Here is a 72089-nt window from a genome sequence, read left to right as displayed (position 1 = left end):
ACTTAACTCTAGTATCAAGTATTATAATTATTTATTTCTTTTAACTTGATTTTATCAATTTATGGTCTTTGTAAGTTAATAAAAGATTTTGTACATCTAGAAGATAAAATTACTAATTAACTGTCAATCTACTAATTATATAGATAAGAAAATAATCAAAGAGGTTTTTATAAAAGCCATGTTTAGATACCTCAAATTATTATCGAACCAAGATAATTAGATATTAATTAGAAATTTAATTTTTATTATAATTTTATTATATAATCATATTACATGATGACATCTAACTCTTCTTAATTTGCGCATCCTCCAACATGTGCCAAATGAACCATATGTCATAATTGGTATTACACCATCTCTTTATTTTTTTCATCAAATCCTTCATTTTAATTTTTACCATCCACTTCAAAATAATTGTCTTCTTTAAAAATATTGATATCTTCAGCTTGATCTTCTATATTGATTTCTCTATCTCATCTTTTGAAAATCTTCACTCCTTTCCTAGCAATAGGTATCTTCAACCTCGTACCATCTAACTCTCTTCATAAATATGTAGTATTATCATGAACCATTACTATCACATATGATACAAACCAATGTTTTGAAAACTTTTGTGGAACACTATGTTGATTATACAGACTACTATCATAAACAAATACCCAATCATCTTCTTCAATTACTCTAGGCCTTAATCAATGTTGCTTATCAAATTAAGTCTTATCTTCTAATATTGCCTTTTATAACCTTTCTAATGCTAGTCCTACATCTTTCAATCTTTGTTCAAGTTGTCAAATTTTAATAGCTAACAATTCCTCCCTTGTCAATCCATCTTTCTATGGTAGCATATTCTAAGTTGGCACATATTTTTCAATTGGCATAATTAGTTTTTGACTTGTCATAAGTTCCATTGATATATATCTTGTCACTAAAGTGTGTGTTATTCAATCAGTCCATAATGTATAAGATAGAACTCAAGGCCATTCTCTTATTCTTCCATTATAAGCTTTAATTAAGGCTTTTATAATTGGTGGATGTCCACGTTCACTCTTTGCAATTCCCTCTCGATTATAAGTAATAGTCAATGATAATTTAATCCCACATCTCTTAAAAAATTCATGAGCTTTATATGCATCTAATTCTCTATGATCTGTAGTAATATTTTCCATACATCTATAGTAACAATGTTAGGGACATATTCCTTAGAACTTTCTAGAAGAGAAGCCTCTGGAACCTTTTAGAGAGAAGTTTCTAGAAGCTTCTAGAAAGGAAGTCTCTGAAACCTTATAGAAGAGAAGTTTCTAGAAGCTTCTAGAAAGGAAGCCTCTGGAACTTTCTAGAAGCTTCCTAGTTAATAGAAGTAGTTCGAGAAGTTTCTAGAACCTTCTAGAAAGGAAGCCTCTGGAACCTTCTAGAAGCTTCCTAGTTAATAGAAGTAGCTCGAGAAGCTTCCTAAGTAGGAGTATATATAGGGATCGAGGCTGAAGAGTTCTTCAGTCTCAAAAACACATCTCTTGGAGTTCTAGTTCACCTTTCTGGTGTTGTTCTTATACTCATCTATTTAATCTAGTTCTGCTACTTCTTCTTGAATTTCTTGTTAGATTTCAAGTCTGTATTTTGTGTCCGTGACAGTTTGTCGAGATTGCACTAACTTGAGATATCAGAGCTAGTTCTTTCTTAGTAGAGTGTGGATTACCCCTCTACTTGAAGGTATACTAGCATTTTAGAGGTTGCGGATTACCCTCCTCTAAACTGATACTTCTTCTGTTACAATATTGGAGTCTTATTCTTCTTGGAGAGAGTGGATTATCCCTCTTCTTGAAATTCTTAAGGCATTTTATAGGTTGTGGTTTACCCTCCTATAAACCAATATTGCCTCTTGTAGAGTCATTTTTGTCCTTTTTTAGAATGGCCGGAGGTCAAGACATTAGTATGACAGAAAGTTCGGAGTCTAAGTTAGATGCTATTATGAATGCCCTCGCTACGTTATCACAAAGAACTGCAGAGATTGAAGGAGTGGTAGCAAGGCTTCGTAATGATGGAGTATCTTGGATAGCACAATCTAAACTGCACCAGCCTAAAACTTCTGCACTTGGAGAAACAAATTTACCTCACGTTCGACAAGAACCACTAGTTCTACAACATAAGGAGCCTCGAGTTAGCCTTCCAGATAAGTTCGATGGAACACGTTCCAAGTTTCGAGGATTTGTCAATCAAATCAGGTTGATAACAGTTTTACAGTCCAAACGATATCCAACGGAGGAGTCACGTGTTGAGCTTGTTAGAACCTTACTTACGGAATAAGCCCTATCATGGTTTGCTCCTTTGTTTGAGAAACGATCATCCATATTAAACAACTTCGAAACCTTTTTGGAAGCATTTATGGAAGCATTTGGTAAACACGATAAGGTTCGATGGGCTACAACAAAGATCCGGTCGCTACGACAGGGGATGCGTTCTACATCAGTCTATGCTTCGGATTTCAGGCAATTAATATGCGACATCAATTGGGATGAAGAAGCGTTGATGAGTCAATTCTATTGGAGTTTAAGAGATGATGTGAAGGATTTGCTGTTAACTCTTCTTGATCCACGAATGCTCAATGAAGCCATTAGCTAAGCTGTGAAGTGCAATAATCGCCTATTCTAACGTCGCCAAGACCAACGCTCAAGACAACATACAATTCGCCATGCTCCAACTATGTCGGCAAGCAGTGTGAATTCGCATTCAGAGATGGAAGACATGCAAATTGATGTGGTACATGTCAAATCTCTTACTATAGAAGAAAAAAAGTGACATATGGAGGAAAATTTATGCTTGTATTGCGGTGGAGAAGGCCACAAAGTCGAAAACTGCCCCAAAAAGCAAAATCGAGGCATAATCAAGACTAGGGGAGTATTCGTTCAGGAAAACGAGGATGCCAAGCCACAGTAGGAACCGTGCGGCTGGACAATGAAATATCCCAACAACAATCAGGTTCCTTTCTTTCTGCCCAACCTGCACTTTGTTTTACAATCCCTCTGTTTATCGGCCCTCAAAAATTGAGAACCTTAGCACTATTAGACTCAAGAGCATCTGCTTGTTTTTTAGACGAAGAATTTACAAAGCGTCATAAGATCCCTTTAGTACAAAAATCAAAACCTGTTCATGTTGAGGTCATAGATGGGCGATCTTTATTGTCTGGTAGCATCACCCATGAATCAAAACTTGTAGAAGTAACGTTTAAAGACCATAGTAGTCATATTATTTTTAATATTATTAGAACTCCATCAAATCCTATTATTCTTGGTCTTTCTTGGTTGGAAAAACATAATCCATTGATAGATTGGAGGTTGCGGAAGATGACTTTTCTCACAAAATCATCCAAGAAAAAACCTAGTAAAAAACCTCGAAAAAAGAAATCCTTATTCATTAGAGCAAGAGCGTTTATAAGATCATCTAAGGAAGGCACTCCATTTGTCATTTATGCGGCTCCAACTACCGAGGAGAAGATCTCAACAGCAAGTATACCGGAGCAATATAAGGATTTTGAAGACGTGTTTCAAAAGAAGAACGTCGACATACTACCGGAACACCGACCATATGATTGTGCCATAGACTTGCAAGAAGGAGCACAACCACCTTTTGGCCCAATCTACAATTTATCGCAAATGGAGTTGGCAGAGTTACGAAAGTACATCGACAAGAATCTAGCCAAGAACTTCATTCGTCATTCAAAATCATCAGCTGGAGCACCCATCTTATTTGTGAAGAAGAAAGATGGATCATTACGGATGTGTGTGGACTATCGAGGCTTCAACAAGGTAACAAAGAAAAATCGTTACCCATTATCCTTGATTTCTAGTCTCTTAGAATAACTTGGACGTGCGAAGATCTTTACAAAAATTGATCTAAGGAGAGCTTATAATCTCGTACGAATCAAGGAAGGAGATGAGTGGAAGACAGCATTCCGTACAAGGTATGGTCATTTCGAGTATAATATCATGTCTTTTGGTCTTACCAATGCTCCTGCAGTTTTTCAACATATGATGAATGACATCTTTCGAGAACACCTCGACGATTTTGTTGTCATCTACTTGGACGATATTCTAATATTCTCTAAAAACGAGGAAGAGCATGAGAAGCATGTTCGTTTGGTCTTAGAGAAACTACGCAAGCGAGGCCTATATGCCAAATTAGAAAAGTATTTATTTCACCAGACTGAGATGGAGTTTTTGGGGTTCATTGCGACTACAGAAGGTTTGAAGATGGACCCCAAGAAAGTAGAAGCAATCATGTCTTGAGAGGTTCCAAAGACGGTTAGAGACGTACAATGCTTTCTTGGTTTTGCTAACTTCTATCGGATCTTCATCAAGAATTATTCTCAAGTTGCTGCTCCTCTCACTCGATTAACATGCAAAGATAAGTTGGAATGGGGACCTTTGGCGGAGAAGGCATTTCAAGACTTGAAGACAGCATTTACTACAGCTCCAATTTTGGTACATCCAGACTTTACAAAGGCCTTCTATTTAGAGACTGATGCTTCAGATTTTGCTTTGGGAGCTGTGCTTTCACAAATGAGTGAAGACAAGAAGCTCCATCCAGTTGCATTCTATTCTCGGAAGTTCTCTACTGCTGAAATCAATTATGAGATCCACGATAAGAACTTCTTGCTATAGTAGATTCTTTCTAAGAATGGCGTCACTTTTTTGAAGGAGCTGTACATCCAGTGACCGTATATACGGATCACAAGAATTTGGAGTATTTCATGACGGCTCGAGTTTTAAATCGGCGTCAAGCTCGGTGGAATATGTTGCTATCTAGATTCAATTTTATTATCACTTATCGACCTGGAAAGCAGCAAGGACTATCCGATGCTTTATCAAGGAGATCGTATCTTGCACCAAAGGTTGGAGAAGCAGCGTTTGATCAACAATGTACAACGTTATTGAAGCCAGAGAGATTTCAACTTTGTGCTACTATTATATCATTTGATGCTGACTTCCTAAACCAGGTACGTGCTATGACCATTAAAGATTCAGTAGCCATTGATATCAAGCAACGTACCAATGACGACAAGTTCAAGGTGGAGGGAGATCTTTTATACTTTGAAGAGCGATTGTACATTCCAAAAGGACAAGCACGACTCCGAGTTCTTCAATCTTGCCATGATTTTCCAACTGCGGGACATTTTGGATTCAACAAGACCTTGGAGCTTATTTCCCGAGATTTTTGGTGGCCCCAAATGTGGAAGGATGTGAAAGATTTTGTCCTCTCCTGTGATATCTGTTCAAGATCCAAGAATCCTCGGCATCGCCCTTATGGACTTCTTCAGCCATTGTCAATTCCACATCGACCATGGTCTTCAATTTCTATGGACTTCATCACGGACTTGCCATCATCAAACTCATTTGACAACATCTTTGTCGTGGTAGATCGGCTTACGAAGATGGCATACTTTGTTCCTTATAAGAAGACATCGTCCAGTGAAGTCACAGCAAGACTCTTTCTCGATAATGTGTATCGATATCATGGACTACCAGATGATATCATATCAGATCGAGGTACCCAGTTCGTGTCAAAGTTTTGGAGATCTCTCTTTGGAATATTGAAGGTGGATATCAAGCTTTCTTCAACTTTTCATCCTCAAACTGATGGCCAAACGGAACGGGTGAACCAAGTCTTGGAGCAGTACTTACGATGCAGCATCAACTATCAGCAAGACGATTGGACTGCATATCTACCGCTAGCTGAGTTTGCATATAACAACACCCTCCATGCATCGACTCAACAAACACCATTCTTTTCCAACTATGGGTATCATCCGAAGCTTGATTTATTGAGTCCGTCAACAAATAACAATCCAGCAGCTGAAGGATTTGCGAAGCAACTATCAGAGCTTCAAACTATGTTGAAGCTTCAATTACAATCCGCTCAAGAATCTTATAAGACGTCTGTAGATAGATTTCGGAATCCAACACCTACTTTCAAAGTTGGAGACAAAGCCTGGCTTCTTCGACAAAATATCAAGACCAAGTGACCATGTGATAAGTTGGACTATCGAAGATTGGGACCATTTATCATCCAGAAGCAAATTAATCCAGTGGCATACCGGCTGGAGTTATCGGCTTCTATGAAGGTACATCCAGTCTTTCATGTTTCTCTGTTGGAACCTTATCGAGAGTCATCTTTTCCTGGAAGAGTGCAATGTCCGCCACCTAATATTGAAATCGAGAACCATGAAGAATACGAGGTTGAAAAGGTATTGGATTCACGGCGAAGGTGGAGAAAGTTAGAATATCTTGTTCATTGGTGCAGCTATGACATTAATGAGCGAACATGGGAGTCAGCTGAAAATCTTGCGAATGCGCCATAAAAGGTATAGGAGTTTCATCAACGACATCCTAATAAACTTAAATCAATTCGATGATAGCTTCTTTCTGAAGCTTGTTCTCCCAACAATATAAGAAAAGGGGAGAGCACCACCAAAATTCGTAGTTGATGTAGTTATTTTCTCCAAGATAGATCGTAGTTTGGTCTTTTGATATGGATAGCCAAGAGAACGATACTATGCCAGTCAGAGTATCGCAATCGAGTAGCTCACGAAGGTGACCTCGAGATGAAGAACTGCATGTACCACGACGACGACGGAGGATACCGAGTAACCGATCACTGGTGATCGTATTTGAGATCCAGCTTGCTTACGATGGTCAGCCAGTAGGCGTGTTTGTAGGACAATTTCACAATGAGGACATGGAAGTTCATGCTTGGTCAGAAATCGAAGGCGTGGGCCACTACCGTTGGCTTCAAGGGTCGATGAACCACTTGCCTCGTGAACAACAGTTGGTGTTCATAGCAGAAGTTATGCGACAGATCTTCATTTTCTTGCGTTGGTACTGATCAACAACATTGCTTCTCAGAGACCTCGAAGCTAAAGGAGGGGGTGATGTTAGGGACATATTCTTTAGAACTTTCTAGAAGAAAAGCCTCTGGAACCTTTTAGAGAGAAGTTTCTAAAAGCTTCTAGAAAGGAAGTCTCTAAAACCTTATAGAAGAGAAGTTTCTAGAAGCTTCTAGAAAGGAAGCCCCTGGAACTTTTTAGAAGCTTCCTAGTTAATAGAAGTAGCTCGAGAAGTTTCTAGAACCTTCTAGAAAAGAAGCCTCTGAAACCTTCTAGAAGCTTCCTAGTTAATAAAAGTAGCTCGAGAAGCTTCCTAAGTAGGAGTATATATAGGGATCGAGGCTGAAGAGTTCTTCAGTCTCGACAACACATCTCTTGGAGTTCTAGTTCACCTTTCTGGTGTTGTTCTTGTACTCATCTGTTTAATCTAGTTCTGCCACTTCTTCTTGAACTTCTTGTTAGATTTCAAGTCTGTATTTTGTGTCCGTGACAAACAAATAACATCCTCAAGTAAAAACTTACAAATTTCCTTTGTGGATTTTGTTCTTAGTACCTTGCCTTCTACTTGGTTTGATAAATCTTCACAAGCCAAAAGTAAATATCTCATTTGCCATAGTCTTATTGGCATAATAACCAAATCCACAATCCATTTAAAATGAATAGCCAAAGGATATGTCAAATGTAATCCATCTTGATGTTGTATATTTGAATACATTTGAAAAGTTACACAAGATTCTATAAATGAAGCTACATCTCATTACATATTCTTCCACCAATATCGTTCCTTCAATTTAGCAAAAATAGCCCAAATTCCTCTATGTCCCACCTATAGACTATCATGAAATTCCTTAAGTAGTCTTTGTTGATCTTTCTTAGTACCTACTACTCATTGTGGCATTCCAATATTTAATTTTGGTATCTTCCATAGAAATACTCCTTGTAATATAAACCTATATGTTTTTTTCCTAATTTATTTAAAATTTTTAACTGACTAATTGGTTAATATACTCAAATAATGTCCAATATCCAATAACTCTTCTTCATAATTTTTTTCATTAAATGGCTTATCTCTCTTCTTTAATTGTACAACCAAATAAAATTTTGTACCCACATCATCAATATCTTCAATCATTTCATCTTTTCTATCATATATTGCTCAAAATAACATATTTACTATCAAATTAACTTTCCCTATAATATGCCTAAATTTTGGATTTAATGATTTGATATAAGCAATATATTTTAACATTGTAATATCTGGTATTGTATAATTGGTAATCATTCCAAGTAAAGGCAAACAATTCGTTTCAATTACTACCATAATCCCAATCAAATAATCTTTTTCAGCTTTCATAGCTAAAATAACTCTCCATAGTTCCCTTTTCACCTATGAATATACACATTGGCAAGTATTTAAAACCTTAGCTCTAAATTGTACTGCAAATTTGTGTCTATTTGAATCATCTTGATCTACAGCCTATCAAATGGAAATCAAACTAGTATCCACTATAAGAATCACTAGTCTATTGTATTTATAATCAATTTTTCTCAATATTGGAGGTGATGTTAATAAATTCTTCAATCTTTATACTGCTTTAATATGCTTTTCTTCCCATTTAAATTGATAGCCCTTGCATAACAATTCATATAATGGATCTACTATGTGAGCATAATGAAGAATCCAAATACGATAAAATACACATGCACCTAAAAACCTACGAACCTCTGTTAAAGGATTATAATCCTCTTTTATTCTTCTAATTGCATCAAGCTTAATTGGATCTAATTTTTTTCCATAAAATCTACATAAATGTCCAACAATTACAACCTCTTATACTCCAAATATAGATTTTGTATCCGATAATGTAAGATGAACTTCTCCAATCAAAGTCAGTATTATTTTATAATCTTATACATGATCAGTAACATACTTACGACACCTCTTCTTATCTAAAATTTCATCCTTGTCTTCTTCTTTGTATCTCTTTATAAGAACATCATCTAGAGAAGGCATATTCTTTTAAAGAATAAAATCTCTCAATACCTTATTCATCTCATTCATCATATGTGCAATTGAGTTAATTGCACTTTAAGGAAGAATACACATTCTAACTAATTCAAGTAGTGTTCTTATTGTTGTCATATCTCTACTCCTTTCTACAAGTTAAAATTGGTCATAGCTCAAATACAAATCATCCATTGAATAGATCACCCTTCTTACAAATACCTCAGCAAATTCATATATTATAGGCCCAATTCTTACATTCTTGATAATTATTACATTCATTAATTGCATATCTTAAATAAATTATAATGATCCATTTTTCTTAAGCACTGTAAATCATTGAGTAGAATATTGTACAAATAAGGGCTTCAAAATCTTCATCTTTATCTTTTCTTTTAATAATCCTATGAAGCATGGTGAATGTGCCCTTGATACTAGGATTGGCCTTAAATTCTAAGATACATGTGGTATAGTGAAAATAACCATAGGCATTATAAGATTTAAATCTACATATTTAATTTCATAAGATTCAAAGGCAAATGATCTACCTTGTTTTGCCAACATCTCTTTGAAGAAAAAAAATTCTTCTAATAATAAAGAACCATCAAAACCAATCTTTAGTTCCTCAAAAGTCTCTTTAATAAACTTATGTCTAATATTCCTTAGATCCCTCAAGCTTCATTCTCTTGATGCTTCTTTCATTTGTTCTTTAGAATATTTTGGCTAAGGTCCAACAAGAAGTTTAACCTTCTTATCTACTGTCTTATATTTTGTCTCAACTAAAACCTCTGATACTTGAAAAGATTCAATCATATCATAAACTATTCTTGAATGAATTGATACAACTTTATCATAGTTACCTAATCCAATAGATGCAATGAATTTGAAAGAATCTTCCAATCCATTTTTTTCATAAATATGAGTAATCTTTTCATTATCTTTTAATATTTCTAATTCACACAATTATTTTCAATAATATACAATTTTTTTTTCTTTTTAAGTTATTAATCCTTTTATATATAATACTTCTATTTTTAAAAATATCAATAAATCCTCCATCAAAGGCACCTACATCTTGTGAGAGTATCTCTCTTTCTGTACCTCTATAATCTCACTTTATAGCAGTATTTCCAAAAAATCCTTGAATTCTTCAACAACCCTTGGCAATAGATTTTTTCTCAATTTGTCTCGATTCTGCTCATGACTTGCAGGCACAATCAAAAACTATATTGTCTTTCTCCCATCCTCACTACAAATTCATACATAAGTTGAATCAACATCAAATACCATTGTTTCTATCCGAGTTGCAATAATATATGGTTGTTCCAAAATAAGATGATAAGACATTGTATCTTAAACGAAGAAATTTTGCTCTATTGCAACATCACTAATCCAAATTTTTATATCTACGTAAGCACCATATAACTCACCTTATGTATTATTGGCTGCTCATATTGTCCATCCATATTCCATATCAATTAGCCACCTTTGCTTCATATAAAGATCCTTAGACATGAGGTTTACCTTTGAATTGTAGTCAATCAAAGCAACAACTTACTCATCTATATCTCCAAGCTTCACTAATGCCACTCTAGTTGCTCTAATCCAATGCTTCTAAGTATAGTAACTTAAAATCTTTCTATCTTTATTACCTTGATCATCAAAACGTTGTCAAGGTAGAGAGAATTTGCCTCAGGAAAGCACTGGACTCCTGGCTGCCACTAATTGCTCAATTAAGTCTTGAGATAAGAAAGAACAAGTTTTTTATATATATAATATTTTTAAGAGAAATTAAACCAAATTTATAAGTCTTAAGTTCCCAAAAATACCCAAAATATGATAAAAAAAAACTCTAAATCCTTATATATCTTTATAGAGTATTATTTTCAAACTTCAAAAACTCATATCTTTCAATCGGACCGTTCAAACACACTTAAATTTTATATGAAGTACCGATATATTTCTAACAACTACCACAACAAATTTCAACTATAAATCCATTGAAAATCTTAAGATACCATCAAAATTCTAACAAAAGCTTCAAATCCTAGTTTTTTATACACCCTTATATAAATTTCTTCATATCTCACAAATTATACATCCAAATGCCATAAAATTTATATATATATATATAGTTTTTAACACAATTATCTATCTTTTCAAAAATATTTGAGCTAAAAATTCTTCCAAAAACTCAAGATATGGCTCCAATCATTACTATGAACAAAATCACTTACTTACTACCTTTGATTTGAATGTACTAAATTCAACCTTCTATAAATTCTTCACTTTTACTCCAAATTCATCAAATAGTATATAAAAAATATAATCAAAGAAGTGCTCTCTCCAATCCCAATTACTGATCATTTGTTTTTCTTTGTAAATATATGTTATGTCCCAAAAAGTGATAGTAGATATGAAATTGATACCTTAACTTTGAGCATCAATAACACCTCCATAAAAAACTCTAAATTACATAAAATTTGTACCTAATCTGTATCCAAAAATTTAAACTTTGTGACCTTAGCTTCAAAAGCTTGAATGACCTTCAAAAAAAAATCCTAATTCCTAATAAAGCCTAGGGTAGCCTTCTTGAAGACCATTGGGCATGGCCTTCGACCAATAGGAATGAAGATATCCATTCCTTGCCTTCATACACCCATGTCTTGCTTTCATCCCTCCCAATAAGTCTCCTACTAATTAAGATTTTCATCTTTAGGCTCTAATCTCCTCTCAAGACTTCATACTAAAGATTTAGGTCCTATAATTTTTTTAAATACTATAATCAAAATAGATAAAATTAAAAATAAATTTTTTTATAGCGACTTCTTTAAATTAATCTATTAACCATTCTAACATACACCAAGACTTATGAACATATTATATATTCTAAGTAGTTTTTATATATTGTAAGTAATTACAGTATGAAAATATATTCTTTGATTATGTCTCCTACCTTGACTTATTGATTGTTTGTAATAATTTTTAAATATATCTTCTTCACCTTCATATATGTATACATCAATAGTATGATTCAATCCAGTTTTTCCTATTAATTGCCTCTTTTGTTTAATATTTTCAATAATGACATCATGAAATTCTTTCTTGGTAATTCCTTAAATCTCTTTTAATATAAATTCAACCTTAGGATTAAACACGTATTCCTCAAGTACTCTCTTTAAATCTGTTGTTGCTTCAATATCAGAGAATAGTTTATAAGTTGTCAATTTATTTTTATATTTTATCTCTTTTACTTTTTCTTTTAATATTATTGAAATATCTTTTATAGGCAATACTTGTAAAGCCGCTATACAAGCCTTATCTCTTTGAGATTATCTCTTAGAAGAATTTCCTTCTCTTGTATCATCAAAATTTCTTTTAGTCTTTTCTTCTATTAAAGCTTCATGTTGGCTTTTAATAATATATGCATGTACTAACAAAGCTTCTATGAGATCCTCCCGATCCATAGTACCACAAATTGTGGCAGTATTTTTCAATAAAGCTTATGATGGCATCTTCTCTTTTTACATTGTAAAAATAGTAAAAGATCAAAGTCTATTTGGTTGAATATTTCCAACAAAATTCTATTTGCCATCATTATCCACTTTAGTTCCATAACTTGAAGCTTTTATTGTTGCAATTCCATGTATTATCAAATAATCTTTAATCAATGCTATCATGTATCCTTTATCAAAGTTGGTTTGGAAAAGTTCACCAATATTCTTCATTGTAATTTTTCCATCTTTTCAATAAACAATACCTTGTTCTATCATCTCATTGAATTCACTACAATTTTTTTAAGAATGAGAATCATCATCACATCAAATACATCTTTGCACATATCTTTGTTTAAAAGTAGACTTTAAACTTTTGTAGAAGTACTACTCTTTGAGTACCAATCTTATCTTTTCTCTTTTTTTTTAAGCAAGTAATCCAATAGTATCTTCAATAGCCTTCCACTTTGTTGTTAATCCTTCATCCTCTTCCTTGTCTTCAAGAAGAATCTCTAACTTTGCTTGTAATTCTTCATTAGTAGCTTAAAGAAATAATTCAACCTTCTTTCATCTCAATGTTAATTTTTCTATTTTTGACAATCAAAAAAATTACCTTTCAAATTCTTTTAATAATTTTGTAGCTTACAAATTTTTGTTAGGTTGTTTGATCCATTCCAAGAATGATTTCTTTGTAATTTGATCAATATCCTCCAAAAAATATTCATCCTTCAATACATGAAAAAATACCTCCTATGAACTTTCAAATTGCTCCATAATAGACCTTATATGCTCTCTTATCTTTGATATCATAGCAAGCTCAAATAATTAAAGCATCTTGTTCTCAAAAACATAATTTAATTCTATTTTCTACATATAATATGTCAAATATTTAGAAATATTTCTCCCATCAAATTGGTCAATCTTGTTAAATACCACTTGCAATGTTTTGGTTGCCAAAGCTTCTTTTTCATCATGGCCTCATTGCTGTTGCATAAGTAATGTAAAGGCTTGAAATATTTTTTCACTATTTGCATCAAATTACATACCTTGTTTAAGAGTAAAAAATCTACTTGAAGCTCCACTTGAAGATCCACTTGTAGCTCCACTCAAATTTCCATTGAAGACACCATATTCAATCTTCTTGTCTTCTAATGCTATCAACTCCAAATAACTATAAATATGATCCAATACCTTTCACATCCAATTCACCACTTATATCATATTATGTATTGTCTTGCTTGAAAATGTACCGAGCACATAACTATAGAAGGTGAGGTTGTGTTTCACAAACATTCAAGAAATTCTAATAGGTTTCATTCATATGAAAAGAATATAATTCAAATTCTAATTCAAAAGTGTTAAAAAACACTCTTTTTTATAGCTTCAATCACACATAAACCTCAATTACCTTGTTACTTTCATATTTAAGTACTTTAGATTTTTCTTGTAAGTTCCAAAACTAACTAGTAAGCTTTGATAAGCTATAACTTCTAATTTGACTATCCACTTGATGTGAAATTTTTCATATAATTTTCAATGTAAGTCTATTACATGTTTAAGAATTTTTATCTCAATACAACTTACAAATTGTGAAAAAACCTCTAAAAACTGCACTAATATCACTCGGCTGCCAACTTGAAAGATGAAGCAAAAGTTCTAGTAGTGATTTCTCCTTCTCCAACTATTAACTTTGATTCAAAATTGGTATGCAACTTGATCTTCAAGTCCTTCAATACCATACCAAATTTTACCTTGATCCAACTAATAAATCTTCAGATATCATAGAAATCCTATCCAATCCCAAACTACCAATTTCTGATATGTTCTTGTACCAAAATCTAGATATCTTCCAATTTCACCATTGAATTATGACAAAATTTTATGTATACTTAGAACACCTAATTATTCAAGCACTATCTGACATCTATTTTATGAAATAGCTGAGAGTATTAGTCCTAATTTTATTGCATAAATCCCAAGTTGTCAATACAAACCTTAACTTTTAACAACAATTGCTAATTTTTTCCAAATCTTACGAAAACCAATCTTATGTCTTTGAAACAAGCTCTAACCTAGCTCTCAAAATCTAATCTTTGACCTTCAAATGAATTCCTATTTTACCCTAGGCACTCATTTTAGTGGCCAAAGATCTGATTTCAACCATGTCTCACAAACGGTCAACCCCTAGGTATTAATCTAACATATCCAAAGGATTTTTTAGTCCAATCTTACCCTCAACTTAACTCTAGTATCAAGTATTGTAATTATTTATTTCTTTTAACTTGATTTTATCAATTTATGGTCTTTGTAAGTTAATAAAAGATTTTATACATCTAGAAGATAAAATTACTAATTAACCGTCAATCTACTAATTATTAAGATAAGAAAATAATCAAAGAGGTTTTTATAAAAGCCATGTTTAGATACCTCAAATTATTATCAAACCAAGATAATTAGATATTAATTGGAAATTTAATTTTTATTATAGTTTCACTTTATAGTCGTATAATACATTGGACATGATTTTTGGCAATTAGGAATGGAGATTTTCATCACCTATCTCCATATATCTATATAGATATCCTAAGTATTCTTTTTGCTACCAAGATTCCTCTCCAACTCTTTTTCTAATAAGATTTATGTAATATATGCTCTAAATATTAAATAAAAAAAAAAAAAAATAAGACTTCAAGGATCACTAATGTCTAACAAAAGTGACCAAATATGTAAAAGTTACTATCAATCAAAATTAATCTTAAAAGTAATTATCAAAAGAAAATAGAATTTCCTAAATTTTAATAGTAGTTCTTTTAAATAATTTCTTTTTAAAATAGTAATCTAACTACATTCTATAATTAATTAAAATCTATTAACATGGCTCTTATCATGTTATTTAGTAAATTATATATTTAAAATAGATAGATATATATATATATATATATATATATATATATATATATTCTAGTAAATATCTATATGATTAGGTAGAAATAGATAAAAGTAGATTAATTTCATAATATCTTTTAGAGAAGCTTTTTAGAAGCTTAATAGATGTTTTCTTGACTTTATATATATTTGAAATTGATTAGTAGGTTAGAAACTTGGTCAGTAAGTTAACCATGTATTAGTAGCTTATAAAATAAATTAATAATGTGGTGCATATATAGAAAACCTGACTTACATGTTAAGAGATGTATCTTGCAAAGTCAATATGTTTTCGTGGTCTTATAGGACATTGCTATATAGCTCTTAGTTAAGAGTATATATGGAGGTAAGAGTGAAGCCTTCTTCACTATTATCAACATCTTTCTAATCTTTAGTCTTATTTGAAGACTTTTTGGTCTTTTTATATTTGATAATAGCCATTTTAGTTCAATATTATATCATCTATGAATGATTGTTTAGTTCTTTTTAGTGATATAAGAGTGTCTTGAGGATTTTCTTTCTTTGAAATTTATATTTTTGATAATTTGACAAGAGTACTAACTTACTATTTTTGTCTTATTTTCGAAGTGAGTACATTATCTCACTTCTATTATTGTATTTTGAAGGTTGTAGACTATCTACCTTTAAACAAATAAATCTTATTTTCTATCACTAATCTTTTCTTTAAAGAGAGTGGATTATCCTCTTTGTAGAAATTTTTATTTGGTATTAGAGGTTACAGATTACTTTCCTTTAATTTAATTTTTTGAATTTGTTTCACTTATCTACAGAAGAAAAGATTATGGATGTTGCTCTCAATGGAAGTGAAAATAGATTTGCATCTATTATAGATCTTCATGAGCTTGATATCACTCTAAGAGTTAAATTTTCATATATTTCTAATATAAATCATGGAAATACTATGCCTATATCTATGGAAGAAGTTCAGAGTATGCAGCAAGAAGTTAAATAATTGAAAGAAGCAAGTAAATCAACCTCACAATCAAATTTAGAAATTTTTACTTTTGTAAGTATAATAAGAACAAAGATTAGTATACTTGAGAAGTTTGATGGAAGAAGATCAAAATTTTAAGGATTTTTGCAATAAATCAAGCTCTATTTAAAGTTGACTTCTTTCCAATACCTTGATGGATTTACTCAAGTTAGATTCATAGGCACACTTCTATAAGAACTGCTCTCTTTTGGTTTCTATTTTTAATAGAAAATTTTTTGTAACTGCTTTATGATTTGAATACATTCTTAAAAATCTTTATGACCACATTCAAAGAAAGTGATTAAGAAAGAATTGTAGAGACTAAGCTCTTAACTTACCGGCAAAGTTTATAGTCAGCTACCATATATACTGTTGAATTTCAAAATCTAAATTGCAACGTGGATTGAAAAATAAAATAATGATGGCAGCTTCCAAGTTTTCAAAAACTTATTCATCAAAGCCAAAACCAATGTAAATTGATATGATACATTTTAAACTCATCACAAAGCAAGAAAAAACTTGAAAATGTCAAAAAAACTTATGCTTATATTGTAGAAAAGCTAAACTTACTGGTCAATATTATTCAAAAAAACAACGTAATGACAAATTGAGAAGAATGGTTGCCAAAGAAGATGAAGTGATGAAAAAAAAAAATTCCAACTATAATAGGAACCATGCAATTAGAATCTTGCATAATTTCTAGTAAAGATCTTATATTCTCGTCAAATCTATCACCTTATTTTATAATAGAAGTTTATTTAGGACCAAAAAATTATAATGTCTTAGATTTTTTAGATTCAAGAGCCTCAACTTATTTTATAGACAATGATTTTGTCAAAAAATAAGAAATATTGTTAATCAAAAAAATTAAACCTATACATATAAAAGTTATAGATGGTTGTTTGCTATCTACTAAAGAGGTTATACATGAGACTGTTTCTTTAGATGTAGCAATTAAAGATCATGATAGCATAATAAGATTTAATATAATAAGATCTCTATTCAATCTAGTTATTTTAGGATTATCTTAGTTAAAAAAATATAATCCTCAAATAGATTGAATTTTTTGTAACTTTAATTTTTTTAATAATTTAATCTAAAATCCTATTAGTCAAGTAGAAATACAAAAGTCTAATACATCCAAACTCTTATTGGTAGGTGCAAAAGCTTTTATGTATGTTGCAAAAGAAAGGTTATCTTTTACTTTATATCCCATGCTCATTACTAATGGTAAAAAGATGTCAAGTAGTATTCCTAGTCAATATCAAGATTTCCAATACGTTTTTGGAAAAGAAAAAAATGTTGATATTCTTTTAGAGCATTGTCTTTATGATTGTTCCATTGATCTTTATGAAGAGACTCAACCACCATTTAGACTAATATATAGCCTATCACAAAATGAATTGGTTGCATTCAAGGAGTACATTGATGAAAATTTGACTAATATTTTTTAAAATGTCATTCTAAATTTCTAATAGAGCTTATTTCTTATTTATGAAGAAAAAAGATGAAACTCTTCAGATGTATGTGGACTATTAAAGATTCAAGAAGATCACCATCAAGAATAAGTATCCTCTATCTTTGATTTCAGGGCTTTTTGATTAATTAAATCAAGCAAAGATCTATACAAAAATAGATCTATAAAGAACATATAATCTGATACATATTAAAAAAAATGATGAATAAAAACTACATTTCAAACTATGTATAGGTATTTTGAATATAATATCATATCTTTTGGATTCATGAATGCACTAGTTATTTTTTAACATCTAATGAATAATGTCTTTTATGAGTTTTTTGATATTTTTGTCATCTATTATTTAGACAACATCTTAATCTACTGTAAGAATAATAATGAGCATGAAATTCATGTTCATTGTTTATTACAAAAACTTAGAGAAGTAAGATTATATGCAAAGTTAGAAAAGTATGTATTCCACACTACTTAAGTTGACTTCTTAGGATACATCATTTCTAATGAAGGATTAATGATGGATCCATAAAGATCTAGACTATCATTGATTAAAAGATTCCAAGAACTCTAAATAATATGCAATGCTTTTTGGGCTTTGTCAATTATTATAGGATCTTTATCAAGAATATTTTTCAAGTTGTAATGTTACTTACATGTTTGACTTATAAAAACAAACTTGAGTGGAATAAAGAAGCAAAAGCATCATTTGATGCTTTAAAAAAGGAGTTTATTTTTGTACCAATTTTATATTATGTTGACTTCTCCCAGGCATTTTTTTATAGAAACAGATGCATCAAACTTTGCTTTCGGTGTAGTATTATCACAAATGGAAGCAAATGATAAATTCCATCTCGTAGCTTACCATTCCAAAAATATTTGAGCAACCAAGTTTAATTATAAGATCCACAACAGAGAACTCTTTGTAATCATGGATTCATTTCAAGAATAGCATCATTATTTAGAAGGTACCTTGAATCTATTCATTGTATATACAGATCACAAAAACCTCAAGTATGTTATATTGGCACATGTTTTAAACCATTGCTAAGCTTGTTAGAGCATGTCGTTATTGAGATTTAATTTCAAGATCACTTATTGACTCAAAAGACAATAAGATTTATCAAATGCCCTTCTAGATGTTTTTATTTTATACCAAAAGAAAGAAATGTGTTTTTTGATCAAAAAAGAATTATTTTCTTGAAGCCAAAATATTTTCACCTTCAAGCAACAAAATCAACATTAATTTTTTATTAAACTTTTGTCAAGAAAATTCAATCAAGTATGTCCTTTGATCCTCTTATTCAAGATATCAAGAATAATTCTTCTAAGTCTAACAATACTTTCAAGTTTGAGTTCAAGAACAACCTACTCTATTTCAAGGGACAATTATACATTCTAAAAAGTGAGGCACAATTATGTGTTCTTCAAACTTATTATGACTTATCAGCAGTTGGATATTTTGGATACAATAAGATTTTGGAGCTAATATCAAGAGATTCTTAGTGGCTTCAAATGTAGAAGGCAATCAAAGACTTTTTATAATTATGTGATATTTGTTCAAGATCCAAAATTCCTTGGCATCAACCTCATGGACTTCTTTAGCCATTATCTATTCTAAAGCAATTATAGTCTTTTGTTTCTATAGATTTTATCACGGATCTTTTAATCTCAGGTTTGTATGATTCTATATTTGTGGTAGTAGATTATTTTACTAACTTCAAGTCAGACATAACATCCTTATATCTGAATAGCTAGAACGAGAAAAGACTCTGAAACGAATCTCAAGGATATGATTTTAGACAAGTTTGGATTGTGATGTTGAAGTCTTTGTATACTCCTGCGAATCATATAAACATAACAAAGCATGCAATGTAGCGTCTCTTAGACTATTACAGCCAATTCTACTAACTACAGTATGTTAGGAGTAGGTGACTATAGATCTTATTATATGTTTGTTGCAGATGCCTCATAATCATACTGTAATTATCATCTTTGTAGATTAACTCTTGAAGCAACTTCACTTGGCCATGGTACACTCAAATATTGATGTCTCAATGCTTGCATGAGTCTTCTTTGATATCATCCAATCTTCTATATTTTGCAATTAAAAGGATTTCATACCAAGCCAAAGTGCTTTCCAAATTGACATCAACCACCACCACTACTAAATGTAATTGATGACCAAAGAATATGAAGTAGACAGCATTTTGGAGTATTTCTACTTTTATTGTGGCAACGGACATCCATAACTTCAATACAAAGTTCTTTGGAAAGGTTATCCTATTCATGATGTAATATAAAAACTTATACAAAATCTCACCCATTGCTAAAAAATAATTTTGAGATACCATCGAGAGCAAAATGACGATGTTTTATATTAGTAGATGGGAATTAACTATAACAAGGTATAAATAAGAGAATTTTATAAATAAATAGAACCATGGAAGTTTTTAGAATTAAAGTTAGATTAATAGACCATGTAGGATCTATTGTGGAACATTCTAGAAAGAATTTAGAATAGTTATTTTGGTAGGATCCATCATAGAACCTTCTACAAAAGGCTTAAGACAGTTATCTAGGTGGAATCCATTATGGAACTTTTTAAAAAAGAAATTTAAGGCGGTTATCTAAGTGAGATCCACCACCTAGGAACATTCTAGAAAGTCTAGGGTGGTAGGATAAGGTATAAATAGGAATAATCGAGACCTTTTTGGATATCTGGTCAGGTATGGCTTCAAATCCTTTCTCTTAGTAAAGTTTGGTTTTGCATCGTTTTATTCAATTTTTTTCTATTTTATTTCGATTTGCTCAGTTTATCTTTTTTGTCCTATTCTGTTTAGTTCCATTCAATTTTGTTCTAGTCTATTTTATCTTATTTTGTAATGAGGTTTTATGTTATTGAGAAATAGAAGGATATTGAATTTGTGAGATAGTCTGATCTTGTGTCACTTTGGCTTTTCATCCTCAAATTAATAAGCAAATAAAACAAGTAAATCAAGTTTTGGAACAATACTTGAGGTGTACCATCAACTATCTTCAAGATGATTGGACAATTTTTTTTACCATTGGTAGAATATGTATATATTAATTTGGTATATTTTTTTATTCAATAAATACCTTTCTTTGCTAATTATGGTTTTTATCCACTTTTCAAAAGTTGTTTATCCTATGGCAAAAGATTTGGCAAATTATTTATCAATGCTACATGCAACAATGAAGGTACAGTTAAAAAGAGCTTAAGAACGACAAAAAATTAATGCAAATGCTTATTACAAAGAATAACCATAATTTAACATAAGTGATAAGATATGGTTACTTTGTCGCAATATCAAGACTACTTGTTCTTATGACAAGTTAGACTATCATAGGCTTGGACCTTTTCTTATTAACAAATAAATCAATCTTGTTGCTTATTCATTATATTTATCGAAGTCAATGAAGATCTACCTTATATTTCACATGTTTCTTCTTGAGCCATATAAGATAATGAATACCTTGAGAAAAAGATAAAATCCACCTCTTCTTATAAAAATAGATAATAATGAAGAATTTGAGATAGAAAAAGTCTTAGATTCAAGGCAGTGCCATAATAGATTGGAATATCTTGTTCATTAGCATGAATATGATATTAGTGAATACACATAGAAGTCAACAAAGAATCTTGCAAATGCAATAAAGAGAATTGAAGCTTTTCATCAATGACATCCATCAAAATCAAAATAAAGAATAAAAGAATTTTTCTATAAAAAAAAAAAACAAGATCCAAGGAAGATAACACTCTACCTTCTATCTTTTTCTAAAGCTTCTATATATTTGTGATACTAAAGAGATGGAGAATCAACAACTAGTAAATTCAACTTGAGAGCTTTTATTTGCAGACTTATTAAACAAGACATTACAATTGTCACAACTTCAAGATGACAAAATCAAGATGAAGATCCTCAAAAATGACATGTCTTTCTTCAAATAGATGGAAGATACAATGTATTTGATATCATGACCTAAGAAGAGACTTTTGATGTTTGGTGATTTTATTAGAGGTAAGAATAATTCTTGATGGTGTTACAAATGTTTTATTTGAAAGAAGTTATAAAGGCCTCAACAATGATCAAATAATAGGGTGGTCTTCTTATTCTAGTATGAAACACTATCAATGGCTAAGAAGACCTATCAACCATTTTCAAAGAGAACAAAGATCAAAGTATGTAGCAAATACAATTTGTAGCATCTTGGATTTTTTCAACATATGAAGACCATTCGTCATCAAATTCACCCCTAGAAGAGGAGATAATATCATTGATATACATAGATACTCTAATAAATATCTATATGATTAGGTAGAAGTAAGCAAAAGTAAATTAATTTCATAATATCTTTTAGAAAAGCTTTTTAGAAGCTTTATAAATATTACTTTAATTTTATGTATTTGTAGTTGATTGGTAGGTTAAAAACTTGGTCAACAAGTTAATTACATATTAGTAGGTTGCGATGTTATATTGTGATTTGGCTACTATGTGAAAATAATATGATTACATATTTAATATATAATATAGTAGATAACATGGTGAGAGCCATATCAGTGAATATTTATTGGTTATAGGATTTGAATAGATTACTATTCCAAAAAGAAGTTATTTAAAAGGGCTTCTATTAGAATTTATATAACTATATTTTCTTTTGATAGTGACTTTTGAAGTTGGTTTTATTGGTAGTAAATTTTATACATTTAGAGTCACCTTTGTTAGACATTTATGATTCTTGAAGTCTTATTTTGTTTCTTTTAATTGATGTTTAGTACATATATTATGTAGAACTTATAAGAAAAAAGATTGGAGTGGATTTTGGTAGTAAAAAGAAAAGTTAGGGCATCCATATGGATAAATAGAAATAGATGATAAAAATCTCCATTCCTATTGGCTAAAAATCATACCCAATGGACTTCAAAGAGGCTACTTAAGGTCTTATTAGAGATTAGGATTACTCTTTTGAGGTCATTTGAGCTTTTGGAGGGTAAAGTCAGTAAGTTGAGGATTTCGGCTATAGTTTTGGTGTAAATTTTGTATAATTCAGAGTTTATATGAAAGACATATGAGTACTCAAAGTTAAAGTATTGATTTTGTATCTATTATCATTCTTTTGGAAATACGGCACGTGTACAGAAAGCAATAAAGGATTGACAATTAAGATTGGATAAAATATTTTCTTGGCTATATTTTTGGTATATTATTTGATAGATTCTAAGTTAAAATAAAAGAGATATTAGAGGTTAAAATTAGCACTTACTAATCTAAAGGTAGTAGGTGACCCAATTCACTAGTGGTTATATTTTGAATTATATCTTGAATACTTTGAAGAGATTTTAATTCAAAATTTCTAAAAATTTATAAAGTCATGTTAATAAACTTTTTGCATAAATTTTTTAGTATTTAAATTTTGGATTTTTGAGATATGAAGAAAATAGTGCTTAGGTACTTGTAAGTTAGGATTTATAGCACTTGCTAGGATTTTTTAGATGCCAAAAGATCAGTAGTAATTTTATGGTTTATTTATTTTTTAATAAAGCTTAAAGATAATAGCTAAATTATATAAAAATTTGAAAGAAACTAAATAATTGAATCAAAAGATATGAATTTTTAAAATTTAGGAAAAAGAAATCCTTTGCAAGAAAAATATATTTTGAAGGATTTTTCTATAATTTGGATATTTTATATAAAGTAAAGAGGTTTTAAGAGCCAAGACTTCGTATATAAATTAAAAGTGGAATGAATCACTTATTGGAGTTTAGCCAATAAGTTAAAATTGAACTCTCTATACCTAGATATCTTGTGTATTTTCAGATTGCAAATCACACTATATGACAATAGAACAAGCTAGCAATGTGGCACATATATAAAAAACTTGATTTGTAAGTTAAAATATGTGTCTTATAAAGTCAATATGTTTTGGAGGTCCTATAGGACATCGCCACGTTGTCGGGATAGAAAGAGTTTGCCTCAAGAAAACGCTGGGCTTCTGGCTATCACTAATTATTCAATCAAGCTTGAAAATAAGGGAAGCTCTAAGTTTATATATAATCTTTCTCTTTTTGATTAATTACACCAAATAAAAAATCCTCAAGTAACCCACAACTTCCAAAATATGATAAAATCTTCTAAATCCTTGTTTATTCTTATGTAGAGATTTTTCCATACTTCAATACCTCATATCTCTTAATCCGACCGTCTAAACAAACTCTAATTTTACATGAGGTACTGATTTATTCTTATTAACTTCTAAGAACATTTTCAACCGCAAACTCATTACAGATCTTGAGATATCTTGAAATTCCTAACAGCCGCTTCAAACCCTTGTCTTTATACATCTACATGCAATTTTCTTCATATCTCACAAAATATAAGCTCAAATGCCACGAAATTTATATATATAGCTTCTTAACACAAAATTTTACATTCTTCAAAAAGTTTGAGCCAAAAATTCGTCCGAAAACTCAAGTTATGGCTCCAACCATTACTACAAACAAACCCGCTTACTTACTGCTTTTGATTTGGAAGCGTCACCTTCAACTCCTTACAACTCCTTCATATGAACTCCAAAAGCAATAATTTGTTAGTAAAAGATGTAGGCCTTGAAATCTCCGTTCCAGTCGCACCTTCCGATCTTCAAAAGCTGCTGTAAAACTCCTCGTACTCTCAAAAGAGTAACAGTATATCTTAAATAAACACCTTAACTTCAAACGGTTATAACTTTTTCACCTTAACTCCAAATCTTCTAATTTTTGTACACAAATTGTTCTCCAAACCCTAAACTTTACAATCCTAGCTTCTAATCTCCGAATTCCCCCTTTGAAGTCGCCAAAATCCTTCTTAAGGTCATGGGCATCCTCCTCAAAGCCCATTGGACATGGTATTCGACCAATAGGGATGAAGTTCCCCATTTCTTGCCTTCATTCGACCATGCCTTGCTTTCATCCCTCCCAATTAGCTTCCTACTAGTTTAGATTTTCATCTTTAGGTTTCCACCTTTTCCTAAGGTTTCATACTAAACATTTAGGTCCTATATATATATATATATATATATATTAATGTCAAAATCAAAAGAAATAAAGAAACAAAGTAAAGTTTCTTATTCCAACTCTTTTTAATTTAATCTACTAGTCACTCTAACACACATCTAGATTTATCAATATATAATATGTTTTAACTAATTTTTATATATTGTAAGCATTTACAGTACGATAATGTAACTCCTAATTAAAAGTATATATAGAGGCAAGAATGAAGCTTTTTTCACTCTTGTCAATACCTTTCTAGTCTTTAGTCTTGTTTCAAGACTTTTTAGTCTTTTTATTTTTGGCAATAGCCATTTTAGTTCAATATTATATTATTATGAGTGATTTTTTAGTTCTTTTTAGTGATACAAGAGTATATTGAGGATTTTCTTTCTTTGAGATTCATGTTCTTGACAATATCAATCATATAAATATAATGTTTTCACATAGTAGCCAAACCACAATATGACACTATATAAATCCAACCTTCCTTGTATACTTGACATTGATGCTTTCAACTTTGCTATTGTAGCAGTATTTTAATAAGACTTTGATAAGAGCCTTCAATTAATAGCATATAAATCATACAAGCTCAAAAGAGCAAAGCACAATTATTCTACATATGATCAAGAGCAATTAGAGATTGTATATGCTACAAAAGTATAACAATACTATTTTTTAGAGAAGCCATTAGTTGTTTGAATTGACCATTAATCCTTGCTATATAATTTACATTTAGAAAATATGAAATCATAATATCATTGTTAGAAAGAATAGTTGCAACTTTTTGACAATCAGCTTGAGTATAAGGAAGGGCAATAATATATTGTACTAAATAATTTATTATAGAGATTAGACTTGAAGGCCAAATCAAAGCACAAAGCATAAGTTGCTACAATTAGTAGTGTCATTTCAAACCTAATCAAAGAGGCCAAATAAAAATAAGCTATAAATTAGGATATTTATTTTAAGATGGTAAGCAATTAGCTAAAAATGAGCAATGTATAGTATCAAGATTACAATCTTAATAATGGCTTGTTCTATTTCAAAAAATAGATTTATGTACTTCATAACGATATATTCAAGATGTCCATACTTCAAGAAAGACATGACATTCTAATATTTAGACATCTAAGGTGTAAAAAGATTCTAAAACAAATCTCAAGGATATGATTTTAGATAAGTTTAAATTATGATTTTTGAGTGTTTACATACTCTTATGAATCAAGTCAATATAAAAAAGTATGCAACACAAAATCTCTTTGACTATTGCAGCCAATTTCACCACATACGACACGTTGAGAATAAGTGATCATAGACTTTATTACATCTTTGTCACAAATGCATCATAATTACATTACAATTGATGTCTTGCTTTGTAGACTGACTTTTAAAGCAACTTCACATAGCTATGGTACAATCTAATATTAATGCCTTAATACTCACATGGCTCTTCTTTGATATTAACTTTTGTCATTATAGATTACATCATATCATAGTTTCAAATTGAGATTCACATTTTATGAGGAGTTTTTTGTTAGCTTATTTTAAGCTATTGGATACATGATTTGCTATGTCCATAATCTTCCATCTTCAAATAGATAGACAAATGGAGCATACAAATCAGACCTTGGAAGATATGCTATGTTTATTTGTAGCATTTCACTATAATGATTTGGATGAATATTTGATGTCTTTGGAGTTTACTTACAATGATATTATTTAAGCAAGTATCCATCATTTACCATTCTTCTTTAAAACCACTTGGCATTTAATTATGCCAACAACTTTCCATTGTCCCATCAACATCAATCCAAGTCCATAAGTTGGTATCTTGATAGCTTGGATCTTTTCACATTTTTGTAGTGATTTCTAATATTATATATTGTCTCAAGCTTCTGCCACGTATTTGGATCCATCCAATCTTCCATGTTTTACAGCTCAAGGAATTTTATACTAAATCAAGGTATTTTTTGGATTGATACCACTACTATTTATTATAATTGATGATTAACAAGAATATGATTTAGATAATATTTTGAAGTATTGCTACCTTTGTCGTAGTAATAGACATTTGCAACTTCAATATAAGATCTTTTTGAAAGGCTATCCCATCTATGATGCAACGTAGAAACTTGTACAAAATTTCACTTATTTTCAAGAAACAATCTGAAAGTACCATTGGAAGCAAAACAAAGATTTTTTTCATTAATGGAAGGAGATTAACTATAATCGAACATGGATAAGATAATTATATTATTGACATATAAAAATAGATAATTAAAGCTATTTTTAAAAAAAATTAGAAGTTTTTAGAATTAGACCTAGATTAGTGGTCCATGTAGGATCTACTATAAAATATCCTAGAAGAACTAAAGGTAATTATCTAAATAGGATCTATCTCTAGAATCTTCTAGAAAGGTAGTTATCTTAGTAGAATCTATCATTAGGGACATTCTAAAAAGTATAAATAAGGCTAACTAAGACCATTTAGGATATTTAGTTACGTATGACTTTAGACTTTTTTTTTTAGTAACTTTTGGTTTATATTTTTTATTCTGTTCTATTCTATTTTCTTTTGCTTTGTTTTGTTCTATTTCTTTTTGCTATATTTTGTCTTTCATGCTCTATTTTATTTAATTTTATTCAATTTTATTGTGGTCTATTTTTTCCTACTTTGTGATGGAATTTATGTTTCTATAGATTAAAAGGGTTTTTTAATCTTTAAGAGAATTCAGTCTTGTTTCATGGATTTTTTTTTTTTTTATCTTGATTTTGAAAGTTATCATTGATAAAAAGTCTCAACTTTCTTTATTTCATTTATAAGATTCTTTGTTAGCTTCCATATATATTTACTAATATTATATCTATACCAATAAATAAGATATTTGAACTTATTTTAAAGTTGCTTTGAATTTAAATTTCTTCTACTTCAAACTCTTTATTATTATTCACTTCTATAGAAAGAAGTGGCATTTGTCTTCTTTTTAAGATATAACTGTCTTATATGGTTCAAAAAGAGATATGTAGAATATAAGATGGATATTAATAGATTCTAATAAATATAATTAATAAGCAACAAGATTGACTTATTCACAAACAAGATAAAATTCAAGCCTGTGATAGTCCAACTTATCATAAGAATAAGTAATCTTGATATTATGATAAAAAAATTATACCTTATTATTTACATTAAATTATATTTATTTTTTATGATAGGTATTTCTATTAAACTTTTATTATTCTTGAGTTTCTTTTAATTATGCCTTTATTATTGTATATAGCTTCAATAAACAATTTGCCAAATCTTTCATCAAAAGATTATTAACTTTTAAAAAGTCAAAAGTATTAAACCATGGATGATAAATATAATTAAAAAATAAAATAAAATAAAATAAAATAGTAGAAGAATGTAACAAATCATTGTATGCAAACTCTGCCAATGACAAAAGAGTTGTCCAATCATGTTAATGATAGTTGATGGCATATTTCAAATATTGCTCTGAAACTTAAGTCACATATTTTATTTGCCTATTAGTTTAAGGTCATAGGCAGTTTTATATCCACCCTGAGTATCTTAAAAAGGATTCTTCAAAATCTTGATACAAATTATATCCCTCTATTTGATATAATATCCTTTGGTAATCCATGATAGTAATAGATATTATCAAAGAAAAGCTTAGCTTTTTCTTCACCTAAAATATATTTTATACATGATATAAAATATGCCTTTTTAAAAAAGCAATCCACAATCATGAATGTAGAATCATATGAATTTGAATTTAAAAGATTTATAATGATATCCATAGAAATAAAAAATTATGATTGTTCTAATATAAGCAATGATTGAAGAAATCTATAGAATCAATGAAAAGGATTCTTTCACAGCTTTTCACATTTGTGGCCACCAAAAATCTCTAAATATAAGGTTCAAAGTTTTATTTTATCCAAACTATCCTATCATTAGAAAGTCGTGACATGCTTAAAAAATACATAAATATGCTTCTCCTTTTGGAACATATAGGTAACTTTCAAAATAGAATAGGTTATTTTTAAACTCAAACTTAAAAGTATTATGAAAATTAAAAAAAAGATTCTTGATATCATAAAGAAGAGGATTAAAAGATATATTTAATTGAATTTACTTGAAAAAGGTTGAATCAACAATCAATGTTAATTTTATTACTATTAGGGACATAGTCCTTAAAACCTTCTAGAGACAAGTTTCTAGAACCTTCTAGAAGCTTCCTAGTTGGTAGAAGTTGCTTGAGGAGCTTCCAAAATAGGAGTATATATTGGAATCGAGGTTGAAGAGTTCTTCAGTCTCGATAACACATCGCTTGGAGCTCTAGCTCACCTCTCTGGTGTTGTTCTTGTATTCATCTGATTAATCTAGTTCTTGCCAGTTCTTCTTGAACTTCTTGTTAGATCTCGAGTCTGTATTTCTGTGTCTGTGACAGTTTGTCAAGACTTCACTCACCTCAGATATCAGAGCTAGTTTCTTCTTCGTTAGAGTGTGGATTACCCCTCTGCTTGGAAGTGTACTAGCATTTTAGAGGTTGCGGATTATCCTCCTCTAAACTGATACTTCTTTTGTTACAATATTGGAGTCTTATTCTTCTTAGAGAGAGTGGATTATCTCTTTTTTTGAAGCTCTTAAGGCATTTTAGAGGTTGCGGAGTACCCTCCTCTAAACCAATATTGTCTTCTTATAGAGTCATTTCTGTCCTTCTCTTAGAATGGCCGGAGGCCAAGACATTAGTATGATGGAAAGTTTGGAGTCCAAGTTGGATGCTATCATGAATGCCCTTGCTACGTTATCGCAAAGAAATGTAGAGATTGAAGGAGTCGTGGCAAGGCTTCATAATGATGGAGCATTTGGGATGGTACAATCTAGGTTGCACCAACCTCAAACTTCTGTACTTTGAGAAGCAACTTTGCCTCAAGTTCGACAAGCACCGCTGGTTCTACAACATAAGGAGCCTCGAGTTAGCCTTTCGGGCAAGTTCAATAGTACGCTTTCCAAATTTCAAGGATTCATCAACCAAATCAAGTTGATAACAATTTTACAGCCCAAATGCTATCCAACGGAGGAGTCACGTGTTAGGCTTGTTGGAACCTTACTTACAGGGCAAGCTCTATCATGGTTTGTTCCTTTGTTTGAGAAATGATTGTCCATACTAAACAACTTTGAAACCTTTTTGGAGGCATTTGCAGAAGCATTTGGTGAACACGACAAGGTTCGATGGGTTACAACAAAGATTCGGTCACTACGATAAAAGATGCGCTCTACATCAGTCTATGCATCGGACTTCAAGCAATTAGCATGTGACATCAATTGGGACGAAGAAGCGTTGATGAGTCAATTCTATTGGGGTTTAAGAGACGATGTGAAGGATTTGATGTTAACTCTTCTTGATCTGCAAACACTCAACGAAGCTACTAGTCAAGCTGTGAAGTACGATAATCGCCTATTCCAACGCCGCCAAGACCAACGTTCAAGACAACATATGGTTCGCTACACTCCAACTATGTCGGCAAGCAGTGTGAATTCACATTCAGAGGTAGAGGACATACAAATTGATGCGGTACGTATCAAATCTCTTACTCTAGAAGAAAAAAAGCGGTGTATAGAGGAAGGTCTATGTTTGTATTGCGGTGAAGAAGGCCACAAAGTTGGAAACTGTCCCAAGAAGCAAAATCGATGTATTGTCAAGACTAGGGGCGCGTTTGTTCAGAAAAACGAGGATGCCCAGCCACAATAGGAATCGTGTTGCTGGACAGTGAAATATCGCAACAACAACTAGGTTCCTTTCTTTCCGCTCAACTTGCCCTTTGCTTTACAATCCCTTTGCTTATTGGCCCTCAGAAACTGAGAACCTTAGCATTATTAGATTCAGGAGCATCTGCTTGTTTCTTAGACGAAAAATTTGCGAAGTGTCATAAGATTCCTTTAGTACAAAAATCCAAACATGTTCACGTTGAGATCATAGATGGGTGACCTTTATTGTCTGGTAGTATCACCCATGAATCAGAACCTATAGAAGTGACGTTTAAGGACCATAGTAGTCATATTATTTTCAATATTATTAGAACCCCATCAAATCCTATTATTCTTGGTCTTTCTTGGTTAGAAAAGCATAACCCATCCATAGATTGGAAGTTGCGGAAGATGACCTTTCCCACAAAACTATCCAAGAGTAAGCCTAGTAGAAAACCCCGAATAGAGAAATCTTCATTCATTGGAGCAAGAGCATTTATAAGATCGTCCAAGGAAGGCACATCGTTTGTCATTTATGTGGCTCCAACTACTGGGGAGAAGATCTCGACAACAAGTATAGCTGAGCAATATAAGGATTTTAAAGACGTGTTTCAAAAGAAGAATGCCGACATGCTACCGGAACACAGACCATATGATTGTGCGATACACTTGCAAGAAGGAGCACAACCACCTTTTGGCCCAATCTACAATCTATCGCAGATGGAGTTGGCGGAGTTGCGAAAGTACATTGACGAGAATCTAGCCAAGAACTTCATCCGTCATTCAAAATCGTCAACTGGAGCACCCATCTTATTTGTGAAGAAGAAAGATAGCTCATTGTAGATGTGCATGGACTATCGAGGCCTCAACAAGGTAACAAAGAAGAATCGTTATCCGTTACCTTTGATTTCTGGTCTCTTAGAACAACTTGGACTTACAAGGATCTTTACAAAAATTGATCTAAGGGGAGCTTATAACCTCGTACAAATCAAGGAAGGAGATGAGTGGAAGACAGCATTCCGTATAAGGTATGGCCATTTTGAATGTAATGTCATGCTCTTTGGTCTTACCAATGCTCCAGCGATCTTTCAACATATGATGAATGACATTTTTCGAGAGCACCTTGACGATTTTGTTGTCATCTATTTGGATGATATTTTGATATTCTCCAAAAATGAGGAAGAGCATGAAAAGCATGTTGGTTTGGTCTTGGAGAAACTATGCGAGCGAGGACTATATGCCAAGTTGGAGAAGTATTTATTTCACCAAATAGAAATGGAGTTTTTATAGTTCGTTGCGACTACAGAAGGCTTGAAGATGGAGCCCAAGAAGGTGGAAGCAATCGTGTCCTGGGAGGTTTTGAAGACGGTTAGAGACGTACAATGCTTTCTTGGTTTTACCAACTTCTATCAGATCTTCATCAAGAATTACTCTCAAGTTGTTACTCCTCTCACTCAATTGACATGCAAGGATAAGCTGGAATGGAGACCTCTAGCGGAGAAGGCGTTTCAAGACCTAAAGACCGCATTTACTACGGCTCCAATCTTGGTACATCTAGACTTTACAAAGGCCTTTTATTTAGAAACTGATGCTTCGGATTTTACTTTGGGAGCTCTACTTTCACAAATGAGAGAAGACAAGAAGCTCCATCAGGTTGCATTCTATTCTCGAAAGTTCTCTACTGTTGAAATCAATTATGAGATCTACGATAAGGAACTTCTTGTTATAGTGGATTCTTTCCAAGAATGGCGTCACTTTCTTGAAGGAGCTCCACACCCAATGACCGTATACACAGATCACAAGAATTTAGAGTATTTCATGTCGACTCAAGTTTTAAATCGACGTCAAGCTCGGTGGAGTATGTCGCTATCTAGGTTTGATTTTGTTATCACTTATCGACTTGCAAAGCAGTAAGGACTATCTGATGCCTTATCGAGGAGATCGTATCTTGTACCAAAGGCTGGAGAAGCAGCGTTTGATCAACAATGTACGATGTTGTTGAAGCGAGAGTAATTTTGGCTTTGCGCTACTATTGTGCCAATTGATACTGACTTCCTGAATCAGGTACGTGCCGTGACCATTGAAGATTCAGTAGCCATTGATATCAAGGAGCGTGCCAATGATGACAAGTTCAAGGTGGAGGGAGATCTTTTATACTTTGAAGAGCGGTTGTATATCCCAAAAGGACCAGCACGACTCCGAGCTCTTCAATCTCGCCACAATTTTCCAACTGCGGGACATTTTAGATTCAATAAGACCTTGGAGCTTATTTCTCAAGATTTTTGGTGGCTCCAAATGTGGAAGGATGTGAAAGATTTTGTCCTCTCCTACGACATCTGTTCAAGATCCAAGAATCCTCGGCATCGCCCTTATGGACTCCTTCAGCTATTGCCGATTCCATGTCGACCATGATCTTCAGTTTCCATGGACTTCATCACGGACATGCCATCATCGATCTCATTTGACAACATCTTTGTTGTGGTAGATCGGCTTACGAAGATGGCACACTTTGTTCCTTGTAAGAAGACATCGTCCAGTGAAGTCACAGCAAGACTCTTTCTCGATAATGTGTATCGATATCATGGACTACCAGTTGATATCATATCAGATCGAGGTACCCAGTTCGTGTCAAAGTTTTGGAGATCTCTCTTTGGAATATTGAAGGTGGATATCAAGCTTTCTTCAGCTTTTCATCCTCAAACTGATGGCCAAACGGAACGGGTGAACCAAGTCTTGGAGCAGTACTTACGATGCAGCATCAACTATCAGGAAGACGATTGGACTGCATATCTACCGCTAGCTGAGTTTGCATATAACAACACCCTCCATGCATTGACTCAACAAACACCATTCTTTTCCAACTATGGGTATCATCCGAAGCTTGATTTATTGAGTCCGTCAACAAATAACAATCCAGCAGCTGAAGGATTTGCGAAGCAACTATCAGAGCTTCAAACTATGTTGAAGCTTCAATTACAATCCGCTCAAGAATCCTATAAGACGTCTGCAGATAGATTTCGGAATCCAACACCTACTTTCAAAGTTGGAGACAAAGCCTGGCTTCTTCGATGAAATATCAAGACCAAGCGACCATGTGATAAGTTAGACTATCGAAGATTGGGACCATTTATCATCCAAAAGCAAATTAATCCAGTGGCATACCGGCTGGAGTTACCGGCTTCTATGAAGGTACATCCAGTCTTTCATGTTTCTCTGTTGGAGCCTTATCGAGAGTCATCTTTTTCTGGAAGAGTGCAATGTCTACCACCTAATATTGAGATTGAGAACCATGAGGAATATGAGGTTGAAAAGATGCTAGATTTACGGCGAAGGTGGGACAAGTTGGAGTATCTTGTTCATTGGTGCGGCTACGATATTAATGAGCGAACATGGGAGCCAACTGAAAATCTCACCAATGCGCCACAAAAGGTACAGGAGTTTCATCAACAATATCCTCATAAACCTAAGCCGGTTCGACGATAGCTTCATTCTGAAGCTTGTTCACCCAAGAATATAAGAAAGGAGAACAGCACCACCAAAATTCGTAGTTGATGTAGTTATTTTCTCCAAGATAAAGTAGAATTTTTTCAGTAGCCATAGTTTGGTCTTCTGATATGGATAACCAAGAGATAGATACTATGCCAATCAGATTATCTCAACCAACTAGCTCACGAAGGTAACCCTGAGATGAAGAACTGCCTACACCATGACGACGACGGAGGATACCGAGTAACCGATCATTGGTGATTGTATTTGAGTTCGAGCCTGCTTACGATGGTCAGCCAGAAGGCGTATTTATAGGAAAATTTCACAATGAGGACATAGAAGTTCATGCTTGGTCAGAAGTCGAAGGCGTAGGCCACTACCATTGACTTCAAGGGCCAATGAACCACTTGCCTCGTGAACAACAATTGGAGTTCATAGCAGACATTATGCGACAGATCTTCATTTTCTTGCGTTGGTACTGATTAACAACAACATTGCTTCTCAGAGACCTTGAAGCTAAAGGAGGGGGTGATGTTAGGGACATAGTCCTTAGAACCTTCTAGAGACAAGTTTCTAGAACCTTCTAGAAGCAAGTCTCTGGAACCTTCTAAAAGCTTCTTAGTTGATGGAAATTGCTTGGGAAGCTTCCTAGTTGGTAGAAGATGTTAAGGACATAGTCCTTAGAACCTTCTAGAGACAAGTTTCTAGAACCTTCTAGAAGCAAGTCTTTGGAACCTTTTAGAAGCTTCTTAGTTGGTAGAAGTTGCTTGAGGAGCTTCCAAAATAAGAGTATATATTGGAATTGAGACTGAAGAATTCTTCAGTCTTGACAACACATCTCTTGGAGCTCTAGCTCACCTCTCTGGTGTTGTTCTTGTATTCATCTAATTAATCTAGTTCTTGCCAATTCTTCTTGAACTTCTTGTTAGATCTGGAGTCTGTATTTCTGTGTCCGTGACAATTACTCAATAATAAAATTATTCAAGCTTCAAGACAATCATTTTTTGTTGATTAAAAGTTATATTTTTTTCTATTGATATAAGATAAGAATGTCTAAAAAATGAATTTAATTAACCTTGTTATTTTTTAAGTTGATATGTGATTATAAAATCAAATCTTATTAATAATATGCTTTAATGAGCCTAGCAAGGATTCAACACCTATGCTAACATGAAGTACTTAAGATTTTTGTGATCTATATATATAATAATTAGATTAAAAGCACATTTTATATAATGATACTATTCTTGAAAAGAATCCTTAATTACAAGAAGTTTTTTATTGTGGATTTTATAATTGATCTTTGTTGCTAAAAATTTCTTATAATAAAAAGCTACTTGATGGAGTTTTTTATTTTTTCCTATTTATGATAATACTATAACTAAGACAAAATCTAATGTATTTGTTTTCATAAAAAATATCTTAGAGAAGTCAATGCAATATAAAATTGATGCAAAAGTAAATTCTTTATTTAAAGCATCAAACAATACTTTTGATTCTTCATTTCACTTAAATTTGTTTTTACAAGTTAAATGTATAAGTGGAGCTATAACTTGAAAAAAAAAATTAATGAAGATCTCGTTGTTGTATAGCATAATTTATAATATGAGAATACATTGGGTACCTAGCTATAGAGAGTTTAGCTTTGGCTTATATATGATGTCTTAGCTTCCAAAAATCTCTTTATTTTGTAGAAAAGCTCAAATTATAACAAAATCCTTCAAAATATTTTTTTCCTACAAAAGATATTTGTACCTTTAACTTTGGACATCATATCTCTTTATCCAACTATTCAACTTTTTTCAAATTTATATATAATATAGATTTTATCTTTAAGCTTCACTATAAAAAAAATAAATTATAAATCTATTACCGATCTTTTGGCATCTTAGAAATCCTAAAAGGTGCTCTAAATCCTAATCTACAAGCACTTGAATACTATTTTCTTCATATCTCAAAAATCCAAATATCTAAATGCCACAAAATTTATATATAAAATTTAGATGCATGAAAATACACATTTTTGGAAATTTTAAGATAAAATCTTATCAAATTACTCAAGATATAGTTCAAAACACAACTATTAGCAAATTGGATTATTTACTACTCTTTAGATTCCAAGCATTGACTTCAACTTCTAATGTCTCCTTCATTCTAACCTAAAATTTATTAAACAATACATATAAAGTGTAGCCAAAAAAGTATTCTTTCTAATCTTTATTATCTATCCTCTATTGCTCTCTCTATGTATGTGTTATATCCAAATGAGTGACAATAGGTACAAAATCAATACTTTGACTTTGAGTGCTCATATGTCTTTCATATAAAATTTGAATCATACAAAATTTGTACCAAAACTATAGCCAAAATCCTCAACTTGCTGACTTCAGCCTCCAAAAGCTCAAATGACCTTGAAAGAATAGTCCTAATCTCTAACAAGGCCTCAAGCAACCTCCTAAAAGTCCATTGGATATGATTTTTAATCAATAGGAATGGAGATTTTTATCATCCATCTCTATTTATCCATATGAATGCCCTAACTTCTTTTTTTGCTACCAAAATCCCTCTCTAATCCTTTTTTTTATAAATTCTATATAATATCTGTTCTAAATATCAATTAAAAAAAAATAAAATAGACTTCAAAAATCACAAATTTCTAATAAAGGTGATTCTAAATATATAAAATTTATTCTAAATAAAACCAACTTCAAAAGTTACTATAAAAAGAAAATATAGTTATATAAATTCTAATAAAAGTCCTTTTAAATAACTTCTTTTTGGAGTAGTAACCTATCCACATCTTATAACTATTGAGCTTAAGTTATTGTAAAAATCTTCAAAATTTTGATCTTGTTCTATTAGACTTCTCAGGTATATTATCATAGATATACATATATATTTCAATAGTTAGATAAAAATAGATAAAAATAGATAAAAATAGATTAATTTTATAATATCTTCTATAAAAATTTTTTAAAAGCTTCATAGACATGATTTTGTCTTTACTCATATTTGAAGTTGATTAATAGCTTAAAAACCTAGTCAACAAGTTAATTATATATTACATATATTGATAGCTTGTAGAACAAGCTAACTATATAGCATTCATATAAAAATCTAGCTTTGTAAATTTAAATATGTATCTTATACAATCAACGCGTGTTGGAAATCCTATAAGATATTGTCACATAATTTTTATATAGATAGTATATATAGATGCAATAGTAAAGCCTTCTTTACTCTTGTCAATGCCTTTCTAATCTTTAGTCTTATTTTAAGACTATCTAATCTTATTGTCTTTAGTAATGGCCATTCTAATTTAATATACTATCATCTTTGAGTGACTCTTTAATCTTTTCAAATGATAAAAGAGTATATTGAATTTTTTTTCTTTGAGATTTATAACTTTAACACAATTCAACAAAAATAATCCAACAAACAAAATCTAACAAAGTGGCATGTACTAATATAGCATATTCACGACCATTCTAAGTTTAATAAGGAGCTCCAACAAAACCAAATATACCACTTCCAAGAAGCATGCACTAGAAATTCATCACTACAATGATAATACTACTTTTGAAATACCACAACCACTACTACTAAGATTGAAAAGTAAAAAATTCCAAAGAAAAAGTATAAGAAGATGAAGAAGTAATAGTGGCACAACTTAAACAAAAACCAAACAAAAAATATAATAATAAAATTTATTTTTATCTTTTATTTTTGATACTACATCTATGAATAATATTAATTGTCATTGTTGTCTATATTAAATTAGCAATTATATGCTATATATGACTATAATCCAAAAATAAAATTGAAATCAAATACAAAATTATATCTTCTATATAAAACAAAATAAATTAATATATAATAGAATGTGTCTAGATTCCACAACTCAATCTTTAACGACTCACCAATAAATTTATCTATCTATTCATCTATCTTTGTGATATTGTAATGTGATTTTTTATAATATGTAAAATTTAATTAAAATAGTTAATATATTTATAAATATTTATATACTTTATAGTAGTTAGTAGGTTAATTTTAAAAGAATTGATGTAAAAAAAATTATTTTGAGATTTATCTATATTGATTATAGTATTTAAAATATATAGGATATAGATATCTAATATAAAAATTAAAGAGAAGATTAAGGCTCAAAGATGAAGATCCAAACCTTTAAGAAGCTTATTTAGAGGAATGAAGGCAATGTATAGATGGATGAAGGCTTAAAGTAAAGATCTTTATCCCTATTGGTCGAAGGCCATACCCAATGGGCACTCAGCAAGCTGTCTGCGACCATAACAAGGATTTTGGCAACTTCAACAGCAGCATTTTGAGAATCAAAAGCAAGGATTGTAAGGTTTAAGATTAGAAATACAATTATTTTTCAAATTTTAGAGGATTTGGAGTTAAGATGATGAAGTTATAACCATTTGAAGTTAAGGTATCTTTTAAGATATATTATTGTTGTTTTGAAGATATAAGGAGTTTATGATAGTTTTTGGTGATCGGGAGGTACGGCCATAAAGTTGATTTCAAGATCTACATCTTTTGTGAAAGAATTTCTGCCTTTGAAGTTTGTATAAAGAAGTTATAGAGTGTTGAAGACAGCAAATATAATTCAAAGGCAGTAAATAAGCCATTTTATTGATAGTAATGGTTGGAGTCATATCTTGAGTTTTCAAAAGAATTTTTGGCTAAAAATTTCCAAAAGTGTATGATATTAAGTTAAAAAATTATATATTAAGATTTTATGGTATTTAACTACTTATTTTGTGAGATATGAAGAAATTTGCACATGGATATATGTAAGCAAGAGTTTGAAGCTACTATTAGAGATTTGGCGATATCTCAAGATTCATAATGAATTTATAATTGAAATTTGTTGTGGTAGTTGTCAAATATACATCAATACATCATGTAAAATTTGGATTTGTTTGGATGGTCCAATTGTGAGATATAACCAGTTGAAGTTTGGAGAAAAATTACCTTAAGGATATATAAATTTTTATAATATTTTTATTATATTTTTGGTGATCTTTGGTACTTAAGGCTTATATATTGATGTAATTGCCTCCATAGGGATAATTTTATATATAAATTTGGTGTTTTTTTTTATTTAGAGGCTTAATTGAGCATTTAATGACAGCTAGAAGCCCAGCGCTTTTTTAAAGCAAATTTTTTCTACCCCAATAGCAATAGATACAAAATCAAGAAGATAACCAATAAGAGTGAGGGCAACAATGAAGAAGATAGCAATGCAAAGAAAAAATGATAGTAAGAAGAGATAGAATGCATGGACAAAGAAAGCAAAGTGATTCTTCTTATAAAGGAAGGGGAGGCCAACTCCACCCTCATCTCAACAGAGAACAAGGCAATGAGATATATTTGTGGAAGATTCTTTTCTTTTTAAAACAAATAATAAAGGTTCTATAATTAAAGATTACACCGGCTATCACTATTGACAGTGGTATTGAAGATTAGATTATCATGATTGTACATGAATATACTTTCTTTTGATTAATTATAGATTTAGTGGTAATAAAATGAATCTAGAGGTAATTATTTTTTTCATAATTGTAATAATGGATGGATCATTTTATCATTTTTTTATTTTTATTTTTTATTTTTTTATAAAGACATAATCAATAGTGGATCTTTTTATATTTTAAGCCCATTTTGAAAGAATGTGGTCTATAAGATTTGTAAAAGTCTCATACTTGGAAAAAAAATTATTATTATTATTATTATTATTATTATTACAAATGATACATGATATGAATCAAATCATTTCTTTAATTATAATTCTAAATAAAATATTTTATATCTTGATTTTTAAAATTAAAAATTAAAATATGAGTAATTTTATAGATTTTTTCTATTACTTTTAAAATATTTGTAAAAAACTATTTCTTGAGGTGAATCTCAAACAAATTCTAAAGAACAATATCATTCACACTATATAAGGGAAAAAATGTGTTTCACCTCATTTTTTTTCTCGTAAATTTTAAACTAATTTTTTTTAATTGTAAAACCAATTAAGAGAGACTTTTTATTTTAATTAACTATAAGTTTTGAAAGTAGGCACCTCTTTTTTTTTCTTCTAAAAATAAAGACTTTCTAACTATTTTAAATTATATAATAAAAGTTATTGAACTAAAAACGAATTTGATATATATATATATATATGAGTAATTATATATATATTGGTTATCTTCTTGAAAAGAGATGTAAATTTATTTATGTAACAATAGAATGAATTGTTACATTTAGAGAATAGTTTATTAACTTCAAACATTTTATCCAATCTTATATATATATAGACACAAGACAATTTGATTGTACCAATTTGGATATTAAGTAGTGTTAGTTTTTTTTATTGAGAGCATCATTGTGAAAATTTGGATATTCAATATATCAACATGTGTAGTTTTCAGCATTATTAAACTACAAAAATATATGTTTTAAGATCAAATCATATTTTATATTATATTTTTTATTTGAACATTTTAAATTATTTTTTTACATAAATATAAAAAATATATATAATAATTTTTTATTAAATGGTTTAAAATAACACATCTTCAATTCACAACCAAATTTTAGAATAGATGTTTTAAGCAAATAAGCTAAGATGAGTGCCACAATATTTTGAATTAAAAAACAAGAAAAACTCCATGCACTGAAATTAACACTCTTATAACCAAAATCATTATAAATTATACATAAAGTACAATAATCAGTTATTACTTCAAAATTAAACGCTTAGGACGATCACCTTTTAAAAAGGGAACCTCAAATGAAATGCGATCCTAGATATTGAAGCATCTTGACAGAAATCATCCGTCGTATGCAATACGGTTGGGGATGCGGTGGATGAGGGTCAAGTGGCAATAAACGATGGCAAGTATCGGCAAGGGATGCCGGGACCGGCAATGGACGTCGGAACAGGCAGAGACCGAGATGGGTGCGGGGGAATTGCGCTCCGTCCCTCCCTCCCTCCCTCCCTTGCTCTGTGAAGATCGTGGCTGATGGCACCGATGATACAAGGCAGTCAGGTGCGCGGATCAGTACTGTGACGGAAAAGCATGGATATGGTGACAACGAAGAAGAAGAGGCAGAGGAGGAGGAGGAGTAGGAGGAGACGAGGCCAGGAACTTTCATAGTTGTGCATTTGCTGTTGTGCATTGTGCTCCATGATTTCTACGTCAATCCATGGAATTATCGCCCTTAATGCGTTGTTCATCGAAGGGTCCTCAGATGTCACTCTGTAGCAACAGCAGAAGCAGCGTCATCTAATTTTCTCCGCTGCGAACGAACCTTGATTCTAGGCCTCGTTTTTGTGTGTTTCTTTTATAGTTTATTGATTTTGGAATTGGATGTGGAGGTGATGAGTTGGCGGTGTGGTATAGACCCTGGACGGTGGGCTGGAAAGGTTTTGCACCGTTGTGAAACATCCGCAAGTGATGAGGAGGAGTACGGGAATAGGAATCATGAGCTTGTGGTGATCGGGAACGGATTCTGATCGAGACCAGGGGAGTGTTGCGGCGTGGTGATCAGGGTGGCATTGCCATGAACGATCTTCTCGCGGTATGTTATGGAAGGATTTTTGTTTGATGACCAGGGAAGGTTGAATCGCATGTGAGGAGCTTGTGTTGTGAACTTTGAATGTTCTTGGGAGAGGGGGTGGCGTTTCAGTGGCGGAGGGCATGCCAGCCATCGTTATGAAGAAGTAATGAGGGTTTTTGATGATGTTGCTATGCGATATCATCACATTATATTGACGTTTTTAGGCATTTGTAAACCTTTTGGGGATTGCACAGCAATTTCATGGAGTGAATTCAGAGCCCTGTGGTGTACAGTAACCAAAGTTTTTTATGGAACTGCAATGAATTAGGATATTTTATTGCGAGGGGTGCGATTGGAGGATCTTGAAGTCTTGTGAGAATTCGTGGAACTTCCCATTTGCACGTGGATGTGTGTTGTCCTCACTTAGGTCACGGTCTTTTCTGTGCTGAAGGCATTACAAATTTCATGTACGTAATAGGTGAAGGAGGAAAGGAAGGATGTTACTTGTTTTTTTCTGGAGGTTATTGCGCGGCTAGATTCGAATCTGGATTAGTGATTTTCCACCTAGGGCTCGTTGGTCAGAAATTTTTAACGGTTCAGAGAGAGGTGAAATGACTTTGTACAGAGACTATAGTTGTTGTCGTGCCAATGAGTTGCAGTCAATTACCCTTCTTCCTGTCAAGCTGTAAACTCTGTATACTGCATACTCTTGAAGATGTTGCGTATCACAGATGAATTTGTGCGAATGTGCAGGATAAAGATTCATCCGCTAATGAGAAAGAGGAGGATCTTGAGGCGGGACCTTCACCTGTCCCAGAGGCTGGCCAAGACTTGTCATTATTCTTCCAGGAGGTTTTATTCTGGCCAATTTCTTACTCTCTTCGCCTATTCTTAATTTTTTGGTCTGTATCTTCAAACCTAATTTGACTCTTTCAAGTCATGACACTTTTAATAATTGGGGATTCGGAATCGGAATTAGGTCAACGACATCAAAAGCTCGATGGCCGAGATCCGGAAGAGGTTTCAGAAGTTGCAGGTCTATTGGATATTGTACCTTCTCCATACAACTTATGCCATGTTTGAGTGTATAGTGCTTTGGTTCTCGAAAATGTTCCTAAACCTAATTTTTATTTCCATCTTACAGAATACGAATGAAGAATCCAAGTCTGTGACAAAAGCTGCAAATATGACAGGTTAAAGAGTTTCATTAGGCCCCTTCATACTGTATGTGCTGAATCCATCTGCTTCTGCTCTATGTAATTTCCCGCATTGTTGTGGCTTACTGGGATGCACGACAAATGAAATCAACGCAATGGTAATAGTTTTTTTTGTCAGTCTACAGTTGAAGTTGTTCCCAAAATGGTCTTGGACATAATTAGGAAGGACCTTTGTTCTATTGTGTAGCTCTTAAGGAAAAAATGGAGCATGACCTTGATGAGATCAGCAAGGTTGCTCAAGGTTTAAAGGGTAAAATAGAGGCGATGGACAAAGCGGTACTAAAATAATTGCGTCCATTGCGTACTTATTAGCAATCGTCTATTATTTGATTTGTGTGTTATGTTCTCACATCAAGGGGTTTTTGCGCCCCCTGTTTGCGCACATTTTGTGGGGAGTGGATGGTTAATACTGTTAGTCATTAAAATTTGCATAAAATCACTCAATAAGAGGACTCGAAAAGGTTTTGGGTTGGAATATAGGAAGAGTACTGAGATACTCCTTCTGCAATACGCCTTCTTCTCAATGAGTTGGTAGTCTCTATACAAACGAATGTTATTATACCTAAACTTGTTTGGCTGACCTGTCATTGATGCAGCTTTCTTATCTACTGACTGTTGCGCAGAATCTTGTAAATCGTAAAATTAAGGGCTGTCATGAAGGTTCAAGTACTGATCGGACACGGATGGCTATAACCTCGTAAGCAATCTTGTGGCATCGTAACATGTGTAGTATATGATGTTTTTTTGTAGCAAGATATTCACCTCGTGCAAGAGTCCTAAAGCTAATAAGTAGTTCTTTATAGAATCTAATAGGACTGAGTGTAATTAAACCAACGAACCTTTATTTATTTTTAAATCTTTGAATCTACAAGGATCTTATTTTATGTTTTGGTTATATTGCACTTTTATTTAGATCGATAAGCTTAATTCTTTCAATTCTCTTGATTGGTTGAAGTATTGTTGACATTCTTCCCTGCAATTCAGTACCTTGAAGAAGAAGCTGAAGGAGCTCATGGTCGATTTTCAGGTGCGTTGTAAAGAAACTCATCACACGAGCGGTTTTTCAAGTGACAGGCTACTGTTAATGGTACCCGCGTCATGGTTGCACTTGATCGTTTCTGTTATGAAGTCTATGACATTGAATGGCTTGCTGTGGGTTGGACCACCTTCATCGAAGATTGTTGAACTGTAGGCAATAAGGCGGAAGTTTCAGGTCGAGTATCGAGAGGTGGTTGAAAGACGTGTTTTCACTGGTGAGAAATGGTCCAAACGTAAACTTTCGTCATTGTTACTCTTGCCCTTACGCTTAGCTTACACATGCTATGCTAAATGTAAGGTGATGTTGTATGCGGAATGACTAAGGAAGTACCATGTGCAATATTATGCCTCACTTTTGTTCCGTATTGTGAGCAGTTACGGGACAAAAGGTTGATGAATCAGTAAGTCTGTCAAATCACTTGTGAAGTGCAATTTTCAATTCTACTTTATAATAATTTGACAGATTCTAGTCAGGTCGGAACGCTGGTTCTATTTCCTTTGATCGATTTTTGAAAAAACATTTAAAACCAACAATTTCCATGTGTATGAACAGCCTCTTCTATTCACCAGTAGTCAAAGTTGTGGCTCTTTCTATTTATCTTTGTTGCTGTGCTTTACAGGTGATTGAACGCCTAATTGACTCAGGAGATGGTGATCAGATTTTTCAGAAGGCCATCCAAGAGCAGGGACGAGGTCAAGTATGTTATGTTTTTTTTAAACTACTCCTCGAGTTCAATCCGATCATCGGAAATTCATTTTACAATAATTAGAATGCAGTACTAGTAAAGACTCCTTCAGCTTTTCTGAGAATTTCTTAGACCATGTATGCAAAGAGACGATGTAGATTAGACACCCTAGGGACTCAACATTCTGTTTAATATGTGCTCAATTGCTTATACCCCGACGATGTCTTCAGTACCAACTCAAGTTCGGAAACTTTTTGTGTCACTTTATGGGCTTGAAAGTCGTTTTGTGCAGATACTAGACACAGTAGCGGAGATCCAAGAGCGGCATGATGCAGTTAGGGATATAGAAAAGAAACTTTTGGAACTTCATCAGGTCTTTCACTTGATATTTCAATTGTCGTACTTATCGTGGTGCCAATCTCATTCTTGTATTGATGTATTTATACCATTTTGAATTCTCGTTAGACCGTCCATGTGTTTCCTGATCTGAAATCTTAGAACGCAATATCAATTTGCCCTTATTCAAGCACAGCTCGCAATCTTCTTGTTCCTGTCTGTAGTTTGTATGGTTTTTCAACGAAAGTGGCTAAAGAAAGTTTTCCTGCAAATGCTCTTTCTCAACAAAATGTTATTCTATATACTTTTCTTTTTGGACTAAAAACTGTCACCTTAGTATGGTTCATGGGGATGCTTAAATTTCTTCTAAAGTAAGAAAATCACATTAATCTGTATCGTTGGCAGATTTTTCTTGACATGGCAGTGCTTGTTGAAGCACAAGGCGACCTTCTTGACAATATTGAAACGCAGGTTTGCTTCTTCTCTTTACTTTTGTTCATGTAATAGACATCTTTTGATGATTGCCGATGCAAGATCAGGAACATGTGACTAAATATCCACTGCTTGCATTTCTGATGAGTCACTTGTTTTATTAGACATGTGTCTGTACCTAGTCCCTTAACTGCGCATGTTTTCTGAAATTACTCTTTTTTTGTGTTTCATTGTTCTTCCAATTCTTCTGTTTCATGTGGCCTGGAGTTGTAGGTTGGCAAAGCAGTCGACCATATCGCTTCGGGGACTACAGCTCTGCAGAAAGCGAAGTCCTTGCAAAGAGGAACTCGCAAGTGCATGTGTATTGGCATTGTTGTGCTGCTTGTCACAATTGTTATTATCATCGTTTCTGTAATCCAACCTTGGAAAAATGCTGTATAGTGAAAATTTTAAAAACAAAAGTAATTTTTTTTAAAATTAAAAATTAAAAATTAAAAAGAGAAAAAAAAATACATCTACAGTAGGATTCACACGTTTCAGATGAGCTTCCAGCTGCGTTCGTATGTCAAAACAGTTGCAGGGAGAAAGGGAACGCCACTTTAATGAAGATCTCAACATCGTCACCTCGTCTAGGACCATTCTTACACATCTCGTAAGTTGCACTGAAGTACAGTTCACACATCGCCAATTACAGATGCTGTTGAGACATCTGTCTGATGCCATAAAGAAAACTAGGTCCACAGTGTCGTAGTGAAATAGTCTGCCGAGAAACTGTCGGAACCACAGTTTCCGGAAGAATTATCACATCTGGGCGAAATAATGAGTCAACAAAACATGATTTTCATCTAAACTAACTTCAGTCTGAAAATTGGCATGGATTATAATCGAGAATCACCATGCACACTACCACGGCTAAATGAACTTGAGTGGGCTATATCATTAAACCTACACCTGCAAAACCGCTGCATCTAAATCATGAACACTAATGGTTGTTGTACAGTAGCCCTCACTGGCCTGTAGAGATGGCCCATCAAAGCCTTAAACTATAACTTCTAATCAATTGGCTGATGCCCCAGCTGGTAACGTCTTTGTAACACGTGTTGTGCCGTTTGTCGACCCAGACAACATTGCCATGCGTGAGTATGGTACAAGCTCAAAAGGATCCTCTTCAAACACTCCACCAGTTTCTTCTGTTATCCGAGCCAGGTCCTTCGTTGTAACACAATCATACTGAAGTAAATGTTCTACGACAGCACTAAGCGTTCGTTGATTTCTGTGAAGAATGTTGTAACACCTCTCAGTGGCGATGAGGTATAACTTCTGTATCGCAGATTTAACCTCTTCCTCATGCTTGTCACCCATGGCAATTGAGGTACGGGAATCAACCTTGGCGTAGACAAGCGGGCTATCCTCAGGACCCCATCCAAATTGCATCACCATCTCAGCTGCAATTCCCTCAGCATTCTCCAACTCTCCTTTAGATAAATTGTTATTTTCACCGAAGGGAAGAAGCAAACGTCCGGCGACATATGAGCCGAAACACAACACCAAGCTTTTCTCGTAGTAAGACCGCGTCATAGTACCTGTTTCTTGATACCCTGCTTCCAACTGTTTGGTTAACTTGGTGAAAGCTATTCCTTCCCAAGAAGTAGGGTCAAGCCATGCCTGATCCAGACGATCGAAACTAGGAAGAAGGAATGCAGTCAAAGCTCGGCCAGCAGCCCAGACTGCATGGGGGAACTTATACTCTCGTGACCAAATGACAGGAGGATTCTCTAATTCGATTCCGGGTCGCGTCTCATTAAATACATCCATCGTTTCGACTGCAGTCTCAAGATCTTCCTTAGACAATCGAAGACCCAGCCAATCGATAAGATCTTCATTCCACTTCATCACCAGCTTTGACTTCTTGAACCACATAGGCATAATTTGATTAAAGGTGGCAAGCCACCCAGCAACGCTGTTAATTTCATCATCATCGACAGTCTTCAACCCCACTGCGTTTGCCTCCAAAGCTCGAGGTACACACTTCAGCTGGGCAGGTGTAAGACCCGCTGTTTTATCTGCTACCTCGGCCCAATCTACAAAACCTACGTGTTTTGGGTCCATAGTGTCAGTAGCTACTTTCCGCAGAATCTGCTCTCGTTCGGTTACATTAGGCGTTGGAAGCTGAATGGTTCGATCCATACGACCTGGTCTTCGCAGAGCTTCATCAATAGCATAGGGCCTACTAGTGGTTGCTATAAGTACAACCCCCTCCTGGGTTTCGAAGCCATCAAGTTCAACGAGGAGTTGGTTGATCAGAGACTCATGATCTTGTTTTCTAGTGTCGGATGTTGCTCCTCGGACCCCTGCAAAATGATCAAAATCATCCATGAAAATAATCAACGGGGATACCTCCCGTGCAGTTTTGAACAGTTCACGAACGTTGGATGCTCCTTGCCCCACCCAGGCTCCCCCTTCTAGCTCAGCACCTTGAAGCTCCACCATAGGCACCTTCGCTTCAGCTGCAATCGCAAAAGCTAATGTAGTTTTTCCTGTTCCTGGTCCACCAACGATAAGTACTCCTCTAGGAGGTCTAGCTCCCATTTCCTGAAAAATCCTAGGGTTCCGTAAAAAGCTGATGACTTCATTGATTTCTTCTTTAACAGCATCAATACCTGCAAAGTCCTTTAGTCTAACCTGAGGATGCTTTACTCTCTTCATGTTATCGAATACGCTCTTGATAGGATCTATCTCATCCTTCTTAGATTCCCGGTTGATCTCCTTCTCAAGTTCTTCTTGTTTCTTTTCCTTCCACTGAGCTTCATTCATGGATAGCTTACGGGGAGTGAACGGCGCCAGTAGGAGTCCGCCAACAATAGTCACAAAGAAATAAAGAGGAATACCTACGACGTAAGTACGAAGAGGGAGTGAGATCCACCATGCTGGAGAGCCGGTACCTTCAGCGTAACGCGCATCGGTTTTCTTTTGAGCTTCCTGTTGCCACATCATAATATCAGTAGGCTCAGCTGCTTCAGCCCCTTCAGGCAAGTCGAACCCCAGAGCAACTTGTGCCCGTTGTGGCAGAACTGTTTGGATTACTGGAAAGCCAAATCGAACCATTAACTCCTCAAACGTTTCACTCAGTGTCTTGAAGTAATAGGGTCTAATAGAGGTCAAAAGAGGTGAGTTCCATATGTCCTCGAGCACCCACCACGTAACCTTGAAAGGCAACTGAAAGAGATCCCACACTGGCCATTCTTTCAGCGGTATCCACATGAACTCAGTACTTACTGGAATTCCGTCAAGAGTCAGCTTTATATACAAGGAATCAAACCCCCCTGCTTCTTGAAGCTGAGCATCAATAGCTGGAATATCTACAAAATACTCATGATCGTCGCCTTTTAACGTCACATGCATGACCCCCCGGTCATGACGTACACGAGCTTTGGCAACTAGTTTCCTCGTGACGGCATGAGAAACCGCCATCGGAGAAATTTCCCAACGTTGTTCCCTTTTATTAAACCAGGTCTCTGCTACTACTCTGTCTCTTGCAATTAGGATCTGTGCCTGCGTCTGCTTGACATACTCTCGACCTTCCTCCGGATTATCTAGCAAATGTTGCTTGATGCTTTCCTTGCTCTCATCCCGCCAGGCCCTCCAACCCATGGCCCACTCCAACTGGGTTGCTAATGCTCGACTGTCGTCACCGAATTCAGAAAGATCTTCATCGAACTCCGAAGAGGAAACATCCATACTTGAGACATCGACAGGGACTCTCACATGGCTAATGTCCTCATCTTCACCTTTGCCCAACCGCTGTCTGACTAGACTTTCGTACTTCGCATTCAACTCGACTGTTTTTTCCAGTTCCTTCTTAATTTTACCAATAAACTCTTGTGACTCGGCATCAACTTCAAATTTCGACATCTGATTTTCTCGGTCCACACCAAGGGCAAGGGGTAATAATACCTGCTTACCATGTGCCTCACCTGCCAGCTCCAAGTCTTTAGCAACTCTCGAAATCTCGGCATCACCTACACCTACACTAACGCCGGACTGCCTTTGAAGCCATCGCTCGTATATGCTCGCCAATTCGGTTATAGCGTGACCTTCAATTCTAGGAATATCATCCAAAAGCGCTTTCTCAACCCACATTTGCTTCTCCAGCATCTCCTTCTCCAAATCTGACACCTTCTGCCAGAGCTCACCGCAACGTGCCTCTGAATTTTTAACTGATGATTCTAGAGCCTCTCTACGCTCCCAGCTCTCGTCGTCGAATTCATCATCCAACTTCTGTAATTGTGCTTTCGCGGACAAATACTCTTTTTCCATGTTCTCAGCCCCCTCAGCGATGATACCTCGCTCTTTCTTGAGCTGGTCGATGGTGGAATCCAGCTCTAAAATCTTCTCCCATTGCAGCTGACGGCCACTAGTGTATGTCCCACGCACTGCCTCTTCAAGCTTTCGAAGGAAGATCCCCCGCTTGGCAGGTTCAAGTTCAGCCTGTTCTCCCAAGGCTTCAAGCTCCTCAAGCTTCGGGTCAATTTTAAGAGCAGCTCGTAATTGCCGCTCTCTCTCAAGCTTCTCCAACTCTTCCTGCCTTTGAAACTGCTTAACTTCAGCTTCACTATACTCATCATCACTTTCCTCTTGTTCCTCTTCGTCCAGTTCAACGCCAGGCACCTCTACATCATTACGGGTAGCAACAGTGGGAGCTGCAATGGCAACCCCCGAGAGAACTTTTGGCCCAAACCCTACTGCTGTGATTACCATCCCCAACGCCAATGCCTTTCCCATATTTCCAGCAATCTGCGAAATGATTTCTATGAATAATCTGCGTTTATAATGGTCCGTATAGTCTTCACTATTATGAAGAAGTCTCGCCTGCCCATCTTCCAAACTACCGTTGTCATTACAACACACAAGCTCACGTGAACCATATGCTATAGGCTCGCATTCTCTGGATATGTACCGATGATTGGAGCATCCAAGAACGGAAGAACTCGAAGAAGAAGAAGAAAAAGACGACGATGAGGTCTCTCCAGAAGTCCGAGCATCCAAACCCCGAACCAAATTTTTGTCAATATCGTTCGAGGAGCAAACAACTCTTACTGGATTTCCCACCCTAAAAGGAGCTGTTAATCCACGCACGCCGACTCCAAAAGCCTTATTTTGCCACAAAGGCAATCCTTCTAATACCCAATCCCCCCGCTGCGACCTTAACCTACGCCTACCGCTCTCACTCCACGACGAATGCCTGCGAGCATTCCGTACACCTTCAGGGCTGGTGCAAACTACGCTCCTAAGCTCGCATTTCAATTTCACACCCAGCTCATCGACAAGTGAGCTCGTCCTCCACTTCGACCTCCTCGAACTCCTCAAACTCCCACAGAAGCTCCATAGCGACGCGGCAGTGATAGAGGGGTGAAGCGTACTCATCCCTGCAGACTCACTCCAACCCCTCCCACACTGCCTCCGCTCCTCAAAAACTCCCCCGACTTACAAGTATCAACAATTCGCCACCGCAAACATCTTCAACCAGCTCAATCAATCCCACAAACACAATCTCACCACCATGTCCTGCGAACTCTGAGCCTGACAAGCTCGATTGAGCAATCCACTGAGCAGAGAATTGGGCATCACCCCCCAGCGTGAGACATCGAATGCGTCGAGAAGACGATCAGGATGCGTGAAACATGACGCCCTATCAAGAAGGAGCATCAAGCGGGAGAGACTGCCAGCAGCGGAAGATTAGTGGATATGGGGGTAATTTCGAGAGCTGGATGGGAGCTATGGTTCGTTTTGCGAGAATGCGAAATCGCTAAAACCCTAACACCCTCCCAGTCCCCGTGTGAAAAGGGTATAAAAACGGGACCTCAGTTCGCCAATCATTGGCCCTGGATGAGGATAGGGAGACTCTGCTTCACACCTCGGTTACGATCTGAAGAACCGGTTCAGTACCTCGGCCAGGACCTGGAGCTTCCTTTTAAGCATTGACGGCTCAGTTGATGTTGGTATGCTGCATCCGATTTTGACCTTTCCAATCCTCAGCTTGTGATTGACCAAAATCATTGACAATTCAGAGTTTGATGATGAAAATAATAACCATACTTGAAATATCAACTCTCCTTGTTGAGAATGTTTAGAAAAACACAAGAGTAATAGTAAGTCATACACACACACAAGAGTAGTAGTAAGTCATATACACAAGAGTAGTAGTAAGTCATATACACAAGAGGGTTTCTAAGGAAAAAGAGCTTCACACATAAAAATCTATTCATTTGGTTGTGTCTCATATACAAGAAGAAAAAAGATGAGAGGATAAATAGTACTTCTCTACTAGACTCTAAATATTGTAGCTATGGTATTTATTATAGTCTACAATAAATATTATGGAGAGTGCTGGCTACATTTAATGATCTCAATACTCCTCCTCGCTCATCATAATATTTACATAATATAAAATTTATATAGAATTATGATTTATACTTTTCTGTGATCTTGCAAGATCAACAATTGTTGCCTCATTAAAACCTTATCTACGAAAACCTTATTTTATTTAAGGACAAAATCATAAATGAAGGAAAAAGAGTACAACATCATTTTCTTTAATAATTTAAAGAGCTCATTAACTTTCTTATTCAAGAAGAGCAAGTCGCCGCATACCAATGCCATAAGTAAGTCGACGATGGTTGCTTAATGGGAGAGCTTTGATGAAGAGATCAGCAAGGTTATTTGTAGATTCAATTTTCTTAATTATAAGTGCTTGATCAATAATCAAGTCATGGATATAACTAAAATACTTTGGATCAATATACTTTATCCTATCACTTTTAATGAAACCAACTTGCATTTGTGCAATACAAGTACTATTATCTTCATGCAAGATAGTTGGAGAATCATCATATGAAAATCCACGAGTTGTTTGAATGAATTTATCAATTGATCGCAACCAAATACATTCTCAAGATGCTTCATGTAAGGCAATAATTTCTGCATGGTTGGATGAAGTTGTAGTTATTGTTTGTTTCACTAATTTCCATGATATTGCAGCTCCATGTCTTAAGAATACATATCATATATGAGATTTAGTAGTTGCAATATCAGATTTATATCCTGCATCACAATATCCAACCAATTTTGGATCTGCGGATTGTGTGTAGTATAATCCCAAGTCTTCAGTACCTTTTAAATAACATAATAAATGTTTGATGCCATTCCAATGTCGTAGTGTTGGACGTTGTCGTATTGCAACACAACTATATGGTGAAAATATAAATCGAAAAGATTTATTAATATTTAATCATCTTAGATGTTAGAAACAATGGCCAATTCCAATGCCAATATTCAGGGGCCAGTTAATATCACCCCATTACAAGCTATACCACCGAACATAACAACAGCGTATGCTACACCGGCATCATTGAACCAAATACCCTCCATACTAACGGGACGACGAAGAATATTTTCTAACCCTACATGGAACAAGCCTAGTAGGTATATATCGATGGAGACATCCAATATGCTTGATGGGACTGCAAGAAGACCACTTTGTTGTTTCCATTGTAGACAAATTAGTCATTATGCTAGTGAATGTCCCAATCCTAAAGCTAGTGACAATTACGCGCCAGTGTGTGGGAATAGCAAGCAGTCAGGGCATACTTGTCAGTAATGTAATGCTCCATTCAATTTCAATAATCGGAATCAGCAGATCCAAAGCCAGGGAAAAATTGAAGGGATAAATTGAGGTCTTTAAGATTCTCTAGTAAATCAGGTGGAATAAGTCCGAGCTGTTCTTACCACGAGTCGACAAAAGGAGAAAGGACCATTTCAATATTTAGGTGAGTCTGATGTGAAGGGCCAATTTGGCCCAATTACGCGGACATCCAATCCAGATCTTGGTATGGGCCTCTTATCCAGTATAAAACCTGACTCGATTCAGCAACCCAATGAGGTCCCGAATACAGAGGCTTCAGTTCCATTTCAAGCTGTTCCATTCTCTATGCCGTTTTGAAGAAACGTTTTTTCTATGAAAAGATCCTCTTAGAGGCGGGAATTCCATAGAGACAAGTCTGTTGTTCCAATTTGGAGTCTAGGGCGGAAGAATAGGGGACCTCACGAAGTTAAAGGAGAGGAGAGGAAAAGGAAGGGGGCATTTTAGAGATCAAGATTTTGGAGTCGGAGAGCTAACTTCAAGCTCCTTCAAAAGGTGTAGAATTGGATTTCATAGGATTTAGGAAGACTTTGTAATCGTTGCTCAAAGTCAATGTTTGTATTGGTGAATTGGATTCATAGGGTTTGAGAGGACTTGCAGTCATTACTGAAAGTCAGTGTTTGTATTCGTGAATTGGATTTTTGTAATAAAGTAATGACTAGTACTCTTGACTGTTTTGTGAAATTAGAGAGACATTTGTGGTTGAAATTTTAGAGGTGTTTAGATGGTTGAGTATGCCAAGTGCATGCAAAAATTTGTGTTAATCTAACAATATGGATAGAGGATATTTGATCATTAGTGTAAAGAGGTATCAAAAGTTGGTATATTAAGATTGTTTAGGATTTTGTAATATCTAGAGATCTATCAGCTAGAATAAGGTGAATTTTGACATGATAAGTCGAGGAATTAAAGGCGGAGCTGCACACAAAGTTGAATGAGAATTAATGATTAGAGAGGAAAAATTATAAGTTACAGTTCGTCAACAACTTCTAAGTGGGGGTCAAGGATCATCAAGGTGGATTTATGGCATTTTCTTGTAATTTTTTGTATTTAGATGGTTGAAATCCACTAGACTACTCAGATACTCACAAAACATCGTTTTATCTTCCACAGCCAGACGCCCGGTGCGTTCTCAAGTAAGACAACATATAATACGATAACGTGCATTATGTCTTGCAAGAATACTAATTGCAAATGCAATATTTGGTCTTGTAGATGTAGCTAAATATAAAAGTGCTCCAACCGTTGCGAGGTATGGATATTAGTCTCCCAATATTTCCTCCTTCTCCTCATATCGACGATATGGATCATGACCATCACAACCACGTCCAACCATTGCTGTGGACAATGGATAAGCATCAATCATATTAAATCTTTCCAAGATTCGTCTAATATACGTGAGTTGGTAGAAAAAAATGCTACCATCTGTTAGATGCATAATCTGAAGACCAATGCAAAAAGTTGTTTTTTCTAGCATTTTCATCTCAAATTCATGTATATGTAGGTTTGTAAATATTTGAAGAGTCAAAATCTATTCATCTGGTTGTGTCTCGTATACAAGAAGAGAAAAGAGGAGAAGATAAACAATACTTCTCTACTAGACTCCAAATACTGTAGCTACAGTATTTACTATAGTCTACAGTAAATATTATGGAGAGTGTCGACTACATTTAATGATCTCAAGACTCCTATCCTCTTTCTTCTTCTTTTTAGTGATGGGTTTTTTTTTGTTTTAATTCTTATTTTAATATTGAAACTTGCCCCTTGGTTATTGTTATATTGAATGAGGTTGAGATTTTATCATAAAGAATGAAAATTATCAATCAATTTGGTCTAATTAAAATTTATATATTTTATTTATTTAGTTATTATATATTTTCAGTATATATATATATATATATATATATATATATAAAATAGTTTTTGAGGTCTTGTTTGTCTTACGGTTTGTATGAATTTGGGAGTGGTATTTTAAATAAAGTCATCCAGGTGTAGTAAAGAGCAATACAATATAGATAAACACAAAGATATATGGATATCTTGACTTACTAAGGCATCCTTTCATTGAGAGTAAGCCATTTTGATTTCAGTACATGTATACACATAGACACCTCTTACTTTAGCATTGCATGCTCTTTCTTTGCTTTGAAAATTATATGTTGAAATGAGATTTTGGTGTGTATAATACAATATTGAATGACAATTCAAATAATGTGACCAATGATTATTCAAGCATGTTTCACTAATACCTTTAAAAAAACTAAATAAATAATAAAAAATATATCATATATTTACATATATATTTTTTAAAAATAATATACATATAAATTATCTATATATAAATATATATATATATATATATATATACATTAAAAGTACATATAATTATAAAAATTTAGTTTTTGAAATATTATGGTTTTGGTTGGTGGAATATTTTATAATTTTTTATGAATGTAAATATGTATATATATATTTATATATACATCCACAATCATTTACCAAAATGTTCTTTAATAACCATAGTTTCTTAAGACATTTTTCAATCTCAGTTATTGTAATCCATTTCAATAAAGTAAATTACTATTTATATTTTTATTACTATATATATATATATATATATATATATATATATATACAAACATTTTGTTAAAAATGTATGCTAAATATCAATTTTATGAACACACTATAAACTTTATTATTAAAAGAAATAATTGAATTAATATATTTTGTATAAATTTACTTTAAAATATATATACGGTGTTCAAATATTTAAACCTATTTTTACTTAAATATTTATTTTGATACTTCCAAAAAAAAGAACCTTAAAGAACTAAATTTTCATATATATATATATATATATATATATATTTGTATATATATTTTTGATTTTTTTGATTTTTAATGATTAATTTATAATCCAATTTAATAAATTTTCATACTTTAAGATATGTTTCACTTTAACTTAGTAATACAAAAAAAGCATACCATTAAAAAAAATTAAAATAACATAAAATTGTTTGATGATAATACAACAACAACTACAAAAAATAAAAAAATAAATTGAAAATTGAAAACAACTTAATTACAAAAAATAAGGACATATATCTTCTACATTAAAGTAGCAACTTAAAATTCTTCATGTTTTTAATTTTTTTATATATATAAAGAATTATAATTAGTATTAAAAGTGTCAAGTTTTTGATATTAAGCTATCAATTTAGCATCTTCTTTGTTAAAACATTGCCAAAATTGAAATCCAAGCAAAGGGCTTAAATATTCTCCATGTCATATCCTTCAAGTAAACCCCTTCTTGACTTTATACATTCGTACATACACACATACATGAATATATGTGTATGCACATGCAGTTTGTTACAATAACTTATGTTTACCAATCTTCTCCTTCCTTGTTTTTAAAATTTTAAAATTTATTTATCTTTGTATAGTTGAAAGATTATAAATACATTTTACACATTTCAGTTGCAAATCCACAGTGTCAAGAGACAATTACTGTTCTCCAAAATATACTATTCTCATTTCTTCCAACTTAAAAGAAAAATACAGACTCTCCAATTGATTCAAAATAGTACCATGAGAAGGGAAGCACTCCAAATTAATAAAATGAGAAAGGTAGAAAAGTACTTATAAAAACAATTCAACCTGGGCATTAAACTGGTCCGCGGAGTCTGTTTTATCAAAGCCAGATATGCCTGCCTGGCTTGCAACGAATGAAGAGTGGACCGCTCAATAAATACACTTACGGTTTCCCCTTCATCCACGGAAACTTACACTCCAGCCAGCCACACGTCACCGAAGCAGAGCCCAGTGATATACCGTGCACCCCATCCCCGCCTGCGATCCACATCACTGACGAACAGATACAGTCATCCATAAGTTGATGTTTCGCGTCCTCGGGCTTCTCCGAATGCGGCACTTGTAGCCATTCTCAACGCAATTGCCAGCGAGCCTGCTCCACATTCACCGAAGGCCCATTTGCCTTTGAGTCTCCGGCCGGTTACTTGCAGATGCTGTCTCCCTTTCTCTCTCTCGAGTTTTGGCTGCATCGTTTGGTTTGCCCCTCTCCGGCTGTTTCTGGTGCTCGCGTTTTGTTGCAATAAGAAACATTGGGAGAGGTCGAAGAAGCACGGCGTGAGCAGAGTGTGGGAGAGTGCAGTAGGTTAGGGTTACAGGTAGAAGAAGGCTATCGCGGCAGGTTGTCGGGACTCTTTGATCGGCATTTGACAGGAGGCTCTGCGTTTGTCCCGGCGATGTAGAATGGTGGAGCTGGGGGACAATATCGTCCCGGGACGGACATGTGGCGCGCAAGAGTGCTCCATATGATTTAAGCGTGAGGAAGATTGAGTCGTTGGGATCCCAGCGCGAGGGTTTCTTAGGTGCCACATGAGATTGGGGAGAGCTGTGTACGCATAATTGAGTTGCGCATAGTGTGCAGGGTCGCTGATACCCACGGCGGTGGCTTTTGTTGCGTCGAATTGAGGTTTGGAGCATCCAGGTTGCAAAGCTTGGAATACAAGTTGTCGGGTTGGGTGTGAGGGACATGTGGAACGAGGAGGTGGTTAGGGTTACGGATTAGAGGATTAGTAGTGGTAGCGAGGTAGTACTTGGGGCTGCAGACCTGAAACTGAATTTGTGTGTGGGCAGTAATCATCCTTGAGAGGGAGCAATCGATCAGATGACGTCTCTGGGCGGCACTTATTGGTGTCACCAGTGCACCCGGACGGTGATCCCCAGAAACAGAGATGAGTTGACTTGCCCCTCTTGCAACGACGGTTTTCTGGAGGAGATCGACAACCCCGAGGGAGGTGAGAGTAATGAATTTATGGGGCTGGGTGGCATGCACGACGCGTTTGGATTCGCAGGTGGCGATGTGGATTTGGGGGAGCGCGCGGACGCACCAGGCGGGGTGTCAGCCGGATTTCGGCGGTACCAGCCGGAGTCTCGAGGGATGCCATTTCCGGGACGGAGCGGGCACCCCGCGGTGCTGCAGCTGCTGGAGGCGATGTCGGCAGTGTTGCAGCAAATTCAGCCTACACAGGGTGGGCAGGAGCCCGGTGAGGTGGACTTGGGCGGGGGTGGGATTCGGGCAAGGGGGCAAGGCGGGATTGTGGAAGATGGTACTGGGGGGTTCAATTCGATGTTGATGCTGCAAGGACAGATGCAAAATTTCCTCGGGGGCGGGGGCAACGTGGAGGTGTTTTTCGACAATGGGACGGGAATTCCTCGGAGGCTTCCTGGGAATTTCGGGGATTACTTTCTTGGCCCTGGGCTGGATCAGTTGATCCAGCAGCTGGCAGAAAATGATCCGAACCGGCATGGGGCGCCTCCGGCGTCGAAGAGCGCCGTGGAGGCGATGCCAACGATTCAGATATCTCAAGAGCATCTGGGTACGGATGCTGCGCAATGCGCGGTGTGCAAGGACGAATTCGAACTGGGAGCATCGGTTCGGCAGATGCCGTGTAGGCACATGTACCATGCGGATTGCATACTGCCGTGGTTGGCACAACACAATTCATGTCCAGTGTGTCGGTACGAGATGCCGACGGATGACCAGGAGTACAACCAGAGCCGGGCTTCGGGACAGTCGAACCCAACGCCGACAGCAAGCACCTACCCGATGACTACGAACCCGGGTATGGACGGAGGGGGTAGGGACGGAGGGGGTACGTCCGGGGGTTTCACGTTTTGGGGTTCTCAGGGGCTAGAGAGACAGCCCAGCGTGGAGACATCGAGCGGCGGCAGTCGAGACTTGGGATCTAGTGCACCTACGAGGTCTGGCAGCGGGGCTCAAGCGAGTAGCGGTTCAGCAGCGGCAGCTCCTGCGAGCGGCGGAGGCATCGCGAGGCGGATCTCTTTACATTTACCGTGGTTTCGCGCAGCGACATCTCCTGCACCAGCGCCTGCACCACCAGAGTCTTCCGGGACGGGTGGAGGTGGAAATCGAAATCAGGGTTCTGGAAACCGGAATAATGGTGGGGATGAACACATGGAGCCACACCCAGAGTTGGACTGAGGTTCACATGCTCCTGCTGATGCTGAGTTTGCCGTCAGTGATAGGAGCCTTGTAGTGTTGTTTCAGTTGTGGTGCTGGTTTCCAGCATCAAGTCATTTAAAGTGCTTATGATCGTGTTGAGGTTCGCCGTCTGTATTATTTTCTCCGCAGGATGAGTACTTGGGAGCTACTACTGCTAGATATTTTGTAATGCCGAAGGCTCGTAGAATGCTGTCACATATTATTTGAATCTGTACTGATTTGCGAAGGTAGCAGTCTCTTGCGGGAGCTGGGTAACTTCTATGCTTGAAATGAGAATGAAGTGTGAGCTGAAAGTTGTGCAGATGTAGCTGGTATGATGTAGAGGGTGGTTCTTGTCTGCTGTGTACTTGTCTTTCATTTCGTGGTGACGCAGACGTGCATGGTTGGCGAGCATCAAATTCGGCTTGATGCTATCATTTTATTTATTTATTATTTTACTCTGCGGCTCAAATTATGCATTGTGCGGGTAGTGTTCGTTCGCGCGACAGCTTAGTCATTTTGAAACCTGGAGTGGCTGTATGCGCCATAGAGGGCTTTCTGAGATTTAGCTTTTACTCTCTGATGGCAGATGCACTCCCCCTTTTTGTCTTCAGATTAGAACGTTTTAGGGTTTGCCTTGTCAGGTATTATCTTTACTTCAGCTTCTTGCTGTAGTACAGTGTAATCTTGGATCAATTTGGTAAATATAAATGACTGCTTTTGACCGTAATCGATATATTTGGAATATATGCATTCATGGTTATGTTGAATTTTGTATTTTCAATTTCCGAGAATGAGTTAGATAGTCAACTTCGTCGATTTCACAGTTTTCTGTCAGTTGATGTTCTGGATACAAATGTTATGGTCTTCCTGATTTTGTAATCCTAAGTCTTGATTATTACCTTACTCCTGGTAGTGTGGTTTTCTCATTTGTGTAGAATTTTTTTATCGTTTTTATAAGTTATTTTGCAATTCTAAAGTAGCTATCTCTGCATGTTGGAGTGGGTTGTCCATATATACAATCTTCAATTCGATACGTTTACTCAGACGGTGATTTTTTGGTCACTAAGTTTGGCTGCGCTATTACTTAACTTTTTATGATTTCTGCTCTCAGGTTTGAAGGTGAAATACTGAAACTGAATTCCACTATTTTGTACATCAACAAACAAGGGATTAGTTGAGATTTTCTTCAACTTAGTTACCAACCATATAATCAACAGCATATAACTAGGTATCAGGTCTTCTGTTTTCTTTTGTTGTGCTATAATGACTGATTGGCTAACTTTATTCTATAAAGATGGATTATTAAGTTTTGTAGGTTTTGGTATCTATTTTGTACATATAAATTATACCATTATATACATATGTGTATATATATCAAGAGAGACAGAAGCTAAAGCAACACTTCCATATTGTTAATGCATCACTTAACCTGACACTCGAAGGTGGGCACATGATTGTTGTAGACATCACTACCATTTTATCCATATTCCTCTTTCAATTCTTGGACAAATACAACAATGTTCAATTTGTATAAATATATATGTCCAATTTGTATAAATATACATTCTTTTATTCCTTATTTTCTATTATGTGAGATATTGCATTAATATTATGGGATGTTGTTTTAGCAACTTTCTTATATATATATATATATATATATATTTGTAATTTTTATATGTTAATGTAATGATAAATATTAATATAAAAAATTTTACATGTTTATATGATTAAAATCAATAGATTTTATGATTGTAATATTGGTGTTATATATATATATATATATATATATATAACAATGTTAAATAAATCCAAATTTTTATTAAATCAACTCATCTATCTTAATTATTATAATAAAATAAAATGATCTTTAGATTTATTTTTCCATTATTGGATCTACAACCAATAAAAATCAACAACATTCATCATAATTACCATATTTTTTAGTAAAGATGGGTTGATTTAATAAACGAATGGATCTATTTAATATCCTATTAAAGATTTGAATTTCAAAGAACTAAAAGATCAATAAATCCTTGTGTCACTCAAACATAACACAAAATCATTCAAAAGTGGTATAATATTAAATTAGAATGGCTAATGCCAAAGGCAAAAAGACTAAAAAATCTTGAAACAAGACTAAAGACTAGAAAGGCATTGACAATAGTGAAGTAAGCTTCACTCTTGGTTAAGTTTCTAACCTACCAATCAATTATAAACATGTATAAAGTAAAATATGCATCTATGAAGCTTTTAAGGAGCTGTGCCACAAAATAATATCAAATCTACCTATATTTATTTTTTGCTTCATATATATATATATATATATATATATATATATATATATTTTTTTATATGTGTGTGTGTGTAAAAATTTATGTTATTAAACATAAAAAATTATGATCTTTCAATTTTTTAAGTAAAAAATCAATAAATTTTATTATTATTAAAATATATTATTATTAAATATATTATCAAGAGGTGAATTTTTTGCTCTCATAATTGGATAATTTGCTTCTATTATTAGTAAAAATAATGGTATTAATAGAATTTTTTAAAACTTGTGAATCTTTTAAAAATTCACAGCAAAGACAAAAGACACAAGAAGAAGCAATCTCATGCGCACAACAAGAAGATGAAGCAAGGAAATGTAAAAGAGTGGAAAAAATTAATGAAGAAACAGAGAAACTTCTTTATGAATATCATAATGAAAGAGAAATATTAGAAGGTCATTATAATGTTAGAAATATAGATGTTTAATGTCTGCATTGCAAAGTATTATATTGGATGGATAAATAAACCATGCCATGAACAAAATTAAATCCACAATTTGATACATATTGTTTTTATGGAAAAGTTGAGCCTTTGCTTCTTAAAGTTCTTCTATTGTTAATTAGACAATTATTTAATGGACAAGATGAACAAAGTAAGGAATTTCAAAAGACTATTCAATAATATAATAATGCAAATATATTTGCATCTATTGGTACAAAAGTCAACAATTTTTTCTTGTAAGGATATGGTTCATATAGTTTTTCTATACTTAGAAAGCTTTGATATCAAATAATTATTCTTTTATCAAGATAAGGTATAGACATAAGTTATATGCAACTTTATATTTATAATCCCAATATTATATATGAAGTTAAGATGGTTTATAATACAAATTTATCAACCCAAATAATTTAGGAGCTTCAAGAATGTTTGAAAGAACAGTACATATTTTTTTCACTTTATCAACAAGCTCCTGTAACAATGTCTAAGCAAGGAAAAAAAAAGAAAAATGGAATGATATACATGTATATCTTTACTTTAGTAAAGATAGTAGCAAAAGATATTATAATCTTTTAATTTCTAATGAAGTGGCTATTGTTATGCCAAGCAATGGAACAAAGACAAAATGGATGAAAGATAAAATTATTTGATAGAGAGAGTGCATTGTAATAAATTCATGAAAGACATCTTACATATTTGTCACTTGATTATGTTATTTTTTTACCTACATAGAAAACTTGGATGGCATGACCAAATGAGACATAGAGATATGAATGGTAATAAAGATGATGGTAAAAATATGAAAATTATTTGTACTATTTTAATGGAATTTTATTCATATTTATTTTTTTATAATGTAATAAGTATTCAATTAATTTATAAGGTAGAAAGTTTCTATAAGAATTTACTTTGGATGCTTGGGCATCAACAAAGAAAAATTAATTGATATGCTTTAGTATGAATGAAGCTAAGTTGCGTTATCATATTACGTGAAGTCTTACTTGAGAATGTATTAGACACTTGGCTATAGAAGATAAATTGGAAATTGCGACAGTAAGGTCCTAATAACTTTGATAAAATCCTAAATAAATTCCAATCAAATATTAAAAATCTTAATCAAAACCTCAATCAAATCCAAAATGAGTTTTAAAAATATTAGAAACTTAAAAAAATCATAAATAAAGCTTAATAAAATATTAATAAAATATTAAAGAAATAATAAAGAAATAATAATGAAATATTAAAAATAAAATTTTAAAGTAAATCCTAAGTAAATCCTAAATTAATCCTTCTATAATTCTATATCAAATTAAAATCTTTAGAATTAATAATTCAATTGTAGATTTTGATTCAAATTTTGTATTTATTTTTGTTATTTAGTTGGAAACAAGTGCAAATTTTTTGAAGAAGATCAAATTTACCAAATAAATGATAAACCTCATAATCCTTTCAAATATTGGAAGGTCTCCTTTTCCAACCTTAATGTTGATTTTTTAATGCCAATATCTCTTCATATTCTTGTCCAATGGCTTTCAAAATTTGTATAGCTATTAGAATTCAGTTTACTACTAGTATGAAAAATATTATCTCAATCCAATTAACGGATTGCTACAAATCTTAGGAATCCTCACTAATCTTATAAACTCCAATTTTCAAGATCTCAATACTTTTAAAATTCAATATCCTTCAAATAAATCATTTGATCAAGCTTAAACTTATGGCACATATTCAACACAATTATGGGCATACAACTAATTTTTTTCACTTGTAGGATATTTATCAATCATACAATATTTTCTAAAGTATAATTTCCTTATATTTCTAAAAAATCCAAAGTCATCCCAAAACAACCTTGACTTTTTCAAAGCCAAAATAAAGTTATTATAAACTCAAATCACTCAAAATCAATGTCCAAAGATCCTTGTTTTAATTTTCTTTCAAATACTACTCTCTAATTTTTCAAAGAATCCTATAATTACCATAAATAAGTAGTTTTGTGCCTCAAGATCTGATTTCAGTTTTGGTTCATAATTCGTCCTTTTTGGATATTAATATTTGATTTTTTAATATAATTTTTGCTACAAACTATTCTTAACTCTTTTTAAAAAAAAATTATTTTAATTTATTTTAAATCTACTTTTTTTTGCTTTATTTATGGCTATATAAAATAAATATAAGTATGAATATATATATATATATATATATATATATATACTAAAAAGTAAATTTTATACAAAAAGCTTTTACCACCTTCTTATTTTTCACTCGTATTTTGCTACTATATCTTTTAACTAAGTTCTTCTATAATAGAACCTATATTTTTATCTTTTATTATATAATTATATTATAATACAATAAAGTATAAATATATATTAAAGATTGTCAATTTTTTTTGGAGATGTGCAAAATCAAGAAGTTGACATGCAAAAACTAAAGTGGAAGATAATTCTTTCATTGTTTCATATTAGAAGTATAGAAACCTGTTTGAATTTTTTAAAGATTCTATGGCTATTACTTGATACTTTCAACATTAAGATATATTTGGCATAATGATTGGAAGTTTGTAATGGCTAAAAATTTCAAGTCCACTTCTTCTAAGACTAAGGCTCAAGAATTGTTCCAACTTAATAGCAAGAGTATTTAAGCTCAAGTATCATGCATTGATTGAAGATACTTATAAGTATCACATTTTAGAACATGCACTTACAAAAATGTATACTATTGAATTTAAAAAACTAGATCTTTTGCACATGTACTTCTTACCTTTTTTAAAAAAAATAAATAAAGTAAAAGATCTGGCTAATGTTGATAGTATCATTTATGCAAAGTTTCTTATTAAGAAAGAAGATCCATTGTTATTTGAGATAATTAATACTTGTATAGTTTATGATTCATATAGGCCTCAAAATATATAAGTTTTTATGCATAATGGATGAAACATAGTGAAAGAGATATTAAAAAATAAATCAAAAAATAACATCAATAAATAGTGATGGCTATTTTTAATATTATAAAAAGAATGATAAAAGAAATTTTAATATTGATAATTATGTTATATACAATTGAAATATTATTCTATATAATTTTAATTTTAGTAGAAAATATAATTATCATATTAATATTAAAATTTTTACTTCAATTTGTACTATAAAATATATTCATAAATATATCTATAAATAATATGATTTATAATAATATAAATTAAAAATAAAGAAGATCAAATCAAACAATATATTAGAGTTCCAAAAAAAATTTGACATTTTTTTAGAATTAAAATATATGAAAAAATTTCAAATGTGGTTCAATAGGCATTATATCTTCTTAGAGCATATCAAGTAATTTTTAATCCAAATGATAATTCAATTAAAGTATTAGTCCATGGAGTGTGGCAAAAAATAACTTTGATGGTATTTTTTGAATTATGTGAATTTAGGAATATTATCCAATAATACAAGTATAATTTTTTTTAATATTTTATGTAAAATAAGATCTCAAAAAAATAGATAGTAAGACAATTTGAATTTGTAAATAGAAGATTAAATTTTTTTCATCCTACCACAAGAAAAAGGTTTTATATTTAGCTTCTTTTAATAGTAGTATATGGGCCACACTTATTTAAAAATTTGCATAAAATAAATAGAGTATTTTAGCCAAATTTTAAGAGTGTCTACTTAGAATTGAGATAATTAGAGGATAACAAAGACTAAAATCAATGTTACAAGATGCCTTTATAATAAAAACAAAAAAAATTAAGAGTATTGTTGACTATTATTTTTCTTCAATATTCACATATATATCTAAATAAGCTATGAGATAAGTTCAAAGATTTTTTTTTGTGATGATGCATTGTCAAGGACATGAATCTTGAAGAAAGAAATCCTTGATACACTCTTGTATCACTGAAAAAAACAAAAAAGTCATTCAAAGATGATATAGTATTGAACTAAAATGGCTAATGCCAAAAATAAAGAGACTAGAAAATCTTGAAACAAGACTAAGAACTACAAAGGCATTGATAAGAGTGAAGAAGGCTTCACTCTTGCATCTATATATATTCTCATATAGAAACTACGTAGCAATGTCCTATAAGACCTCCAAAACATATTGATTTTGTAAGACATGTATCTTAACTTGCAAGATAAGTTTTTTATATTTATGCCACATAATTGACTTATCTATAAGCTATTAATATGTGATTAACTTTTTGACCAAGTTTCTAACCTATCAATCAACTATAAACACATGTAAAGTCAAAACAATGTCAATGAAGCTTCAAAAAAGCTTTTCTAGAAGATATTATGAAATTAATCTACTTTTATCTATTTTAATTTACTTCTATCTAATCATATAGGTATTTACTAGAGTACATATGTATATATGTGATATTATCTCCTCTTCTAGGAATGAGTTCTATGAAGAGTAGTCATCATGTATTGATGAATACCAAAATATGGAAAATAATATTTATCACATATTTTGATCTTTATTTTTTTTAAAGATAGTTAATAGGTCCTCTTAGCTATTGATAGTATCGCATATCAAGGTGAAAAGACAATCCTATTATTTGGTCATTGTTGAGGCATTTGTAACTTCCTTCAAATAAAATATTTGGAATACCGTCAAGAGTTGTCCCTATCCTTAATAAAATCACCAAAAATTGGAAGTCTCTTTCAAAGTCGTGATATTAAACATATTATATCTTGCCATTTATTCTAGGAAAGATATGTCATTCTTGAGGATCTTCATTTTCATTATGTCATCTAGAAGATTGTAACAATTACAATGTCTCATCTAGTAAGTTAGCAAGTGAAAGATCTTGAATTGAATCTACTAATTGTTGAGTTTTCATCTTCTTAGCATTGCAATCACACAGAAGCTACAAACAATGATAGAAGGTAGAATGATATCTTCTTTGAATCTTGTTTCTTTTATAGCAAAGATTTGCTATTCTTTATCTTGATTTTAATAGATTTTGTTAATGAAAAGCCTCAACTCTCTTTACTGCATTTACAAGATTCTTTGTTGGCTCCTATGTGTGTTCACTAATATCATATTTGTACTAATGAAGAAGATATTTCAATCTATTTTGGTACGACTTTGAATCTAAGACTTCTTCTACCTTGAATTCTTGATTATTATATATTCCTATAAGAAGAGGTGGCATTTATCTTCTTTTTGAGATATTTACTATTTCATATGGCTCAAGAAGAAACATGTAAAATAAATGATGGATCTTCATAGACTTTGATAGATATAATCAATAAGTAATAAAATTGACTTGTTCACAAATACAAAAAGGTTGAAGTCTATGATAGTCCAACTTGTCATAAAGACAAGAAGTCTTGATATTGTGACAAAGTAACCATACCTTGTCATCTACGTTAAATTGTGGTTGTTTCTTGTAATAGGCATCTAGATTAATTTTTTGTCATTCTTGAGTTCTCTTTAAATGTGTTTTCATTGTTGCATGTAGCTTTGACTAACGATTTTCCAATTTTTTTGTCATAGGATTATCAACTTTTAAAAAGTCAAAAGTATCAAGTTGTGGATAATAAGCATAGTTGGCAAAGATATGTATTTTTTAAATAGAAGAATGTACCAAATTATTATATGCAAACTCTGCTAATAGTAAAAGAGTTTTCCAATCATCTTCATGATAGTGGATGGTATACCTAAAATAATACTCTAAAACTTGTTTCATCCATTCCATTTGCATATCAGTTTAAAGATAATAAGCCAAAGAGAGCTTTATATCTACTTTTAAAATCTCAAAAAGATTCTTAAAAATCTTGATATGAATTGAATCCCTCTATTTAATATAATATCTTTAGGCAATCTATGACAATAATAGATGTTGTTAAAAAAAAAACTTAGATGTTTGTTCACCTATGATAGATATTATATATTGTACAAAATGTATCATCTTATGTGAGTGTAAATTTCACTTCTCAGCCCCAATTACAAGATGGCCTCAATTAAGAGTTGCTTATAATTGGTGATGTGAAGTGAAGTAAGCAATTGGTAAAAGACCAAGGAGGAACAACCACAATACAAGTAAAAGAGATGAAATCAAGTAATCACAACATCTAAAACAAAATCACAGTCTATTCACTGAAATTTCATCTAGTAAAAAGTAAAATTAAAAATTAAAAAATATATTTTTAGATATATAATTTTTTTATCTTTCCAATGACATAAAAATCATGTAATTCCAAGTTACTATGAGTAAGTTATGATAGATTAAAGATATAATGTAAATAATAGAAAAGTTAAGTGAATAATTTTTACCTCAAGGATAACTTGCTTAAGAAATCAGGAGTTCGAGCCTCACCAAGGCTCACAAGTAGTGTATATTCCCCCCTCAAGAGGCCTTGAGGCCTTAGTCTTATCTTCCTACCTATAACTAAGGTGCTACAACCCATTCAGGAATTGTGCACCTTTCTTCCTACAAGGACTACACTAGCTGCTGGTCATCCTATTTTCTACTAGTAAAACTACTTTTTTTGCATTTTTGACTTCACCATGGTATTCAAAAACACCCAATTAGCCTAGATACCTTGCATAGTCTTCAAATCTTACTTCATTTCTTCATAATGGCTCTCAAGGTGATAAAACTCAATTTTACCAAAGTCTTGAAATTTTCTCTAAAAATTCATAAAATTTTGAAAAATAAATTCTAAATAAATTCTAAAAAATCCTATAATATTTCTATAATACTAATATCCATATGAGGCTATATTTTCCTATCTTGATGATTTTTTATAGTAATAAAATCAATTTAAATCCACTAAAAATCTTATTTTTATATAATTAACTAAAAAGACATAAAGCTCTTTTTCATGCTTTTTCTAACTACTAACTAATCATTGATAGGATTTTATAAGTAATACATGTAGATAGGAGCCAATGAAGATATTGGTTTCAATAACTAACTCTTAATATTTAACAATAAGAAAAATACTAAACTAACTAAGATAATTGCCTCCAAGACTTATTAAGACTCCATTTTTATAAATTTTCTTCTAATAATACTTTTGTAACTTATAAATACTTCTAAATTATAATAAATACTCAAATAGTAAAAAAAAAAAAACTCTCTACTCTTAATATTTGTATAATTGAATGACTTAAAACTATGTTTTTAACTAATCTACTAATTAAGATCAATTTGTGGGACTCACATCTTAGTAAAATAATCTACTACAAAAAATATAGAATCATACAAAGATGAGAGAAAAAGGTCCGTGATAAAATCTATAAAAATAGTATCATATTATATAAAGCCTTGCTTGAGAATGCACCGAGCACCTAGCTGTAGAAGGTAGAAGGAGTATTGCAACAATAAGATTCTAATTTTAATAGAATCCTAAATAACTTCAATTAGATCTTAACAATGCTAATTAAGCTTTAATCAATCCAAAGAAACTTCAAAAAAATTACAAAAGAAGCATGAACAAATTTTAAAGAAATTTAAATGAAATATTATAATAAAATCTAAAATATATTTTAAATAAATTACAACAAATCTTACTTTAATCCTTGTTAAAATTCTAATAGTCCTTACTTAAATCCTAAATCAAATCCTAAATAAATCCTAAATCCTAACCAATTCATACATCCTAAATCAAATCCTAATCAAATTAACCTAATCTTGGAGTAGTTTAGAACCTCAATATCTATCAATTATACCATTGAACTTGCTTAAGATTTTATACACCTTTCAACAACTAAGTTGACAATAAGCACACAAAGTTTGAAGAAGATTGAACTTACTAAATAAAAGATCAATCCTAAATTCCACTCGAGTTTTAACTGGCCTCCTATTCCAATCTGAATGTTGAACTTTCAATGTCAATATTTCCTTCTTGAATCATTTAATTGCTTCTAAAATATACTTAAACTATGAAAAATCAAGTCCAATTTTTACAAAAAAAAAGTTCACTTCAATCCCATGAATAGATTGCTAAAGATTTTAAAAATATTCACTAATCTTCAAATTTATAAGACCTCAACCTACAAAAACCTTCACATACTTTGATCTAACTATTTGATTGATCTTAAAATCTTCATACATATTAAAAACTAGAATACCAATATATTGTCCAAAATTCATCCATATATACACCATAGAGCTAAATAAACCTTCAATTTTGTAAACATAAATTTATTTTTTAAAATCTAATCCAACCAAGAACATTATTAACTTTAAAAATCTTCTAAAAATTAAGTATTAATTCAATTAACATAAAATCAATGCTTAAAAACTGAAAACTAATAAAGCAATTTTTAAGCATTGATTTTATGTCAATTGAGTTAATACTTAATTCCATTCTTTGATCTATCAAAGAACCCTAAAATTACCATAGGTATGTAGTTTTGCACCTTAAGATCTGATTTCAATCTAGATTGACAACTGGTCCTCTTTGGGTATCAATATTTGATAATTTGAGGTAATTTTTGCTTGAATCTATTGATGAATCTCTTTTAAATATGTCTATATTAATTACTTATTTCATTTACTTTGATTTGAGGCATTTATGCTCTTTTAAAGCAAATAGAAGTCCCTTATCTAAAAGGTAGTTTTAAGACTAAACTTTTTATTATCTTTCTATCATTTATCTTTATTTTTCTATCACATCTTTCTACTATGCTCTTCTATAACAACATCTATATTTTTTTTTCACCATGTAATTATACTAATATACAACAATGAAAGACCATGATTATTTTGGAATAGATAATGGTTGAAAAAATCCATAAGGTAGATGGGAAGGAATTTGGGATCTTAAATAAATATTACATGAATTTACACATTCTTTGATTGCCTTTTATATTTGAAGCTACCAAAAATCTCTTGATATTAGCTCTAAAGTCTTGTTGTATCTAAAATGTCTGACTACTAGAATGTCATGAAAAGTTTGAAGAACATACAATTGTGCCTCGCCTCTTGGAATATATAATGGTCCCTTGAAATACAATAGATTGTTCTTGAATTTGAACCTGAAAGTATCATGAGACTTAAAAAAATTATTATTGATATCATGGACAAGAAGATCAGAGGACATACTTCATTGAATTTGCTTGTTAAATATTGAATCAACAATCAATATTACTTTTATTGCTCAAAAATAAAAATGCTCTGACTTTAAGAAAAAATTTCTTTGTTAATCAAAAGATGCATCTCTTTCTTTTGGTACAAAATAAAAATATCTAAAAATAATGTCAGACAAAATTTATTATTTTTTGAATCAATAAATGATCTTGAAATCAAATCTTGATAAAAATATGCTCCATTAAGCTTGGCAACAATTTAAAATATATACTAATATAAAGTACTTGAGGTTCTTTGATTTATATACATGGTGACTAGACTAGAGGTGTCTTCTAGATAATGATGTACTTCTTAAAATGAATCTATAATTTCAAGGAGTTCTTTCTTGTGGATCTCATAATTAATCTTAGGTGCTAAATTTTTTTTAGAATAGAAATCTCTTTGATAGAATTTTTCATTTGCTTCCATTTATGACAATACTACACCCAAGGCAAAGTTTGATGCATCTATTTTCTTAAAAAATACCTTAGAGAAGTCAACACAATATAAGATTGGTGTAAAAATAAATCCTTTTTTTAAAGCATCAAACAATGGTTTAGCTTCTTTCTTCCATTCAAATTTTCTTTTACAAGTCAAACGTATAATTGAAGTTGCAACCTGAAAAAAATTCTTGATAAAAATCCAATAGTAATTGGCAAAGCTCAAAAAATATTATACATCTATTATTGTTCTTAGAATCTTCCAATCTATGATAATTTGGACCTTCTTCACATCCATCATTAGCTCTTTGTTAGAAACGATATATCTATCAAAGACATGAACTAAAAGATAATGCATAAACTTCAAAAATTTGTGTCAAAAGAGAAGTAAAAAAATAGAAATAAAATATTATGTATATTAAAAAGAAAGTGGAATGGCTATTGCCAAAAAAAAAAGAAACTAGAGACTCTTGAATCTAGACTAAAAATAAGAAAGAAGTTGACAAGAGTGAAGAAGACTTCATTCTTGCTACTATATATATTATCTAACTAGGAGCTACATGGCAATATTCTATAGGACCTCTAATATGTGTTGACTTTGTAGGACACATGTCTTAGCTTACAAGACAAGTTTACTATGTAAGTATCCAAAATGTCCAATTGCTAGAAAATCATGGCATGCTTGAAGAACACGTT

The 72089-nt window shown here is 32.9% G+C and overlaps 3 protein-coding genes and 1 long non-coding RNA gene across 5 annotated transcripts; 3 read left to right on the top strand and 1 right to left on the bottom strand.

The window, feature by feature from the left end:
- Positions 1-41093: 41093 nt before the first annotated feature.
- LOC149989496 (uncharacterized) lies at positions 41094-41669 on the top strand. Its single transcript, XR_016502065.1, has 2 exons — positions 41094-41228; positions 41492-41669. It is a non-coding gene; the product is annotated as an uncharacterized LOC149989496 (long non-coding RNA).
- Positions 41530-46434, top strand: LOC112279945 (syntaxin-132). Of its 2 annotated transcripts, XM_024514758.3 has the most exons (13): positions 41530-41669; positions 42402-42500; positions 42628-42684; positions 42793-42841; positions 43053-43141; positions 43489-43562; positions 43850-43892; positions 44058-44118; positions 44279-44304; positions 44524-44601; positions 44882-44962; positions 45331-45396; positions 45631-46434. In XM_024514758.3, exons 1-13 carry the CDS (start codon positions 41652-41654, stop codon positions 45796-45798), a joined length of 909 nt encoding a protein of 302 aa, XP_024370526.1. In that variant the 5' UTR covers positions 41530-41651; the 3' UTR covers positions 45799-46434. The 2 variants fall into 2 exon arrangements, with proteins under 2 accessions (XP_024370526.1, XP_024370527.1); XM_024514759.3 differs by lacking the exon at positions 42628-42684.
- LOC112279944 (putative inactive ATP-dependent zinc metalloprotease FTSHI 5, chloroplastic) lies at positions 46106-51145 on the bottom strand. The gene has a single exon (XM_024514754.3). The coding sequence runs from the start codon at positions 50779-50781 to the stop codon at positions 46414-46416; it is 4368 nt and encodes a 1455-aa protein (XP_024370522.1). The 5' UTR covers positions 50782-51145; the 3' UTR covers positions 46106-46413.
- A 6604-nt stretch (positions 51146-57749) lies between these two features.
- Positions 57750-59817, top strand: LOC112280423 (E3 ubiquitin-protein ligase RING1-like). The gene has a single exon (XM_024515897.2). The coding sequence runs from the start codon at positions 57750-57752 to the stop codon at positions 59085-59087; it is 1338 nt and encodes a 445-aa protein (XP_024371665.1). The 3' UTR covers positions 59088-59817.
- Positions 59818-72089: the final 12272 nt, after the last annotated feature.

Source organism: Physcomitrium patens, chromosome 3 (assembly GCF_059467195.1).
Source record: "Physcomitrium patens ecotype Gransden chromosome 3, ASM5946719v1, whole genome shotgun sequence".
Lineage (NCBI taxonomy): Eukaryota > Viridiplantae > Streptophyta > Bryopsida > Funariales > Funariaceae > Physcomitrium > Physcomitrium patens.
The sequence above is the reverse complement of the archived record's forward strand: the minus strand, read 5'-3'. Positions and strand labels throughout refer to the sequence as shown.

Excerpts from the sequence above, each read along its gene's own strand:
- LOC112279944 (XM_024514754.3), bottom strand. The coding sequence starts at position 50,781 with ATGAGTACGCTTCACCCCTCTATCACTGCCGCGTCGCTATGGAGCTTC.
- LOC112279945 (XM_024514758.3), top strand. Across the intron at positions 43,563-43,849 it reads ACACGGATGGCTATAACCTC|TACCTTGAAGAAGAAGCTGA; the intron begins GTAAGCAATCTT and ends CCTGCAATTCAG. Across the intron at positions 44,119-44,278 it reads TGAAAGACGTGTTTTCACTG|TTACGGGACAAAAGGTTGAT; the intron begins GTGAGAAATGGT and ends TATTGTGAGCAG.
- LOC112280423 (XM_024515897.2), top strand. The coding sequence starts at position 57,750 with ATGACGTCTCTGGGCGGCACTTATTGGTGTCACCAGTGCACCCGGACG.